The sequence below is a fragment of the Myiozetetes cayanensis genome, unplaced genomic scaffold (genome assembly GCF_022539395.1).
Source record: "Myiozetetes cayanensis isolate MyiCay16 unplaced genomic scaffold, myiCay2020 scf1, whole genome shotgun sequence".
Lineage (NCBI taxonomy): Eukaryota > Metazoa > Chordata > Aves > Passeriformes > Tyrannidae > Myiozetetes > Myiozetetes cayanensis.
The window spans coordinates 2,387,978-2,458,359 of NW_026086604.1; the positions used below are offsets into that span (position 1 = coordinate 2,387,978).

Sequence of the window (70,382 nt, forward strand, 5' to 3'; positions counted from 1 at the left end):
ACCACTAATGAGAGGTGTTAAATATATCCTTTACAGCTCCAGGAATGGGCAGCCTCCTCCCTGCATCCAGCCCAGCTGTTGGGAAATCATGGATATCTGCTCAGGGTCAATGGTTCACCGAGTCCAGGCCTGTGCTGCTGCCCCTGCTCCCCCTCAATGCCTCCCCTTTGCCTTCCTCATCTTTCTCCTTGTGATTGTCACGTCCTTGTTTTTTCTTCCTTCTCCTCTTCCTTCTTATCATCTTCACTTTTTTCTTCTTCTTAGAATCACAGAATCAAGGAGTGGTTTGGATTGGAAGGGACTTTAAAGACCATTCGGTTCCAAACCCTCCCTTGCCATGGGCAAGGACAACTTCCACTATTTCAGGTTGCTCCCAGCTTCATCCAACCTGGCTTTGAACACTCCCAGGGATGGGGCAGCCACAGCTTCTCTGGGCAACCTGTGCCAGGGCCTCCCCACCCTCACAGGGAAGAATTTCTTCATAATATCTACCCTCCTTCAGCTTAAGGCCATTTCCTCCTGTTCTGTCACTCTATGCCCTTGTCCAAAATTCCTCTCCAGCTCTCTTGGAACCCTTTTAGGCACTGGAAGGTGGTCTAAGGTCTTCCCTGAGCCTTCTATTCAAGTTGAACAACCCCAACTCTACCAGACTGTCTTCAGAGCAGAAAGGCTCCAGCCCCTCTTGGTGTCTTCCATTTCTCATTTCCTTTTCCTTTTATTTTCTTTTTCTCTTTCTTTCTCTTATTATTTTTCTTTTTTCTTTCTCTTCTTTTTCTTTATATTTTTCTTTCTTTTTCTTTTTTCCTTTTCTTTTTCTTTTTTCCCATTTATTTTTATTTTTTGTTTCTTTTTTTTATCTTTTTAAATTTTCTTTTCCTATTTCTTGTTTTTCTTTTCCTTTTTCTTCTTTTTCTTTTTTTTCTTCTTTTTACTTTTATCTTTTTTAATTTTCTTTTCCTTTTTCTTCTTTTTCTTTTCCTTTTTCTTCTTTTTCTTTTCATTTTTCTTCTTTTTCTTTTCCTTTTTCTTCTTTTTCTTTTCCTTTTTCTTCTTTCTTTTTTCTTTTTTCCATTTATTTTTATTTTTATTTTTTGTTTCTTTTTCTTTTTATCTCTTTTAATTTTCTTTTTCTTTTCCTTCTTTTTTTTCCTTTTTCTTCTTTCTTTTTTCTTTTTTCCATTTATTTTTATTTTTATTTTTTGTTTCTTTTTCTTTTTATCTCTTTTAATTTTCTTTTTCTTTTCCTTCTTTTTCTTTTTATATTTTTAATTTTCTTTTCCTTTTTCTTCTTTTTCTTTTCCTTTTTCTTCTTTTTCTTTTCCTTTTCCTTTTCTTCTTTCTTCTTTTCTTTATTTTCCTTTTCTTCTTTTCTCTTTCTCTTTTCTTTTCCTTTTCCTTCTTCTTTCTTTCCTTTTCCTTTTTCCTTCTTTTTCTTTTTATATTTTTAATTTTCTTTTCCTTTTTCTTCTTTTTCTTTTCCTTTTTCTTCTTTTTCTTTTCCTTTTTCTTCTTTTTCTTTTCCTTTTTCTTCTTTTTCGTTTCCTTTTCCTTTTTTCCCTCCCTCTCCCTGTCACCTCACTCCCCTCACTCCCATCCCTCCCCTCCTCTCTGGCCCCGCCCCCTCCCATCATGGCCCTGCCCCTTCCCAGCCCCGCCCCCTCCTCTCTCCGCTCCCCCTGTCCCCATTGGCTGAGCGGGGCGGCACGTGAGGGCGCGGGGGCGCGCGCGGGGCGGGGCCGGGGCGCAGGGGCGCTCGCGGGGCGGCGGTGGGAGCGGGAGCGGCCGCACGTGCGGGCGGGGGGCGAGCGGAGCCGTGCGGGGCCAGCGCAGCACAGCCCGGCGGAACCGAGCCCAGCACGGCACGGCACAGCACAGCACAGCACAACACGGCACAGCCGAGCCGGCGGGCAGGTCAGTGCGCCGCGCAGGAGGAGGCTGCGGTCGGGGCTGCGGGAGAAGGGGAGGCGGTGGCCGCACGTGGGTCCGCCCGCGCAACAATGCGGGCGGGCGGGAGGGGTCCGAGCGCTGCCGGCCGCGGGGCCACCGCGGCGGGGCTGGGCAGGCTGGGCGGCGATGGCCCCGGTGCAGCCATATCGTGGCTATGGCGGCGGGACAGCGGCGTGCGTGACCCCCATCCCCGCACCGTGACCCCCACCTTTCCTATTTCCCATCTGGTTTATCCCAAAATTAAAGGAGGGGACCTACAGCGCGGGGGGGAGGAGGGTCACGCACGCCGCTGCCCGCCCGGCATAGCCCCGAGGGGAGCCCCCGCGCGATGCCGCAGTCCCCCACCTCGTGGTACCACGCGGAGCATCCCACGGACCCCCATCCCGGTGCCGTGGGTGGGATGCGGCGCGGACACTGCGGGGGCTCCGCGGGGCCTCTCCTTCCCTCCCGGCGCCGGACGCAGCACTCGGTGTCACCAGGGGCCCCAGGGGGGAAGCGCCGTGCTCCATCCAGGCTGTCCGGACTCGCCGTCCCCATGGATATTTCCCACCTCTCCGCGTCAGACGGATGGGGCTGCGCTGGCTGCATCAGCTGCGGCAGGGACGGCCTCTCCCGGGGCATGTTCGGGACAGGCTTCCAAGGGAAGTGGTGGAATCACCATCCCTGGGAGTGTTCGGAAAGCGTGTGGATGTGGCACTTGGGGACATGGTTCAGTGGTGAACGTGGTGGTGCTGCTGCGCTGAGGGTTGGACTTGGTGATCTGGGAGGTCTTTTCCACCCTTAATGATTCAGTGATTCGATATTTGAGCATGTCTCGTTAGGCTGACAAGCCTTTCGCGGGTGGGGGCTTGGGAATGCCAGTAGTTCCCATTCCCAGAGCAGGCAGGTCACCTAGCAGGAGGACACCTCATGCCATGCCTTTCTCTGCCATAGGTAAGGTGCATTTTTGCATACAACTGGGATTACTAATCCAAACAATTAGCTGGAATCTGGCAAGTTTGCACCGCTGCCAATTTCCAGTTAATTCAGTTACAGCCTCATCTTTCTGTGGAAAGGAGCTGAAACATAAACGAGGCGATCTCGCATCTGGGGCTGCTGGGTTGGGTTTATGTGCATCCTTCTGGCTAAAGGAGGATCAGCAAGAAAACTGAGCCTTCATGAAGTCGTGTATTTATTCCACAGCAGTGGGAAAGAAGTAGTAGAGATAAATGGGGCTGGTGACTTGTTTGAATGTGAAATATCATGAATCTCCCTCCCCTGTTGTAAGCTGGGTTTAAATCCCACTGTTACAATGATCACTAATTTTTTTGTCATAGTGTATGTTAAAAATGTTGCAGGTGGCTTTAAAGCTTGGGGCTTTGTGGACCCACCAATATTCTACACCAATATTTATATACATCCAGGATGTATATACACTGTATTGTCACTAGGCTTCAGAGTTAACCTTCCAGGTGCTGGCTAGTAGGGGTACAGTCCCCCACAGCTGCTTTTTGGGGATGTGAAGTGCTAGTGGCAAAGACCAAATTTGACACTTGAGCAAAGGAAGGAAGAGACTTTAACCTTTGGTAAGTGCTGCAACCTGAAATTTGTTCCTTTGGGGAACATCAGCTTCCACGAGGCTGGAAATAGTTGTGTCACCAGCGTGCCACGAGCCGTCGCCCTGTTGGCTCTGGTTATGGAGAGGGCTGCTTGCAGAAGCAAAAAGCTTTTGTTACAGCTGTTTTATTTTTGTGTGTGCCTTGATAGCTCAAAAATCACTTGCCGCTTTCCAGTCAAGGCAATCCTGGATGAGAAGCATCCGCTGGGATCGGCCTGTTAAGTGCATTTCTTTGATTTGACAGCAGAAGTGCCCATGGAAACGTCAAAAACCCCGACGTTTAGGCATGTTTCCACCTTCATCCTTCCCTGCAAACCATGGAAATGAGTGGCTTGAAAGCCAACAGCACTTGATACTAAAATAGCAAACAGTAAACATGGGCTCCTATCAATAACTTTAATTATGGTTTGGGGTTTGTCTTAAATAGACGCACTTTGCCATAGGGAATCAAAGTTTAGCATCCAGACGTGCTTGATGGGGTGGTAGCGTCTTTGGACAGGGCGTAGCATACTTTTATAGCATAAATTAAAATAAAAAAGAGTTTTAGCAGCATAGCAGTGCTGTTGTGTAAGAAAATTGCCAGCTTTTGGGCTGAGACCGCGTGGTTTCTGGGCATCATGTGCCGCGGCGTGTTGGTGGATGGTGTTCCCGGGAGGCTTTGGACGGGGAGAGCGAGTTTTACCGCTCTGGGGCTGAACCCTGCTGGGGTTTTTCAACTCTAAAACGAAGTGCAGAGGAGGCTTTGTGTGTGCCACGGGTAGCCAAACCGAAAGCAAAAATAAACACCCGCGAAAACTGGTTGCGTTTTTTTTTTTTTTTGTCATTGACAGAAAAGGAAAGTGCCGGTGCAGGGGCGGGTGTGAAGTCCCGTGTTCATTACGCTCTGAATCTGGAAAATACAGATTGTGGCACATGGTAGTGGCGTGCATGGCTCATTTTTGCATCTTCTCTTTTTCCCCTCTGATTAAAACCAAAATCAAGGGAGGGAGGCAGCACCCATCGGCCTGTTGAATGTTCATTTTTGCCAAGTTACGCCACTTCATGAACACGAGACGCGGCCGGATTCCTGTGGCAAGGAGCCCTTAAAATTTCAACAGCTCTACCTATAAATACAGTCACCGTGAAAGTCAGTCCGGCTTTACAAGAAAAAAAAAAGCAACCACACACCTTTTTTTAGTCCCTCTGCCTGACTTGGTGCCATGCGATGCATCTCTGGCCAGGTGGTAAAGCCGAGGCAGCATGGAACATTCAGTCTCGTAATTCCTCTTGCTGATTTACATGAGGAATGGGTGCAGGCAGAGAAAAAAAAATCATTTTAGTTGTCATGGAGGCTTTTGGGGTTGGGATGGTGAGTTGGGTCTGTGCAGCCTCATGGCCTTTGCAGAGGGGACCTTTGGTGATTGCTTGGTTGCTGTGAGTCCCCAGGAGCTGCTGCGGGGCAGTGTAGGATGGAGTCTAAAGCATCCCTTTGGTGCAAAGCATGTCCCCGGTGAAAATTAAAGGGAAAAAAAAGAAAGAAAGAAGCTGGGTGCCACCTCGCCCCAGAGGTGTCTGGTCTCACCCACTGCTCTCTGATGCAACCACAACTGCCCAGGGAGCTCTGGGGCTGGTTTTGGACGTGCCCAGGGTTGCCCAGGGACAGGCTGGGTACAGCATGTTCTTGGCACTCCTCCACGCCAGTAGGACCCCTGCTCCAGCCCCAGATGATGCCATGGGGAGGTGGCCACTGTTGCACATCTTGGTGGAGAAGACAGCACTGCCTGCAGGGCTGGGATTTAGGTGGAGAAGCTACCGGGGAGGATGGTTGCGCAGCGATGCTTTCCAGCACGCCCTGCGCTCGCGTGTCCAGAATCCACCTTTGCAGCCGGAGCAGCTTCGGCGTGGAGCCCTGGGTCACCTTGCAGTGCCAAAACCTGCTGGGCACGGCTGTGATGGGGGCATGGGCTGGGTGGGAGGCGTGCGGGGGTGGGGTGGGAGAGCTCCCCGCGGGGAACTGCTGCGTGTGCAGTTGGGCGAAGTGCTGAGCCCGGGCTGTGCTGGGGCTGCAGACAGGCAATGCACGTGACCGTCTGAATTTCAGGGGATTGCTGGACCGCTCTGCCGACAGCCTCTCTCGCGGCTCATCGGCTGCGATATCGCTGCTTTTCCCACCACCACCACCACCTTCCCCTTATTTTTTTTTTTTTGTCTTTGTATTTCCTTTCCTCTTCCCCACCCTGCCTGATTTCCGAGCCGAAGCAGGAGGGATGAACGCGGAGGGTGGCTGCAGCTGCGCAGGGTTTGTATCCAAGTGGGTTCCTGGAAGGCAAGGTTTTTTTTGTTGTTGTTGTTGTTGTTTTTCAGTCTTAAAAATATTTTTACAGCAGGCGTCTCGCATCGGAGCTGTTTGGATGTCAGGTTTAGTTTCCCATGACATGGAGTGATTAGAGGAGGGAGGGGAAGGAGGGGCTGGATGCTGGTTTACATGCACATCTCTCTGCAGAGGTACCGTCGCCTACTGATGGTAAATGTGTTCCCTCTCATCTCTGCGATAGTTCTCGGAGATTTCCTCTTTTACGTCACTGCAGTTAATAAGATGTTTAACTTGGGAGCTGGGGGCGATGTGGCGTGCTATCGTGTTGCAAGGAACACTGGGGATGACGAGTTCCCGCACAGACTTGTGCTGGGGAAGATCATATCAGTGCTGGGGAGAACAGCTGGGTTTGGAATCAGACCACTGACTTTCACCCTTAGTGAACCTGACCTGGCTGCATCTCACTTTTTTTTATTATGACAATGATTATTATTTCCCTTCTAATACTGAGAGAGGCAACTTGGTCCTCTCTGCTGCACTGCTGAAGTCAAGGGTCCACCTTGATTTTATTGAGCAGATTGTGTCTGTCTGGCTGTGATTTGGGTCTTTTTTTTTCCCCCCTGTTTTGGGGACCCCTGAAACATTTCACGAGGGCACTTGATGGCTTTTTTGTGGTGGCCTTGAGGTGACGCCACAGGTGCAGTGGCTACAGAGCCAGATCCTCTCCAGGAAGGTCCTTGACTCTGCATTTTGAGTCCCGTTCAAGTCACTGGTTGATTTTAAGTTAAGAAAGCATTGCTGTTGTACACGCCTTGACCAGGAATAGCCTCCCTGCTGTCACAGTTTGCAAGGCCAGCTCATCGAGAGCGGGCGAGTTGGTCAATAAACGCTCCGAGCGGCACCCTTGGGAGTTGTAAACCAAAATGGGAACACTTGTGTCCTTCAGCCCTTCCTTCCTTGCCAAGCTGTTTTCTTCCCCCATCTCCTTCTCCAAACTGCCACTCAAACCCTTTCCTTTCTGCTGTGTTTTCCCACAAGTGTCTTTCGAGCATGACAGCAGGGAGAAGAAAGCCGGCGCAGGGCCACGGGTGCCACGCTGCAGGGGGCTGATGCCTATCAGCCCAACCCCTGCCTGTGGCTTTGGGGGCCCCTTCATTTTGGGTGACTTGGCAGCTGCAGGTGAGTTCGCATCTGGCAGCAGTTGGGCTTGGAACTGCCTCTGTCTGCCACTAGACTCATCCCACCCACCTGCATCTCTTCCAGGGCTGCCACCTCATCTCCAGGGCTTGAGTCAGGTAGCCTGGACAGGGTGAACAAGATGTCCCCATGGAGGTGTGGAAAGGAGAAGGGCTCCATAACCCTCTCAGGGCAATAGGGACATGGAGGGTTTGCAGGAAGATCAACCACAGCTCTGGTGGTGGCATTTTCCAGTCTTCCAGCAGGACCTGTGGCTCGCAGTCCTGCCAACACTTAAGTGCTGACTTGCTGTCAGTGATTTCGCTCAGTAACTCTTTTCTTTTTAAGACCAAAATGCTTCTTTAAAAACAATGTGCCACTGGCACGTTGGGATGTTGACTTGGTTTTTTGGAGGCTCGCAGCCTCTCAGCTCAGCTTTTGCTCCAGGAAAGAAGCAACATGGTTGGATGCAATTTTCATCCCTCATGGGAACAGGGTCTTAAAAAATAATCCTACCACATCCCAGCTCACGCCCTCACACTGCTGGATGTGGGAGTTAATTTTTCTTGCTCCTTCCATGCAGAACAGCCCCTCTCTGTGCTTTTGCTGCAACCTGGGACAAGGGAAATTTTGGGTGCAACTCCAGGCAGTGCTGGCTCGGCACATGTCCCCAAGCTGGGTGGCTGCCCAGGGCCCCCTTCATGTGAACGGGGTCAGCAGCTGGGAAATTGCAGAGCAAAGTGCCTCCCTGGTAATTCCCAGCTGCCGTTAAAGCGGCTTTAAAATAAATTCCCTCAAAGAGCAATTCCAAGTATTTGAGGGTTTGAACTTTTCCGGAGAAGGGTTTGGGAGCTGCCGGCTACCACGCTGCACCCTGGCATGCCAGGGAAAGGCGCCAGGGGAATTGCCCTGATTATCCCAACATCTAGAAAACACTTTTTTTAATGTCTATATGATGGTTGTTTATTAGCTGCGTGTGCAACACAGCGGTCAGAAGTGGGGCGCTGCTGGAAGCAAAGTTTGCTTTAAACTGGGAAGGTGGGTGGCTGAGCAGTGTCCTGGGCTGGAGGCAATACCCAGGGACCCTCACTGTGCCATGTGCCATCATACCTGGCCACCAGTGCTTACCCAGGGGTTCAGCCCAGCCGGGTGCCCCTCGCCGCACATTCCTCGTCCGGCTCTGCTTGGTAACGTGGGCACAACAGAAAACAAACTTTACAGCGAGCTTTGCTCTCCCAGAGCCCCCGAAGCTTGCTTAAAAAAAAAAAAAAAAAAAGCCAACAACCAACTTTGGAGCAATGTGGTCTTTTTTTTTTCTCATGCTCATGAAAATTCTCATACCCAACCAGTAACCTCCGCTGCCCCCAGTTCATTATATTTTAAGGTGGCGTTAGGGGGCATTTAAGGGAAGGCTTGTCCCAGCCTCTGTGTCCTCTCCTCTTCTACATCGTCCGTCATGGCAAATTACAGCTTCATCTGTGCTTGTGTGACAGGCACTAAAACGGGGAGGTTTGGTCAACAAACAGGAGAATTAGTCTCATCCTTGAAAGGCCCTGGATGTGCCTGTGCTGGTGCTCCCCAGGGTGCTGCATGTCTGGTGCAACTTGCTGGTCACAGGGATGTCCCCATGAGGCTGGGTACCCCAAGCTGGGGACAGCCAAGCTTTTCCCTGCAGGGACAGTGCTGGCCTCCTGCCCGAGTCCCCTCTCCAGGGCCCTGGCACCAGTGCAAGAGCAACCAGGCTGAAGACTGGTGATTAAACCCATGATCCAGGTCACTCCTACCCCTCTTAGTGCCCCAGACGATAGGGATGCTGATAGCAGGACTGCATCCAGGCACAGATATTGCACCTCTGTGAGCTCGTTCAAGGAGATTGGGAACGAACTGAGTAGGTTAGGGTAAAACCACCCTAGAAAACCCATTGCAGCAGGGTATTTGTCCCCTTCATTACCATGTCCAAGCTGCTCCCAGCTCAAACCGATTTTGTTTGTGGGCTGTTCTTTGCTCTGGCAGCTTCTTAATGAACTTTCTATTGTGTATATAATTTTAAGATATTTCTCTTTTCTGTTGTGGACATGACAGAGCTGTCTCCTGAGGTGGTAGAAAACACATCTTGCTTCTTAAGGTCGGGTTGGGAAACCTGCACATGGCACAAGGAGGTTTGCTGTGGATGGGACAACACCGGGTGCAGACCCAGCCCAAAGTCGCGTCCACTGGACCACACACTTAGCTCCTTTTTTTTTTTTCCCTTTCCTCCAAAACTAATCCCTCCAGCCCCTTAGGCTTTTTTTGTTGTTGTTGTTGTTGTTGCTCCTCTCTGAATTCCTTCTAATTTGCAGGCTCGCTGCCAGCATCCAACGCGCTATAAAAAGGGGACTTGTTCTTCAAGCTTCCCTCTGGTACACAGCGTTTGCACAAATAGCAACACGCTTGACAGCTAGGTCTGATTCCCCCTGCTATTACCCAAATGCTCGTAGGGTGCTCGGGGACTAGAGCCGCTGTCTTAAGACAAGCCAAGTTTAATTTTACACAGGGCCCCGAGCCCAATTCCCAGCCGGTGTTTAGGCTCCTGTCAGCTGGAAAAACGGTGCCTTTTTATTTTCCTCCCCGTGCAGCTTCCCTTCTCTGAGAGCAAGTGGGTGTGGTTTGCCCCCCTCTGTACCCCACCAGCACAGGTACAGCTGCCAGGTGGGATGGCTGTGGCAGAAGACACATGTCCTGCTGAATCCAGCCCCAAGGCCACCACCAATTTTTGGCTGGTCCCCCCCCGCCGTTACAAGCAACCTCGACACAAACCCCCTGCCAGTTTCCTTCTTAAAACTAATGAGCCGTTTGACCCTGGCAAGTCCTCCGGGAAAGCTGTTGCCAGAGCCTTGCTGCTCACACGGATACAAACTGCTCTCGTTTCCAGCTGAAATTTATTTGTGGATGACTCGTACCCATTTGGCCTTGTTCTTCTTGTACCCGCACTGGCTTTTAGCTCGGATGGCTCTTTTCCCTGCTCTGGTGTTTATCCTCTGGCAGGCTGTGCTGAGAGCCCTGGGTCTGCCAACCTAAATAACCCCAGAGCTCCTGGTTGAGGGTGGATGGAGGGTGTGTAAGGGCATCTAGGCTTCCTCACTCCTGCAGTGGAGACACAGCCCCAGCGACTCCATCTGCAGCCCACCCTCCCACTGACAGAGGAAAATCCACCGTGCTGCCTCTGGAGATCCTCACCAGGGACGGTCCCATCCTGCAGAAGGACCCTCAGATTTGAACCCATTATCTAATTTCAGTAGCACACTACTTTGCGGAGCAAAAGCCATCTTGGCAGAAGATCAGGGTTTTTTTTTTTCCAGTGCAGCCTTCAGTAACACCCTTCCCTCTTCTTTTGGGTAGCACTGGGGCTCACACTCCTGCCCGTGCTAATCTTCTGCTAATCTCAGCCCTGGTCTTGTGGAGCAGAGGTTTCCAGTGCGTGGGCATGCCAGGCACTTTAGTCAGAAGCTGAAGTGGATTTACAACATTAAAGTTCATCATTGCAAAATACAGACATGGCTCCTTACTACTGGTCCCCTTTTGGGGGCACTGGACCATCCAGGATGGTATGGGAAGAGCTGTGAGGTGTTTGCTCTCCCCCCAGGATGGTAATTTCCTACTTTGGGAACTCATTTTCCCCATACTTTTTGCAGTTACATCTTTGCTATTGGATTTCTTTGCATGTTGATGCCTTTTATGTGCTTTCTTTCGAAGCTCTATGCTTATTCCCAGTGATGCTGAGATGCTGGTTTATCCATCTTGATTTAGACCCCTTCCCTCTCTTTGGCAGGCAGAACTCAGCTGGTACCTTTGATGGAAGGAAAGATGCTCCAGGTGCCATCATTCACCAGCTCCTTATTTCCTTCAAGTTTTCCTCTAGTTAAGAGTCTATTTTTGTTTACTTTTTTTTTTCATCCAGCCTAATCTAAACTGCACCAGTGTGTGTCCATTTGAGGCAGGATTTTATATCCCCCTGCAGTGTCCTTCCATCATTCCGTGCCCTCATTAAACCACACATAAATTGGCATCATCTAGGAGGAGCCGGGCTCTGCAGTTATTAGCAGGATTGTTCTCATCTCTCCCGGTTTCCAGCAAAACTGCTGGGCTATTGTAACAGAATTCCCCCTAATGCTCATCTGGGCTTTGGGGGAGAGCGATGCTGATGCAGCACTGAGCATCAAGAGCAGATACAAGCAGGAAACCAGCAGACCCCATGGTATCTTTCCATGTTAAGTGATTTTTTTTGACCCCAAGCTCCTCTTCTCCAGGCCGTGGTTGTTTAGTACATCACGCTGGTCATTAACTTCCTATCCTGAATCTTTCCTGAGCAGCCCGTGGGCTCCTTCACAGCTGCAGCATCCCGCGCTCGCCGGTGGTATCGCCGCTGTTGCTTTTTGCATCGTGTTTTCTCACTGCCTAAATCATCATCCACAGCCTCCAGCATTTACAGTGGGTGCAGCTGGGCATTTTCTCCCTGCAGTCGATTTTCCTTGTTCCTCTCTCCCCGTTTATTTGGTTTCTTGCTGTATTTAAAGCCAGGAGAGTCCAGTGTGTGTCTTGCAACCTTCTGCTCCTGTTATTCATTTCTTAGAAACGAAGGGGAAGGAACCACAAACAGCAAAGAGCCTGAGGTTTGAGGACTGGCTGTTTTATTAGTCAAAACTAGAAATGCAGTGACTCAAGAGGGCAAGAGGAAATCCTCGGTGCAGAGGTACCTCATTTAAGTTTAGGCTTGTGTAGGTCAAATTTTGGGGGCTGTGGATTTCCTTCTGCTCCAGTTTTAGATGGAACTGTTATCACTGCCATTACTGCAAAAAGCATCTTAGTTTTTTGCCTTTTGCACCTCATTTTTGCACCCCCTAGGCTGGGTTTTCCTGCACCATGCCCGTCTAGCACTGGGGGAGCAGAGGTGCCTATTTTAGTGGCATCATGGCACCTCTTCCAGTGGGATTGCACGTGGCTGGTGGCGAGTGGGTGACCGTAAACCAGTCCCAAGGGTCCAAATTGTGGCAAGGAAGCTGAGTCTGGCCATCAGCTGCCAGGAAGAGGGAATGAGGAGCAGCAGGGTGGCTCAGATGCCAAAGCCAAATGACACTCTGAAGCCCAAAAAGGACAAAAATAGGCGACTGGGTCATTCAAGAGGGTTTGAGGACTGCTTAAGATCTTCTGCCTCGGAAGCAGCAATTACCAGATGAAAGGGAATGTCTTCAACCAGGCATTTTGGAGCATCTGGTTTGTATTTGGTGCTTGGGGAAGCAGGGAAGGCTGGAAGGCTGCTCACTGTGTTGGTGGCTGGGCAAGGCAGAGTGTCCTTCAGGGGATGCAGCTGGTGGCTTACGAAACACATTTGACACCAGGAGCAATTTCCACATCTCTTCTCCCTTTTGGACTGTGTTGTCAATAACTTTCCAAAGTGTTAACTCTGGGCATGAGCTGGATTTCTGCTTGTGGGAGAGTGAGGGGCCATCTCCACGTGAAGTGGCGAGTGGGGGGATGCCCACATGGTTTTCTTTTTAGGTTTTGCCCCTCCTCACTACAGAGGAGGCATTGGCATGTAATTACTGCCAGCTTTAATCCAGCCAGACCAACTGCCTTTCTGGCAAACACAAATACAATAGGAGCCAAAGGTTATTGCATGCCCTAAATAAAACCATTGCAGCCTTGGGGCCTCACCCAAGCCCAGACCGCGAAGCATCCAGGACCGGCTCCGTTCAGTTTTCCTGAGGCCGGAAGAGTTGGTTTGATGGCAGTGACCCATAAATTTACTTGTTTTTTCTTATTTGCCTCCTGCCACCTGCACGCTTGTGGCCACCGTGGCACCTGCCAGGAGCAGCACATCTGGCCAGTGTTAGCGAGCCCGCCACGGGTTGTGCTTGGTTCAGGGTTTCCTTGCTAAAATCATTAGTGGCTTTAATTGAAAGCAGAGGTGGGTGAAGGCACGTCCCACAGACGTGCACCACAGCGTGCACAGCTCAGCCCAGCACGTGGCTGTGACCAGGGGCCTCACAAACCACTGCCAGATGCAGCCCAATGTCCTTCCGTCCATGGGATGGATGGAGACATCAGGCACCACGCAAGGTCCCATGTGGCCTGGAGGAGCCACCCAGGAGCCAGTGCATCCCACCAGGCTTTTCTCGCAGCTACTGCTCCCTACTGGGGTTTGCACTGAAATCTGGAGGGTTTAACTTTCTATCCCTGAGCAAATACAGCCCAAAGTGATCCAAATGCGTGACCTCACCCAGATCTCAAGAAGAAGTAAATATTTCGTCACACTGAGCGTGCTGTATCCTTTGGCCCAGTCTGAGATGCTCTGCCCTGCTGCAGGGACAAGCCAGGCCAGGAAGGAGGTATGTGGTGGGAAAGGTTTTCTCCTCACCTCCCAGTTTAATTAACAGTGTCTTGTGTCTACAATGTGATGGACACTGATCCTGCCCCCATGCAAGGCTGCTCTGGCTTCTGGCATCCCCACAGAGCTGCCAGCAGGGAGGAATTGCGTTTCACAATTGCAGGCTCCCACAAGATCGTTGGAGGGAGAGGAATGTGCCGGAGAAAATATCCCAACTGCTGTTAAAAGCCACAGCTTTCCCTGCCCCTCTCTGGGTCAGCCATTCCTTCACCACACCAGACACCCTCCTCCAGCTGGCAGCACCCACTGGAGCCAGCACGGTGTCACCTCCCCGTATCACCCTGGGGTGCCTTTGCCCTGCTGGCCTCCCCTTCATGTGCAAATAATTGCAACTGTGATAAGCAGGCTCTTTTATGAAGAAACTCTTTGCTTTTCCCTGGAGCTGCTCCTGGGATAGAGCTCAGTCACTTTATATCTGGACAATAAATCTCCAGGCTCTCCAGGGCACACCCTCCACACAAGGCAGTAATGGGCCTGCCAGATGCTGTTCTGTCTGGGTGAAGAGCACGCCAGCCAGTTGCAGCATCTGTAAATCATTTGCCAGGAGAGCCCAGGCAGTGTAGGAGTCTCAAGCTGAATCCCTTTTTACCAATCCCTTCTAATCACAGTGAAGGTTTCTGTGCTACCCAGAGCAAAACATCTGTGGGCTGCAACAGCCCATGGTCCCAGGCTGAGAGATACATCCCACACGTCTCAGGAGGAAGGTGGAGAAATCTTTCTCCTTGGCTCTTCTGCTTCTGAAAGGCGTGAAATCCTCACCAGGCTGAGGTATTCCATTTCCCTGATCCTACTCTTTGCATCTGCTGTTTTTACAAAATGCTGTGAGCATCAGATGATGACATGTGGTCCTGAGCAGTGGAAAGTACTGGGGAAGCTGGAACTGGTTTAATATTGAGTCATCTCCTGGGTGATGGGACATGGAAAAGGCTGAAAGTGGGGATGGCTTTCTCCGATGTGCCTTCCCTGTTGAGTCTTCTTTGGGGCTCCACGGTCCCAGTCCATGTGTTTCGTCTCCAGCAGGTAGAACACCTACAAATTCTCTGCAGAAGATCTTGTTGCGTATGGGGATGATGGTCAGGCTGTTGCACTCATCTGGTTTCTCTCCCAGGCTGATTACAAGCCTCTTGGCCTCTCTCAGGTGGCTTTGGCAAGTCTCTGCCTCTCTGGCTCCAGTGCTGGGGAGCCCTGGCCACAACCATCAAGTCTTTCCCTGACTGTTAGAAAGCGGTTACGCTCCTTGTGTGTCTTTTCATTACCGGAAGCCGGTAAGTGGACGGATCCCACACAAATAAACTTCTCAAGGGCAGGGAGTCAAAATATCCCTGGGCTTGTTTGGTGGAAAAAGGTTAACCAGCGTGAAGTCTATGAATTCCCGCTGACCCGACTTTGTTGACAAAATACAGTGTTATTAATTGGAGTTGCAGGCAAACTGCCTGGGGATATTTAGAAGGAACTTTTCCATCATGAGGGCCAAGATCTCCCTGGGAGAAGATCTGGCTGGGCTCTTCGGAGATGCGCCTCGGGCTTGGCCATGGCTCTGGTCTGGGGTTTTGTTGTTGAGGGTAAGGTGTTTCAGTCTCCCACAGTGGCCATGGAACTGTAGGGATTCACTGGCAGCGGAGCTGCAGCAGAGAAGGAGAAGGCCAGCAGGTGACATCAGGTGACTCATTTAGAGCGAGCCTAAAAGGTCACTGTTGATCTAGTCTGACCTCCTTGCTCATTGCAGGGAGGTCAGACTAGATGACATTTAAAGGTCCTTTTCAACCCAAGCCATTCTGTGATTTTTATGACTTAACAAAAAAGTTCCTGGGTCCCTAAATTCAGACTTCTGCTCTGGAGCTGAATCCTACCCACAGCATCATTGCCCGGGCAGGAGCAACAGCTTCATGGTGAAGCTGAAGTTCAGGAGTGTGACCTGTGCTGCTCCCTGCATGATCCTAAACCCCAGCAGCTGTTCACTGCTGCGTTGACATCGATGACACCCCCTGTCATCCCGGTGGCTTATTTTAGACCGTGGCAGGACCGTGCTCTGTACATGTCCCTGGGTGCCATCGCAGCATTTCAAACCGGAGAAGAGCTGCAGCCGTGGCAGCTCCGGAGCCGGCTGCTCCTGTCACGTCTGGCGAGTTCCTTCGCAGCCTCTCACGGCAGTGCGTGACGAGCAGCTTGCTTCCCTCGGCCTGGGAGCGAGCGGAACGCCCGCGCTGGCGCGGGCCCAGCACAGAAGCTGTGGGAATCCTCCTCGACAGCGTGACAGCAAACGCTCCTCTCCGAGCAGGGCCGGAGCTGGGAGGCTCTCTCGGAGGTAAAGCCTGTACCGGTGCAGGAAGAGCTCGCCTTGGGCTGCCAGGTTTCCTGCACCTGTGTGGCTGAGTGTGCCAGAAAGCACCCTCGGTGCGTGCCGGCGTGGTGGAAATTCAGCTGTCAGCGCACAAAACGTGCCAGTGCGTGTCCTGGTGTGCTTTGAGGAGGGGGGGAGCACCTGGTGGAGGGGGGCAAAGGGGCTGTCTCCTCTCCTCAGTTTCCCTAAAAGCTGACAGTCACCTCAGCTGCATTTAGGTGGAGCCTCATATAGGTGAACTCTGCTCCTCAAGGGCTGCCGGGTGCCTGTAGCCCACAGGTGAAGCCTCCTCTCCTGGGATGCTCAGCCTTGCCTGTTTCGAGTTGGAAGAGCCAGTGGGAGTGAGATCCACGTGCCTGTTCCTGCTGGAGCAGCCTCTGGGCGTGGTCTTGCCCGGGGTGAAGTGGCTGCAGGGGTGGAGGGTCCATCCAGGCTGGAGTTCGGAGCGCCCTGACCGATCTCTGCAGAGCAGCCGTGGCAGGCAGCCCACGTTTCACAAGTGGGGTTTTCCCATCAGGCTCTCCAGCTGCTATAAATAACAGGAAACGTTTTGTCGTTTTCTGCTCCGGAGAAGGTCAGGGGCTGGATTCTGGTCTTTGGAGCTTTAATAAGGTTGGAGATTTATGCAGTGTACCCAGAAGTCCCCGGAGACAGCCTGCCTGAGGCTGTTTGGCTCCTTGGGTGGAGAAGTCCTCAATGCCAGCCTTTGACAAAGTTACCTTAGACACCCTTTGTGAGATGTCAGGTCCTGCTAAATCCTTAACTCTTCATCTGCGGATGTTAACTCTTGGATTGCTGCCACACCAGCTCACGAGAGGTTTGAACCATCCTCTTACCTGTGGTAGGAAAAGCTTTCACCGTGGATCCCAGGATGGATGGACACAGGGACACCAGCCACTGGTCTCTTGACCTTGCTGGGAGCTCATCTTCATAGAATCATAGAATCTGCCCTCATGAGAGCCCACCTGGAGTACTGTGTTTAGGTCTGGGGTCTTTACCCCAAGAAAGACGTGGACCTGCTGGAGCAGGCCCAGAGGAGGCCACAGAAATGATCCAGAGGGCTGGAGCACCTCTCCTTGCAGTTTACCTGGCCTGTGCTTGCAGCAGGGTGGAAACCCAACAAACTGAGTGGGAAGATCCATCCTCAGGAGTTTGCTCAGACATCTCCAGAGCTTTTCTGGGTCATGGAGAGCCACAAGCGCCGGGTCTGTGCCGCCTGTCGCCCCAGCAGCCGAGCTGGGAGGAGGCTCTGCTGCTGTCTGTTGCCTCTCCCATTTCCCCAGCAGATGCAGGAATGCTTTGATGTCCTCTTCCTAGCGCCTAGCCCCAGGATTAACCCACAGTCAGACCCCTCCACTGCCTCCAAATAAATCTCCTAAACTCAGACAAGCCCCTCTCAGAGGGGTCCCAGCATTCCCTCTTTCAGAATGAGGGTTAAAAATAGCTTTTCTCCTTGCACCTGCCACTCTAAAGCCAAGGCTGCGTTTTATTTTTAAAGCCTAGGTTTCCTGGTGGTTGGTTCCTCTCCTGGGGCAGAGAGGTTGGGGACAAATAGAAAAATTACCTGTCTCAGTGGTACAGAGAAGGTGGGCAGCATGGAACATGCCCACGTTAGAGTTTGGAAGAAACCCTTCCCACCCTAATCTCTTCCTAAAAGCTCATGCTTCAAAACCAAGGCAGAGATGCAGCTCCAAGGGTGATCCTTAAAAAAACATACTGAATTTTGCTCCTTTTACTGTGTTTATGAGAATGTCTCTAAGGGTCTTTTGGGTCTTTGAGGCCTGGCTCAGGAAGTCTGGCTCAGCCCTGCTTAAATGGTTTCAGTGAGGCTGAATTATTTTTTGTTAAAGTCCATGTGTTTACATTTCATAAGCCTATTTTAAAATGTGTATACAAGAGCAGGCTTATTTATAAGGCAGATTGGCCTGCTGTGTCCTTACCTGACTTAAGTGTCAAGGAAGCAGCTTGTTTTTTACTTTTTACAAGTACAGTTTAAAATAAAATGCTGGTTTGCTGTGTACCAGTGGATCTGCCCAAGAGGAGGTCAGGGCAAGGTCTTATTTTCCAACTGTAAAATGCTATTTTGCTTGTTTATGGAGCTTCCTCTCTCCAGCCATCATTTTGGGTTAATAAGTTAATGACAGCTATAGGTAAAAAAAAATCATTTGTATTCCCCGGAGTCCTGGCAAGCCTGCACTGCCAAAATCCCAAACTAGCCAGGCTCCCCAGTGAAACAGCTTTTGGGAACTTTCCATCAGTAAAGCAGGATTTGCTGGGTGACCCGCTCGGTCCAGGTTCTTGGCAAGGTTTCTGATTTCAAGTCCTCCAGGGAAATACTTGAGAAAGCCTTTGTGGGCGGATCTTGGCATTTTCTCCTTGCCCTGGAGGAAGGATTTTATTCTTGGTTTGAACCATGTGAACCAGTAACACATCAGTCCCACAGCAGCAGCAAGGTGAGGAGCACCTTTTGGTGGTGCACGTCGATGTTGGAGTATGATGAGATATGTATGGACCTTAACAGCAGGATGGGGAGGGTGAGGAGAGCCCCAAGGAACAACTAATTTACAAGAAAGCAAAGTGAAGCTTTGACTGTAGGACATGAACTTCATCTTTCCCAAGGGACGAGAAGCCTGTACGTGTTTTTATGCCTCTGTTGGGAGATCTTTTTCTGCCTCTCTCAAGCTTCCATGAAGCTCATGGGGCTGGGACATGAAGACCTAGGAGGTGGGGAGGTGAGCAGCTGCCATTACACCCAGGAGAGATCTGAAACAGGTGTGCTGTGAGGGGTGGTTTTCCATCCAGCAAAGCTGTAAACCAAAGCCCCGACCACTGGCTGTTATTTAAAGACTCCGGCAGCGCTTCCTGAGATGGGAAGGTGCTTGGCCCACGTTCAGGCTGGGTGACTGCTCTCTGCAAAGCCAAATAAACAGCAGCCACTTGAACTTTCCACCTTGTGGGCTCAGCTAGAGTCTTATCCCTGGGCCATGGCCAGGCACCAGGCCTCAGAGGGGCTTTGAGGATAAACCTCCTTGGAGGGTTCAGGGTGATGGCCAAATTTTGGTGCTCAGGGGTGCTTTTCCCATCTCTGAAGGACCCCAAGGGAAGAGTTTGGTGCTGCTTGGAGCTGGGAGAGGGCATCTGGGAAGGGAGATCTGTGTCTCAGGAATGGGTTAGGATGCTCTCCATGCAGGTCTGTGTCCTTCAGTGACCTTGGGCAGGGCAAAGGAGGAAATTATATCCCTTAACCCTAGGCGTGTACTTTACATGCTAAATATCTCAGAGGAGCACAATCCAAGAGGCCAGCACAAGGGATCTCATCCATCCATCAAGGCATAGTGGTGATGTGTGACTGCAGTGACCATCTTATCTGCAGGATGCCCATGAAAGCACTGATGGTTCATAGTGATGCTTTATCCATTAGGGAGGCTGAAAGGGGGTCCCTTCCAACCTCAGCTCTTCTGTGACAGTCGATGTGAGATGTCAGACACTTGCCTGTATTCACTTTGGTGCTTTTCTCGACTTGTAGTTAACATTGTGCACGTCCTTCCCCTCTTCTGACCCTCCCCTGGTGAGCTGAGATGTTTCAGCAACTCACACGATCCCTGCAGTGGAGGCTCCTTCCTCACATCCACCAGCAGCAGCCCCTCAGCCTGGGAACTTCTGCAAGACTTGGCAGCAGGACCATTGCAGGAGTATTTCACACAGGACCCAAAAATATTGCTGTGAGTGCAGCGTTGGTCGGCCTAAACGCAGGGTCAGGTCCCTCAGAAATCAGACTGTTGACGAACAAGCTTGAGTGTATTCAAATGTTTCGTCTGATTTTCTTGGACTGCAGAGTTTCTAAGGGAGCCAAAAAAACTGGCTGCTCCTCTTTGTTGACTTTGCAGGACCAGAAATACAGCTGGGTTCAGTGAAATAAGGAAGTTCCAATTCTTATGTTGGTGTAGAGGGAAAAAAGCTCAATTTGGAAAAGCTCAAATGTCTCTTTGGAGATAAAAATAAAAATCCAAGGTGATGCTCTCTGCCTGTGCTCAGCATTGGAGATGATCACTTGGGCAGCCCCAGGCACAAAATCCTTGCTTGACATCCCTCTGAAGTTCTAGCAGAGAAGCAAATCCAGGGGCATTTCACTTGATCAAGGTCAAAAAGTGGGTCCAGACAGGCTTTGGGGAGTGCAGATACGAGCTGTGCCGGCACTGAGCTGGGATGACAGCACAGGAGACATCAGGCAGCAGCAGAGAATCACTTAAACTGCAAGTGAACCCTGAAATGACAGCAAATTAGAAGCAAGCCCACATTGCAGTCCAGGCTGGCCGTGAATCAGCTCTGGAAAACGAAAGACAAAACTTTCTGACTTCAGTTCAAGTTATGAACTTATAAACTCCCAGTTATCTGGTTTCATGGACATGAGCCAGAGACAAACATTTTTTGAGGCGAATGGATAGGACAGATTCCTGAAAATGAACTCATTGAAAAAGGCGTGATTTGGAGAAAATGTTTGTCTCAAATTCTCGTATTTTACAAAGCTGGGTTAATGTGACATGAAGATATCTTCTGTGTATCTCAGAGCTGCTCTTGAGCATCCGCCATCCATTTACTGCTCTTTGCTGAAATGCAGGGACATGATAAATCCCTTCCAAAAGTGGAATTGAAAAAAATAATCAGATTTTAAGCCCATTTGAATGATTACAAATGTGCAGAAAGCTTTTGCACAGGACAGCCATGTAACCTTATTCCGTTCCCCCAAGATAACAAGCCCAGGCTGTCAGTGAACTATGGGCAAGCAGGGCAGACCATGGTCCAGCTTTGTGATTTCAGGGCACAGCCTTGGGGTGGGAGTTGGAATAGAGATGGCCCACATGTGGGTGCAGTTTTTGTCAGCAAATCTTACTACTGCAAGTTTTTTGCGGTTGCTGTTCCAGAGCAAGGCTTTTTTTTCTCCACTCTGTTTCCTTTTAAAATACTGATTTATTTTTGCTGTTGCTTTAAAAATGGCTGTATATTCCCCCAAAACTGTCTTCAGGCATTACAGAACCCAGAATATCTGCCTGAAGCGGGGGATAAAAACGCAGCAGAGGCGTCATGCAGGCAGCTGGGCAGCAGTTCCTCCCGCGAGGTGCTAAAATTGGCATCTGCTAAAGTTAGCTGGGATTTCATGGAGCTGTTGTTTGTTTTATCGAAGTGGACAGGTCAAGGACCAGGGTTTTATCAGCACCCAGGCATCAAAGGGGTGCAGCAGCAGTCCTGGATGCTGGGAATCATCCTCATCCTTGGTGCTGTGGCTGCAAGGTGGAAGGGTGGCTGGGATGTGCTCCTGGTGAGGAGCTGGTGATGCATCAGCAGCTTTGGAGGCAGTGACACTGCGATGATGGTCCTGCCCAGCCCCTCCCTGTGGTTGTACCAGTGAAGTGGGTGAGCTCAGAGTTGATCCTTAGTGTTTAAAAATCCATTCCTATACTGTGCCAGCATCCAGGGAGGCTGCAGGTCCAGCTTCATGGGAGAGGTCAGTTGGCATCTCCAGACCCTGCAGGCAAGCCCTGTGCTAAGGTCCCCAGAGACCTTCAGGTGCCACCATCCAGTAGAGCTTGAAGGAAGTCCTTCTATTGTGTTTCCAGTAAATACCAGCCCAGGACGTGCTAATGACAGCAGAGGATGTGCTCCATCTGTTTGATGGTCGACACTTACGGTAGATCTGGATGGGTGGGGATATTTTATCGACCAGCTGATAAAAGAGAATGCCAGGGAAATTCCCACATGGAACAGCAGAGTTTCACCCCGTGCCTCAGCATTGAATTACAGAGCTCATTTAGCAACCCTTGGCTGCCTGGCCCAGTGCTGCCCACAGTGCCGTGCCACCACTGCCTGTTTGCAGGGAGATGAGCTGGGAACGGATCAAGCTGAAAATAAACTTTTTTTAAATTTATTTTTTAATTCCCCCAAGGCAAGATTGACTCCGTGGTGCCACTGCCAAGATGGCCATTGATGTCATGATGGCCTCCTGCTGGCAGGGCTGAGCCAAACCGGGTACCTGCTGGCTTTTCACTGGAATACATGAGCCCCATGTCCCATGGCTGGAGGGGACATCTTGAGTATCCCTTGGGATGCCCCACTGTGGTCCAGCCCATCCATGGGCTGATTTTCCTGTTGGCTGTCATGTGTGATGCCAAATTTAAATTATTTGTGAAATAGCAAAATATCCTTTGTGCTGGCTGCTGGGAGTACTCTGGGCACATCTGTACCTATAGGGTTTTTCTGCCAAGATAGTTGCAATAGTACAGATTTCGGCAGGGAGCCAGGTACACGCTCTCATTTAGCTTCCTCTCTGTACCACAGGAACTTGTAATTGAGCTCTAAGTCAGCACTGGGTGTTCTGCAAGGCCTCCATAGGTGTTTCTTGGTGTTGCATTTTCTGCTGGCTGCATTCTGGCTCTTTAGGAAACTGCATAAGAAGGAGATTCCCGGGATGCACACATGACAGGCAGGATGGAGGATGGCTGTTTTCCTGCCCAGACTGAAACCCTCTTGTGTGCCCCCAGGAGCAGAGGGGCAGGGACCATTCTGGCCAGATCTCAAAGCCAGTATTTAAGCCAGATGGATGAGCAGCTTTATGCTTGTTACTGGCATTGCTTTTTCATTCACCTCCTTTGCCTTTTTTCCTGCGGAGAGGCAGATCGTGTGCGTGTGCATCTCCAAAAACACTTACTATCACCGGCTGGCTTCATCATAAATGATGAATTTGGCCTTGCAGCTTCATTTACCCAGGGAAGCTCTTTTACCTTCAGCTTGACTAGAGCCTTCTCCAGCACAGCAAGGGTATCTGGGAAATGCCACCCACGCCAGGGTGTCACAATGCCTCTGAAACCATCCGGGAGCCAGGGATCCAAGTGGAGCAGGAGCAGCTTGCGTGTCTCCAGGCCATTAAAGCTCATCCCTGGGGCTGGGGAGGATGTGCAGAGCACGGATGAAACACTGCATCCTGCCTGTCCCATCCCTGCTGGATCCGGCCGTAGGAGCCGAGGAAGTTTTCCTGCTTAGCAGGGTGGGGAGGCTTCACATCTCAGCCTTTATTTAATTTTCAGGTGATAAAAGCGTCGCTTTCCCTGCCCAGCGCTGTCTGAGCAGCCAGCACGTTCAAACGCTTCCCTTTCTGCAGGGAATTTGCATCTCCCTAAGGGCAGCAACCGGATTTATGCAAATATCCAGATGAAAGAGAGTCAGAGCCAAAGCTGCTCATGAGTAAGCGTTCCTGGGCACCTCTGGAGCAGTCAGACGCTCTCTTTCCAGCCTTTGGGCATTTTGGGGAGAAGCAGCGTGGCGATGCTGACTGCTCCTCCAGCCCCAAAATACTACTGTGTGATGATCACTTCACCTCCACACTGTCCCAAGAGTCTGGGAAGGTGTTTTGGGGTTGAAACATCCCTGTTGTTGGATTTGCTTTGCTTTCCATGGGATGCGACATCCCCACTCATTGTGGTGTTCAGGTGATGTTCCACAGTAGCACTGTGGACAGGATGGGTTTCCTCCTTGTGCTGCCATTCCCTTGAGAATGTGGTCCTTCTCCAAAATCACCCAGGCACAGTCCACTGCAGCCATCTGGGCTGAGCTGCACAACCTTGTCCTTGCTTTCCCTACCAGGATGGAAAGAGGAGAAAGGATCATCAACCCACGGCAGCTTTGACATGAGATTTTTGCTCATGCAAATCATTGCAATTTCCCTTCCTGAGAAGCCAGGGCGTTTGCTGGCTCTTACAAAACCGCTGCTGGAAATCCTTCCTGTGAATGACAGGAATAGGATTGGATGACTTTTCATCTTCTGTATTGAAAGACAGTTCATTTAAGTGCAAGAAGCGTCAGGATCTGTATAGTTTGCCATCCTTTTTTTAGCTGATTTCGCCTCAAACAGCGGCTGGGAGCAGCCTTGGCGTGCCAGAGCATCACTGCCTGACAAGTGAGGATGTGATTTAAAACATGATTGTCTGGAGCACCAGCAGCTGCTTTCTGCTTCTGGTGTTCAGACCAGAAAGGAACTGACTTGATAATAATTAGGGAGCCCATTTTGGCATTCTGAGACCATGTCCCAAACTACAGCATTGTAGGACTCTGGTCCTGAAGATTTTTCAGCCCTTTTTCCCAATTTGCAGAGAGTCCTGTTCCAGCGAGGTTTTTTAATACCTTGATTAAACTTGAGTCCAGTTTGGATTCCACTTGATGAAGAGGCAAGCTGGGAGCTGGGTGGAAGCTGATGTGGAGAACCCTGGGGAGAGGTCACTGGTGCCACCTGGCCACCCTGACTGTCAGTCATTCATAGAATCAGGGAGTGGTTTGGGATGGAGAGAACCTTTAAAGACGATCTCGTTCCAACCCCTCTGCCATGGGCAGGGACACCTTCCACTACCTCAGGTTACTTCCTCCAAGCCCCATCCAACCTGACATTGAACACTTTCAGGGATGCAGCATCCACAGTGTCTCTGGGCAACCTGTTCCAGTGTCTCACCACTCTCATAGCCAATTTCTGCTTATGTTCAGTATGAACCTGCCCTTTTTCAATTCAAAGCTGGAGGTTCTTGTACTGTGACAGGCCATAGTAAACAGTTCTTCTCCATCTTCCTTATAAGCTCTCTTTAATGTATTGAAAGGCCACAATAAGATCTCCCTGGCCACCAGTTCCTGAGATAGAGGAAGAACCACAGCTGCATCCTCAACTTTTTAAATCCTTGTGAACCCAACTGTAAGATGCATTTCCAGGGGCTTTGAGCTTCAGGAGCTCCATAGCTGGAAACTGGCCTCAAGTTGACCACAGGAAGTTCAGGTTGGATATTAGGAAAAAGTTCTTCACTGAAAGAATGGCTAAGAATTGGAACAGCACCATCTCAGGAAGTGTTCAAAAATCAAGCAGACATGTCACTCTGTGATATAGTTTGGTGGACATGGTGGTATTTGGTCAAAGGTTGGGTTTGATGATCTTGGAAGTCTTTTCCAGCCTGAGTGATTCTGCAGTTCTGTGATTCTAGTTTGCAGACTCTGAGCAATCTGAGCTCTGCATTGCCTTCAAAGCAATGCTTGATTCTCGCTTCTCCTCCTTCCAGTTTGGTGCCCCATCTGCCCTGTGGACAGGGTGTGAATTGGGCTCAGGATGTGGGGCAGTGCTTTACACACCAGGCAGGCTCTGCAGAGCAAGTGGAGACACTGATGTCCCACCAGCAAGAACAGCTGCAGCTTTCAGCATTTCATCCCCTTTGATCTTCTATTTGAAAGAAAAAACCACCTTTATTTGCTCTGCAAGCTCCCATGGGTGGGGGTCAGCTCTTGGCACGGCGTCCCTTGGCTCCGGGTTTTTGCGCAAGGGCGGCAGGTCCAAAGGATTTTGTCCCTGTTGCTGGGGGTGGCTGGGTGCAGGAGAGTGGGAGAGGGTGCAGGATCAGGCCATGCCACAGTCATGCATCCAAAACTAGCAGCTCAGAGGTACCCACCTTTGTCCCTAGGGCTTTGCTGGCGTGTGGCTTTTGCAGAGCAGTCACCCTGTGGAAGCTAGGGAGCTGTGCTGTGGCTTTTTTGCTGGAGCTAAGGAGTTTTCTGGAAGAAGGTTGCAGGGAAAATCATCTCTGCAGGACCTGGGCTCAGGGGAATGAGCCAGGAGGGCAGTGTGCTGGGGATCTGCAGCAAGGCAGGCCACTACCAGATCTTGCTGCATCCCCACCCAGACTGTTTTCCCATCTCCCTCTGCTTGCTCCATGGCTTTTAATTGTCCTGGCTGACACCCGTCATGTTTTCCCCCCAGACGGTGTCTCTCTATATTATTAGTAGCCCTGAGAGGACACTTCCATACAGCATCTCTGTCCCATTCTGCTGGAAAAGGGACATCCCTGAAAGGGCTGTTTCAAGTGATAGTTTCTTATGTTAAGGTCAGGGCTAGTGAGGATGAGGAGCCAACCCAGGGTTTTCCATGCAGGATGGTGTCTGCCTTCAGAAGTGCTTTGGTGTCCACCACAACGAGGGAGAGGGCCAGTGGCATTGCCACCCCACAGCAGCCTGTCCTGATATGTGTGACCCTGTCTCCATGGGGTGAAATGTGCAGACCAAATAGTGCAGAGGAAGAGTGAGATGGTCTGGGAGGACAACTCCTTAAGAGCACAGGGTCTGGATGGTGGAGGAAGCTCAGTGACTCACAAACTCCACCTAAAACCTGGTGGCACTGACCTGGAAGAGAGGCTTTTCTCCAGAGCACGACTTTTCCAGATAATGCTGGCTGTGGTTGGACACCACCAGAGACGATGCGTCCATGGGGTTTATCACGGGCAGAGCATGTTCTGTCCCACATTGCATCCCCAGCATGTCATGGAGCAATATTTCAACACTGTCTGCAGGTCAAAATCCACCTACTGGGTAGACTGAGTCCCCTGGAGCCACCTTTCTTCATCAGCAGATGTCCATCAAAGCCACCGCGGTCCATCAGCACTGGGGGGTTGTGCAAGGGACACCGATGACGCAGACAGGGCCACGGTGGCCTTTGGTCAGGGCTGCTGCTGACCTGAGGAGGAGGTAGGACCAGGTGGTGTGGGTACATCTTCCCATCAGAATGTCCCCACTGAGCGGGGACACGCCAGATAGCAAAGTTCAGGTCTGGTGGAACACAGAGAGTTTGAAGACCAGGAGCCAAAATACTGGTGTTGGGATAAACAGTGGAAAATGCTAAATGCAGGCTGCATTTCTCCCAAAAACAGCCACCCCAGCACAGGGTCAAGTTGTACTTCTGAGGGGAGGTCATGGCAGCCCCTCCGTGCCCTCCCCAGCAGGGTGCTGCTGCCTGTTGACCCTGAAAGAGGCATCGTTCTGCCCCCACCCCCAAATTTTGCCACTCAGACATGTGCCATGAGTACTAAATTAACTCAAAATGCTGTTGGAAACCACAAGAAAAGATGAGCAGGTGTTCAACCACACCAGATATTCGGGGGGGGAGAGACAAGGGGCAGTGACAGTTGTTGTGGGGGACAACTGGGGTCAGCTTGGCCCCCTGTGTGTGTTTTGGGACAAGGATGCTGCTTTGGGATTCTTTTCTTTCCAAGGATGCTCTTGGGCAAGGCAGGAATCCTGGAAATGCCCAGTCAGATGCAGAATTGGTTTTTTTTAATCCTTGATTCCTCTGGCCAGAAGAAATCTCTGAAGGATGGGGGGGAGCTGGCCCCAGTATTTGGGGTGCCTGACTTCCCTATGCATCAAGCGCCAGAGCATGGGGACTGTCTGTCCCCAAATGACTGAGCCTTTCACCCCCCCCACCAAAAAACCCTCCAGGGCACACCCTCTGCAGATTTGGGAAGCAGCCAGCCCCAAGCCTCTTATTACTTTTCCCTGTGGAGTTGGCCTCTCTTCCACCCCCTCTTTTATTTCTTTTTTTTCTTTTTTTTTTTCCTCTTTTTCCCTTCAAATCCAAGCCAGGAAAAGCCTCTGAGTTGGCACCGAGCTCCTCGTAGCTGCTGAGGAAGGTGATGGAGGGGATCTCCCGTATCAGAAAACCAAGATCTCACTGCAAGCAATACCACTGCCTGTTGCCCAGGAGTCATCTGCTACCAAGGACAGGGTGGGAGGGCTGTGTTCAGCTGGGGGCATTCCTTTCACCCCCCCCAGTGCTGAAGGTTTGGTGCCTTTCTGAGGTTTTTATGATCTTCTGGTGGCTGGATCTCTCCTGGTACAAGGAGTTAGGTTAAAAAAAGCCATGCATGGAGACTGCAAGTTGGAGGTGTATGGGGTCTGCATGTGAGGGGAAAAGCTGAAATTCCAGCTAAGGAGCTGTTGAAGGGATGCCTGGAGCACGTTATGTTTCCTCTGGGGCATTGCCTCACAAGCTCTGGACAGGAGATGCAACCCTGACACCAGTGGCATCACAGGAATCCTCCATGTCAGCACAGGGTCTGTGTCCCATCGGGGCTGTGTGCCGGCACCAAAGTGGGTGAGAGGCAAAAACAACTACCAAAGGACCTTTACAGGCACTTTCCACACTGTGCCTCAGCCTCAGGTGCAAATAAAAGATAAGAAAGGGTCGATCATGTTACCAGGGCCTCCGGTGCATTCCCAGCTTGCACAGTGCCGGGAAGACTGTGCTCTTCTTTTTATCAGTCTGGCTGGCTCGCTACCTCAGCTTCCCGGTTCCTCCCCCTTTCCTGGGCTCCAGAGTGCCTGCTGCTTGCAAATCTCCACACCAGCACCATGCTGGCACCTTTCCCTGCTGCCTGAATACTACCAAACTACTCAAATCCAACCGGAGCTATAAAGTCAGGAGCTGTACAGCTCTCTTCTGCAAAATCACGTGTCAGCCATCACTTACCACCAAAAAGGAGGAAGATGCATGAGCTGGTTTATCTTGCAGGTGTGTTTTTGGTGGGCTGCCTCTCCCTCTGCAGTTTTAACCCTCCTTGCTGCTTTGCTCAGAAAACATCACCTGCAGCAAAAGAAACAACAAAAAAACCAACAAGCCCTTGGAGAGAAAACCCCACGATGGTTCCCCAGGCAGATGGTGCCGGGCGCTGCTCCACTCCTGTGGAGCAGATGCCACACATCCACCACAGTACCCAGCACTGCTTTTCTGGGCCATCCCTCTGTGCTCTGTCCAGCTCTGCACCTGGAGCGGGACGTGCCGGTGGCCGCTGACGCCTCTGCCCCCAGATGCGGCTCCTGTGGGGGTTTTGTTTCCGTCACTCTCCTCCCGGACCTTTCCTGTTTCCTTCCGTGCAGATGCGACCAGAGGAAATCTCAGCGCCTTGGCTTTCCTCCGGCTGTGTCCCAGCTGCGGTCACAGGCTGGGAACAGCACTGTGGCTCTCTGCGTCCTGGGACCTGTCCTCCCTGGCAGTGATGGCAGTGGTGGCAGTGGTGATGCTGCTGGCAGTGGCAGCAGTGGTAGTGCTGGTGGCGGTGGTGACACTGGTGGGAGTTTGGTCGCAGTGGTAACAGTGGTGGTGCTGATCTCTTGGTGTGCAGCCAAGCCCCACAGACCTGGTGCTCATGGTCACACATACCAGTGGCAGCAGTCCTGTGCAGAACTGCTACGTGGTAATAACTGGGACTGCTCAGAAACTTGCATTCAGTTTTCAAGGGGCTGGAAGTGCTTGTTGCAGACATGGGATTGGGAGCAGGGAGAGCAGGACTTGATCAGCCTCAAGGGGAAAGGGCTGGTTGATGTCTTGCTACATGGGCTGGAACCAGGAGAGAGGTCAAGGAAATGCTGCACAGATGGGTGCTTTGTTGTATTTCTCTGAAGGTGAACTTTGAATGGGGGATGTGCTCACTCGGAGACAGCTATATTTACTTACGGGTGAGATACACATTGTTTGGGTGAGCAAAAGCCTTTGTTCCAAGTCCCACTGCTAAAGGCCACGTGGAGTGACAATTTGGCTCTGCAAAGCTTCCTTTTCCTTTGCTTGGGGAGTTGCTGTGTTTAGGAAAACCTGACTCCAGCAGCTGCATCCCACTACCCCGGGTACCAGCAGCACAGCCTTCAGGTCTGGCATCTGCTCACCGCTCCAGCCAAGCTCTTCCATTAACTGTGTGAAGAAGACCTGACCTTTATTTTACATCCAGTTGCCGTGAGGAAGAGCAGCCTCATCCCTGCTGTTGCAGGGTCTGTCCCTGGACAGCTGGGGCAAGGCCAAGACATGTGTGTAATGGAACTGCCACACTGCAAAGGAGTATTTCAGAGACCCCTGTGATCCCCTCTGATTTGGGGTGTGAGACAAGGAGGTGATGGCTCAGTGGTCCCCACCTCCAGAGCAGCATCCTTCCTTGCTCTCTTGTCACATCGAAGTGCATTCACTGGATCCTCACCGGGCTCTTGGCTACCCAGGTTCTTGTGGAAGAACCAGAAGCCTCCACAGTCCTGGTGAAAAAAGAATCATAGAATCACTAAGGCTGAAGAAGACCTGAGATCACTGAGGCCAACCACTAACCCAGCACTGCCAGGCCCACCACTAATTGCCACATCCATGTACCTTTTGATCATTCCGGGGATGGTGATTCCACCACTTCCCTGGGCAGCCAAATCAAGTGCATGACCAGCCTTTCATTGAAGAAATTTTTCCTAATATCCAATTTAAAGCTCCCCTGGCACAACTTGAGGCTGTTTCTTCTTGTCCTGTGACTTTGTTACTTGGGAGACTGACCCCCACCTGGCTACAGCCTCCTTTCCTCAGGCTTCCCACTGATGGGTGTGTGAGCCTGACAGGCCAGTGCTGCACTGCTGAGCGTCCTCATCCAGGGCTTGCTCACTGTGTCCTCACATGCTTCCTCTGGATCCCCCATAGCGCTCAAATCAGAAGGATTTATGTTCACTTGGCAGGATATTAATATTAGCTGAAATTCCCTTTTCCACATTGTTCTGCCATGGTTAATACAGAGATCAGGGCCTCAGCCTGTAGCGCCGGGGATGATTTGCGATTGAACATCCATTAGGGATTTATGGGCTTCGGGGCTGAATTGCTGGGACATGCGAGTGCCAAAATACTTGAAACGCTTCCACTGGAGAGAGGAGACCTTGTGGGAAAGGAGCACTGGCTGTTCCCGTACGCAGGCGGTTCCCACTGAGCCTCCGTTACTGGCAGCGAGCACACCCAAGCCAGCAAAATACTGTGTGGGATCCGGAGCGCCGATGGAGCATGAGCTGCGTGTTGGATGATGGCAGGGAGTGAGCCACTGCTCCTGGTGGACATTGGTGCTCACGGCGGGTCCCAGTCCCACGGGTTGGTCAGCGTGTGGGATCAATCCAGGACACTGTTAAACATGGGCACAGTTCATATTAATGTGTCTCTGCAGCCGGTTAAAACGAGGTATGAGGTTGTTTGGAGGGAGAACTTGCTGCTTCTGCGTGTGTACCTCTGGTGTAGTGTGTCAAATGTGAAGGGGCAGAAGGCAAGATATCATTAAACACAGTGGAAGCTGGAAGAGCCGAGAGCCAAGGGCTTTAAAAGGAAAAGCAAAAGATCCTCGAGTCCTTTGTTTCAGAGAAGCTGGGTTGTTTGCAAGGGGATGATCTGGGGCTATACCTGCTTTGCATCAGCTCTTCCCTTTGAGCAGGCACCTGTGGCTGCCCATCCCTCCTGCCTCCCATCCCTTTGAAGGGTTTTAACCTCTGTTTTCCCTTAAGTGAAAAAGATGAACCTTGCTGAGGGGTTTGCCAGCAGGTTTTCCTTGGGAATCATTCACTCACTGGGCGGCTGGTTCTTCTCATGGCTGTGCTGGCCCAGAGCTCAGCAGCTGGGCCTGTAGGAGCCACACAGCCAAAACCAGCCCAAAATCACCCTCCAGAAATACCATATGAAGTCTTATCCAGTCATGGTGAGATCATCTCAGGGGGAAGAAGATCCCACAAACAAAGTGATGGGTGGGATCATCACTGGAAAAGCATGTCGAGCACCAGGGGGAGAGCAGGTTTCCCAGCCCATCTTGCAGGATCATTTGCAAAGTTTGAGCAAAGATTCCAGCTGCTGTGGTCCAGCTGGGGAGGTGGGGAGGGTCAGCTACTTTGGGAGTTTTGGTATTGTCTGCACTGAATCACACCTAAAATGCTGCTGGGAGGCAGGTCCTGCCTTGCTCCCATCCCTCAGCCAAGCTTCCTGCCTCCATCAGCTGCTAAAATCTGATTTCCTCAGTGGGAACTGGAAATTTGCCCCCACCCCAGAATATCCCACTAATCCTGCTGCAGCCCAAGTATGTTTTGAACTTTGCAGGAATATCCCTGCAGGGCTCTGGAGTGGCATTACCCCATTTTTTATGGAGGAAAAAAAATTAGGAGTGATGGAACATGGTTGATGGGAAAAGTCCATGATTTTACCAGCCAGACTGGGCACATTCAGCAGAGCAGCCCTGCATCCTCTAAATCCTCACCTGGCTTTTTTTCCCCCTTTGCTGTTTGGCTTTTTCATTCCTGGGTGCCACTGGAGAAGCAGGAGCTGGCAAGCAGGTTGTAACTGCTGCTCAGGCATGGAGGAGCCCGTTGTCAGCACCCAGGTGCTGTGATGAGCTGGTCAGTGCTCAGCTCACCTCCCTGATCTCGCGTGTCTCATTACATCAGAGTGAAAAAAATCCGGAGGGGAAAGTTTCTGTCTGCTGGGGCATCATGAGAAGAGGTGAGGGGGTGCCTGCTGGCCTGGCTCGTGTTACTTATGTGCTTATGTTCTATTTTGAGGCTCTGGCCACGCGACTCTAAGCAGCCTCTGACTGGGGGAAGGACCAGCTTCAAAACAAGAGTCCGGTGGTTAACGACTGGGTTTCCCTCAGCTCTGAGTGGGGCTGGCAGAGCCCTCACCTGCACTCTAAACCCATCATCTCTTGGATTTTGGCATTTCCACAGTGGGAATTGATTTTTTTTTTTTTTTTTGATTCTTCCCATTGCCATCCTTGAAGGCAAAGATGCCACAGGTACAGAGCTGGGGTACTTTATAGGGAGCGATGTGCCGGCAGTATGGGGATGCGGATAAGCAAGCAGGGAGACACATCCACCACTAAAACCAGTGAAATCATACACATGTGACCCCCTCCTCTGCCCCCCCTCCCCAAGAAAGCTCATTTGCAGGCGGCTTAGTTCTCCTAAGAGCATTAGAGGTGCATTTGGTGGACATGAGCCGCCAGAGCAGCACCGGGAGCATGTGGCCGATTAGGGGCAGCAGCAGCTGGTTTCGGGCACAGCGTGCATTTGGGGTGGAAGTACTCACTGTGCTTTTCAGGGACACAAAGGTGAGATCTGGGGGGACAGGGTGGGTGTCAGGGGGTCGGCTTGCGTGGCTCGGGTGCTTCAGTCCTCCAGTGGGTGCAAATGTTGGGTGGCATAGGAGAGAGAACAAGCCCTTCCCTGCCATGTGCTTTTCCCTTCTGCCTAACTGGGAGTTACCCCCTCCAGCTTTCCAGTGCCATTTCAGCTTTTCAATGATATTTCAGTTTTATCTTTTAATACCACCTCGCTTTCTAATCTGTGATCTTCTGCAAAGATGAGGATGAACGAGGCTGGTGAAAGGACCGGAGCACAAGCCCTGTGAGGAGCGGCTGAGGGAGCTGGGGTTGTTTAGCCTGGAGAAGAGGAGGCTCAGGGGAGACCTTATTGCTTTCTCCAACTACCTGAAAGAAGGTTGTAGCATGGTGGGGGTCAGTCTCTTCTCCCAGGCAACCAGCAATAGGGCAGGAGGGCACAGTCTTAAGCTATGCCAGGGCAGGTTTGGGTTGGACGTTAGGAAGAAATTCTTTACAGGAAGAGCGATCAGACATTGGAATGGGCTGCCCAGGGAGGTGGTGGATTCACTGTCTATCCCTGGAGGTGTTTAAGAAGAGTCTGAATGTGGCACTTAGTGCCATGGTGTAGTTGAGAAGGTGGTGTTGGGTCAGAGGCTGGACTTGATGATTTCAGAGGTCTTTTCCAACCTAGCTGATTCTGTGATTCTGCGATCCAGGATGCTGGTACAGGTTGTGGCAGGTGATGGTGCCTTCAGAGGCACCCACACAGAGCAGGGGCTTCCTTGAGGAGCACACTCTCACTCTGGTGTTTCCCTTTCCCTACCCTGCAGCCTCGCTCCCTGCTGGGATTTATGGAGGTGCTGAGGAGCAGCTGTGATCCCCGGAGCCCCCGGCAGTGCTCCCCGTGAAGCAGCGCCCGGCCCGCCCTCACCTCGTCCCGCCCGGCATCCCGACCCTCCGACCCAACCATTCACGGCTCCCGTGCATGGATCGCCCCAGCGAGGCACCGCTGCCGGACGCCGCCGACGCCGCCCCGTAGGCTCCCGGCCCCCCGTGCCGCCCCCAAGTACTCCACATACCCCGATGGGGTAACGTGACGGGGGCCACCCTCCCGCCACCACCACCCCCCCATATGCAGAGGCCTTTCTAGAGCGCCCGGGAGCACGCGGCACTGGAGGCGGCGGCCGCTCGCCATTGCACACACACACGCTGAGGACACCGACACTACAGCAAAGGGATTTTTTTTTTTTTTTAATTATTATTATCATTAATATTATTTTTTTTTTCCTGCCTGGCTTTTTTGCCCTCCCCCTCCAGGGAGGGGGCTTGCGGTGTGTCAGGAAGCCGGCGCGCTCCCAGGAGCTGGGATTATTTGCACAACGTCTGTATATTGAGTTCTCGATCCTGTTTTATTTTTATTTTTGAAGCGCTGAAGGGTTGCAGGGGAGGGGGGGGATTGTTTTTTTTTTTTTGCCCCTCCACGCCACACTTTTCTTGGGCTTGTCCCCCGCCGCTGTCAGCAGCACCTCACCCTCCCCTTGTCCCACCATGGCCCGGATGAACCGCCCTGCACCGGTGGAGGTCTGCTACAAAAACATGAGGTTCCTCATCACCCACAACCCCACCAATGCCACACTCAACACCTTCTTGGAGGTAAGGAGGGGAGGCTGGAACAGGGGACTGGGGTCCAGCTGCACCTTTTGGGGCTAAAAGCTGATGCTGAGATGCAACCAGGATCAATCCTGTGTAGATGAGGCAGCAGTAAATCCCCTTTGGTACCACGGCCTCTGGTGGCATCCTGAGGCAGTGGGTATAATCCCTGCCAGCTCTTTGAGGTGGGATGTTTTGGAGGACGCCAGGTGTAATCTTTGGGCACTGTAGAGATAGAGAAGAGTTTCCCCATTCCTGTTGCGTCCCCTGCCAAGTCCACCAGGACATCATGTCACGGGGCTTTGCAGTGATGCACGTAGATAGATGCACACACACAATCCCCAGCATCTCCCAGCACCTCAATAATGAATTTTCATCCCAAATATCCCAGTGCATTTCCGGTGCCCAGAGTGTGTTGGGTGGTGCTGGAGGGTTTGGTGTTGCATGAGCCAGCAATGGTGCCCTGCCTGGAAGTGCAGCATCTATGTGAGTGCCACCACCTCAGAGAGCCACAGGAAGGTGGTTGTGGTTTGGGGACAGCCACACCATACCCTGCACACTGCAGGGACCACACCAGTGGGAAGGGAGAAAAATTCCCCTTTCCTCCAGCCTCTCAGATTTTTGGCTGAGCTGCCGAGCGCGCGGGGGGTTCAGCACGGTCTGGTGAGCTCAGACGGGGAACAAAGCGGGTGGATCACCGACGGGGATGATCTCATGGTGCAAGGTCGGTACACCGGCACGTAATCCGGGGGCAATCCTTGTGCCGGGCAAAAAGCCATGCTGGAAACAGCCCAAATCCCACGCCTGAGCCTGCAGCGTGTTGGAGTGATGATGGGATACGGCAGCGAGGCTGGGAAGGAGGCCCTGAGCCATCTGGGAGATGCTGAGCACGGTCTGTGGGGTGTCCTACAACCCCCCCACCCACCTCCCACCTGCATTTCTGCCATTTCTGCAGCAGGAGTATGACCTCACCGGGCACAAATAATTCCTCCTTCAGGGAACTTGCACCCATGTTGGGGATGTTTCTTTGCCTGGGGTGTGAAGTCTCTGCTGGTGTGGCTGTCAGGGCTTAAAAATAAATTGCCCCATTGGCACTCGTGACTCCAGGGAGTCACGAAGGTGCTGGTTGAAAATCCTACTGTGGCCACGTGAGTTTGCTGCCCTGGGATTTCATGTTTCCTTGTGCCTCCCAGGCTGGATGAACCACAGGGGGTTTACTCCAGGGTCCAGAGATGGGGCATGGTACTTTAAGGTCCGTAGTTGTCTGCGTGGTCATAGCAGGGCTGGGATATATTGGGGTTAACTGGGGTGCAGCTGGCAGGGTTTATTCAGACCTCTCCTTCTCCCTCCCTCCCCAGGACCTGAAGAAATACGGTGCCACCACGGTTGTGCGAGTGTGTGAAGTGACCTATGACAAGACCCCCCTGGAGAAGGACGGCATCACCGTCATGGTAGGTGGGCAGCAGGATGGTGCTTAAACATCTCATCCCTCGAGGCTGCCGAACACCCTGAGAGACCAAAGCAGCATCACGCTCGCCCAGGAGCAGAGTTTGAAGCCCAGCTGAGCCGAGATGAGGCTGGTGCTTTAAAAAAAGAAGCACTGCCCACGCACCCGAAACTGTGACTCATCCGGCTGAGTCGGCAGCTGCCTTCCCTGCCTGTTGCTCGGGCTCCAAAGCATCCAGGGATGGGAGCGCCTGATCCCACGTGGAAGATGCGCGTGGTTCCCATTACCCCCGGCGTTATCTTATCCTGGGGGGTGGTGTGAGGGCTCTCTGCTCTCCCAGCAGCCGGCTGGTGCAGCTGGGGGGATGAAAGGGAGCAGGCAGCAAGCTGGGAAAAGGCAGAGCAGGCAGCTGCCTGGGCTGCATCTTGGCTGATAAGTAATTGGAGATGATGTCAGGCATGATTGCCCTGCCAGGGAGTTCAGCTCCAGCTGGAAAGTGAGGCTCTGCTCATTATTTAGGGAAGGGTTTGGAAGTGCCTCATGTCTCCTGGGGTGGTCCACTCTGTTTAGGTCCTCTTTATATAGCTCTCTCTGCATAATCTATATGCTAGAGAGAGTAAGCTATATCCTAGACTCTCAGGGATATATATCTCAGGTGGATTATCCTACATCTCTCTAGATACAAATCCTGCAGATACAGATGCCTCTAGACATAGATGCAGTATCTCTATAGAAGATCCCTTAAAAAGATAGCTGTATCTTACTTACAGAATTCATATGTTGGAGATCATATCTGCTCACTTACACACCAAATTCTGCCTTTTACCCCATTTCTAACTGGAGTCCTCCAGTCTGAGTTTCTATATCTAGGATATATGTACCTCTCCACATCTCTTACACAGAGATATATCTGTATCTAGGATATGTTTTATACAGGGAGTTAGAGAAACTTTATAAGACACTGTATAGAAACTATATATATATTATATATCAAAGTTTCTATAACCATATAGAAACCGTATAAGGCATATCATATAGAGAGATATCTATATCCTAGCTATTTATAGCTAGATGTATCTATGTAGCTACAGATATATCTTTATATTTAACTATATCACATATATCTATATATATATATTTGAGATATGTTTATCTTGGTATATACATTTTTGGTGTATCTATATATAATTTTTTTATATATGTATCTCAGTATATATATTTGACATATATATATCTATATATATTGGAAGACAAGAATTATGAGGACAGTTGAGGGAGCAGAGGGTGTTTAGCCTGAAGAAAAGGAGGCTCAGGAGAGACCATCTCACTCTCTATAATACCCTGAAAGGATGTTTCTGCTGGCTGGGGGCCTGTCTCTTCTCCTCGGCAACAAGCAATAGGAGAAGAGGAAATGGCCTGCAGTTGCACCAGGGGAGGTTTTAAATTGGATTTTAGGAAAAATTTATTCACTGAAAGGCTTGTCAACCATTGGAAGAAGCTGCCCAGGGAAGTGGTGGAGTCACCATCCCTGGAGGGATTTAAGAGATGTAGATGTGGCACTTAGGGACATGGTTTAGGGGTGGACTTGGCAGTGCTGGATTAATGGTTGGAACTGATGATCTCAGAGGGCTTTTCCAACCTTAATGATTCTATGATTCTGTATTTAGACTATGCCTGTATATCTCATCCCTTTCTTCTGGTAGAGCACAAGCCAGCTGAGGCCTGACTGCTGTAGTGTGCCTGGGTGCCAGCACCCACAGCCACAGTGACCCCACATGTACAGGGGTCCTGTCCCAGACACACTCCCTGGGTGTTTTGGATGCTTCCTGTGCTTTTAGCTCCTCCATGTGCCACAGGGAATCCTGGGCAGCTTCCAAAACTGGTGGCAGTCACCAAGTTGTGCCCGAAATGATGGAGCAGGTCAAGAGCAGGCCACAAAAATGACCAGAGGGCAGGAGCACCTCTGCTATGGAGACAGGGTGAGAGAGCTGGGAGTGTTCAGCCTGGAGATGAGAAGGCTCCAGGGAGACCTTAGAGCACCTTCCACTGCCTAAAGGGGCTGCACGAGAGCTGGAGAGGGACTTCTGACAAGGATGTTGAGTGACAGGACAAGAGAGAACAGCTTTAAACTGACAGAGGGCAGGTTTAGATTAGACACAAGGAAAGAACTTTTTATCATGGGGGTGATGAGGCACTGGCACAGGTTGCCCAGAGAAGTGATGGGTGCTCCATTCCTGGAAGCGTTCAAGACCAAGTTGGATGGAACTTCGAACAACCTGGTCTAAGTGGAAGGTGTCCCTGCCCATGGCAGGAGGTTGGATGAGGTGATGTTTGAAGGTCCCTTCCAACCCAAGCCGTTCCATCACACAGTGATTTTGTGGTGTGTTGTGTCCTCCCCAGTGCAAGCCTGGTGTCCTGCTCTCATGGCTGAAGTGGTGCTTTCCTGGCACTGTGGGGAGGAGGTGGCCTTACAGGACAGGCACAGGCTGTGCAGGGTGGGCTGGCTCAGGCATTACAATACCCTGAAGCCCAGCATGTTCCTGTCCTAGCAAATCCCAGCAAGAAATCACATTATCTGTTCAAACAATTAAATGAAGCAGCTTATTTTGCCATCTCACACCAAGGATGACTTCAGCACAGCAACTGACTCACTCCTGAAAAACTAGGATTAGGGCTCCAGGCCTCCCACCTTTCAGGGCTCACCAAGTCCTTCAGGAGATGCTACCTTGCCTGTCCCTCTCCCAGTGCTGCATAGCTAGTGGCCATGCTCCTTCCGCCAGATCTTATTTTGGGGAGAGAAATCCCCATTTTGGGACACTTGGTTCTATCTACTTCCTCATCAAGCTCCAGTTTTGAGCCCCTGCAGGTTAAGGATGAAGCTCGGAAGAAGATGGGCTTTTTTTTTTTTTTTGGCCCTTAAAAGCCTTTCCTGGCGTTTTTTTCCCGAAGGATGATGTTTAAATGGACTTGTATGGCCTCAGACCCTGAGCTAATAATGCAGCCAGGGAGTTCCTATGCCTGGATGGTGCCACAGAGCCCCGCAGAGCTGTGCTGTGAGCCCGGTTCCTGACGCACTCATCCAAGGGCCCAAACACCATCACCCTGAGTAAAAACAACCCCTGAAAGTCTTAACAGTGTTTCTCTCTTCACCTGACCTTGCAGGATTGGCCCTTTGATGATGGAGCACCTCCTCCCAGTAAGATAGTGGAAGACTGGCTCAACTTGCTGAAGACCAAGTTCTGCGAGGACCCCGGGTGCTGCGTGGCCGTGCACTGTGTGGCCGGGCTGGGGCGGTGAGTCTGAGCCCAGCACCCCTCCTGCCACCCCACCCGTGCAGAGAGGAGAGGGAAAAACCATGCCTGCCCTCCTCCTTCCCTTCCCCAGTCCCCTTTGAGCAGAGTTTTGTGAAACCTTAATGGGAATAGGTGTTGGAATACAGGGCGGGATCTGCTGCCTGAGCTTCTCCTTGGGCTTTAAATGATGGGATGTCAACGTGGCTGAGGAGTGACCACCACTGCCTTTGCCTTTCAGTGCTCCTGTCCTTGTTGCACTGGCCTTGATCGAGAGCGGGATGAAGTATGAGGATGCCATCCAGTTCATCCGACAGTAAGTCATGTGGTGTTCCAGTGCTGGGGGAGGAAACAGCCCCTCTCTGAGAGAACAGAGAGATCTGATGTGTCCCAGGGGTTTTTTGGGTTTTTTGTTTTTCTCTTCTTTCGGGGGAAGAAAAAGGAGGTGTTTGCTTTGAGCACTCTGTGCCTTTGGATCAGGGCTGCAGGAGGCTGGGGCAGCAGCTGGGAGCATCCCCGGGGGGCTTTTGGCAGTCACCCCACCTCTGCCCCACGTGTTTCCTCCCCAGCTCTCCATAGGAGTCTCTCCATTGTCCTGAGACTTCCAGGGCGGATGAAGAGAGAAAAGCTGCTGGGGGCAGTGCCTGTTCTCCATCCTTGAAGGATGCACGTGCGCTCAGCCTCCAAAATCCCTTCCTGCTCCGGGCAGGGGGAGTTCAGCACCCTGACAGGGGTGGTTTGGGACCAGGAGGTCTCCTGCCACCCCGCTGACCTTGCTGGCCCTTCTCTGTCCCCGCAGGAAGCGCAGAGGAGCCATCAACAGCAAGCAGCTGACGTACTTGGAAAAATACCGACCAAAGCAGAGACTCCGATTTAAGGACCCTCACAACCACAAGAACAAATGCTGCATCATGTAACCTCAATGACCTCTTGCCAAAACCCGTGCACACAGACACCCCGGGCACTCGCACACACCCCACCCCGTCACCCCCTCGCCCAGCCCTGCGCTCCCACCGCCACTGCCAGGGCTGCAGTGGGGGGACATGGAGCATCACCAGTGTGTTCCAGCACCCACAGCACAGCCCCAGGAAAGGCTGTTCTCTCCAGCTGCAGCCCCGAGGAAGGAAGGCAGCGCTGCCCATTGACTCTTGGCGTTAGCAGGCAATGAGCTGGTGCGACGGTTCTTCATCACCTTCCTCCTCCTCCCTCTCCCCTCCCCGTTGCACTGAGAGGGGCAGGACGAAGGGTGCTTGGTTTGGGGTGATGCAGGCAGGGCTGTGACAGCTTAGAAGGGGTGGGAGGGGGCAGGAGGGCCAGAACACCCCTGGAAAATCTCTTTCCCACCTCCTTCCTATAAATAAGGGCTGCAGCAGCGAGGATGGAGTTGGGGATGGCGTGGTGGCCTCGGGGGAAGGTGGTGATGGCAGGGAGAGGTGACAGGTTCTTAGCTCAGTGATCCCCTTGTTTTCACGGGAAGGGCTGAGCTAAGACCCCCAGCACCGTTCCCCTTCTCCTGGCTCCTCTGCCACTTCACCATCCCCCTGTTGCCTCAGTGGCAGCTGGGATGATGCAGATGCGGCTCGCTGGGAGTTTGCTGCAGCGAGGGCAGAGCCACTGGGGACCTCGGGGACCGTGTCAGGGCTTTGAAGCACCAGCTTTGCCAGGATCAATGCAGGATCAGCACTGAATCCACCAAAGTGTTGGATGCACTTACAGCTTCCAAATTCAGTGCACAGGGCAATGGGTTCTCTGCTGTCGTGTCCCCATCCCTGAGTCGTGGTGCAAACCCCAGTGCTGGGAGCGATGCCGTGGGGACACAATGTGCAGCTCAGGGCACATCCATGTCCTCCACCACTGGCCAAGGGGCTGGGCTGCGTCCTTCCTAGGGGATTTGGGGTGTTCCTGGCAAGAGCACATCACCAAATTTTGCACCTGCCTTTTCCATATCTGTAACGAGGCGCCTGACACCCCGAATTCCCCCAGCATGTGCCCTGGTGGGGTGGACTCAGAGCTACCCCTTAGCTGGGACATTCAACATCTCTCAACTTTCTGCCTTTGAACGCTTGCAGCAGCTGGAGCAGTGGGCACACAGGGGGTGTGGGGTTTTTTTTTCCTTTTAACAAGGATAAAAAGAAATTTGCTAATTAAAGGAAAAAAAAAAACTTTAAAAAATACCCTGTTTGTCTTCCGCACGTCCTCTGGCCTTTCTTTCTCCCATCGCTGCCCAGTGGAGCCCAGGAGGTGACCCATGGTCCCCCAGACTGATCTCCAGCACCAGGTCCTAGCTGGCTGCCACCCACTGTCACCAGGGCACATATGGGGCCAAGTGGAAGCTCCAGGTATCCCTTGGACTTGGTGCTGCTCACCCTCAGCTGCAGAGGAGCCCAGTTGCTGGGCAAGGAGGGCTGATCATCCACCTTGTGTGGTTTTAGGCTGCCCAGCTTGTGATGCCTTCAGTGCCCTGTGTTGGGTATCTCCAAAGGTTTGTGTGCCTTCCGAAATGTAGATATCCAGAGATGTTTGCTTCAGAGGGTTCATCCCTTGGGAAAGGTGGTGAGGAAGGCTGGTGAGACACCTGCAGTACCTGCAGAAGGGTAGGGAATGGCTTTGTACCATGATGTGGGTGGGCAGAGGTGTTTGTAGCAGTTTCCAGCACCGCTTCTCCTGTCCTGATGGGAGCCAGCCCCGCTGCACTTCAGGGATGGCCATCCCATGGGATAGGCTGTGGTGCCAAGTGAGGTGGGGACCCTCCACACGTGGTTCTGGAGTTGTCATGTCACACACCTTAGGCCTGTCCAAGCCTCCACATTGTGGGACAGCCCTTAGTCCCTTGAGTTTTCACCTGCCTTGTTCCAGGCTATTGGTTCCCCTGACTTGTGGAGAGGGCAGCAATGGCTGAAGGGTGTGTGTTTGTTGGGAAAAGTGAGAAACTGAGCTGATGAGAAGGCCTGACTCTGTATTAGAGCACTCTGTTGGACAGGTCACCATTCCCTTCCTGCCCAAGTCTGTCCTGCTGCTAAAATAGGTGCTGCTTCATCCCCAGGGACATGTAGGAGGTAGCTTGGCATTACAACAGGGATAGCCCCTATCCCTCCTAGCCAGGAAGCCTCTCAATCCCATGTCCTTCCTTGTGGGAACCATTGCTTTCTAGGCTTGGAGATGCAGTTTTCTTCACCCATGCCTGTGGGAGCATCACATGGAACGTTGCCCAGGGCAAGTGGTCCAGGGATTCGTCCACAATGCCTATGAGTGGAGTCAGGCCGGGGATGGAAGGGCTTGAATTCAGCCTCCTTTGGCCACTCCTGAGCAAGAGTTCACTCAGACCTCATCTTGGTGGGCTGTTCTGGGGGAAACACGAGGAGGACAGGCTTTGCTTTATGTAGCATCAAACCAATCACCTTAAAAATTGGGAGCTTCAAGCAGTCCTTGACCTGGTACAATCCATGTGGCCAAACCCTGAGCGCCTCTGGCTGGCAGAGTGGCACCTTGATGCTTCTCAGTCTATGAATCATGGCAAAAAAAAACCAAAATCATGCTGCTTTAATTGTCCTCATTTTTTTCTTTTTTTTCTTTTTTTTTTTATGGGTATCTTCCCCCTCCCATCCTGCAATGTGCTGTCACCTCCCTGTGTGCTGCTCCATGAACAGAACACCTTGGCAGCCCAGGAGCTCCTGTCCTTGCCTGGAGGGCTGAATCCAAGGTTTCTCTGGGTTGGACTGCAAAATATTGGGGATTTTTTTTTGTTATTGACGTGGGCTCCTTCCTCTGAGAAACTTCCAGCTCCTCAATGTTTCAGCCTAGGGTGCTTTAGAAAAGGGGAAATTAGGTGATCTTCCAAGGGGGATTTGGGTTAGAAATCTCAAAGAAGAACCCAAGACAAAAGTCTTGAGACAGTTGGGCAAGAGGGAAGGTTGAAGCTCAGTAGACACAGCAGCAGAGTGAGGCTAAGCAACCAAGGGCTCATGGCTTGGTCGTGGGGTCTCTCCTTGTATGTTAATCCTTGTTTCACCTTAGATGCCAAGATGTTGAAAGGAGAACCTTAAAAATCTGATGTGCTTGCCAACTCTGTTATTGCTGCTTGTTTCCATTGTGTCCTGGCAGATGTCACAGGGAACAGACACCCCACGGCTTTGGCTACAAACCAGCCACCTCATCCTGCCCTTCTCTGAAGAAACAAAGGCTCAAATTGGGTTTTATACCTCCTCACACCTATCCACCCTCTCACCCCCTCCATGTAAAGCCACTGTCCTTCCTTAATTTACAGGGACAGGGCTCCAGACCCAAGAGATGGCAAAGCCGAGATGCCCCAAGCATCGAAAGAAGAGATTTTGCGCTTTACCCAGCAATCTAGTCGTGGCTGAACCTTGTGTGTGGGGATAAATCTGAGCAGGAATTCCTGGTTGTGTCCTCTCACACGTGTGCTCTTCCATGTCCCTTCTGTTCTTCATTTTCCGGTAGCATGGAGCACGTGGAGGAGGTGGTGGTGGGAAGACAGGCAATGTGGCCATCATAGATGTCCAGCTCTTTATTAAGAGAGTTCTGTTGACACATATTTGAAGACTTTGCATTTGTAAATTCATGGTATGAGTCTTGCAATCAGGCTGACACTGTGGTGCTTGGGCTGGGAGCTTTGGATGAGGAGGTTTATGAGGAACAGATTTCCTGAGAAAGCAGAGAGTCTTCTTGCTCTATCCACAATAGAACGAGTCCTTTTTTTTTTTTTCATTGGATTTGTTTGGTTTTTATTAGTCCCAGTGGGAAAGCACACAGGGAGATTCGTGACTTCCATGCAGTTTCCAAGGTCTTACATCTTCATTGCTTCCAGCACGCTAGGTAGGTGCAGTTTGGCGGGTGGGTTTGGATGGGATACTGTCTGGTGGGAGAAAGATGTGGCTGGTTTCTTAGCAGTGGGGGGATCCTGGGCCAGCTGTGGTCCTGCTCACAGGCTCTAGCAGACATTCCCGGGAAGGGGGGCATTCCACCGAGCTCGGCTTCCCTTCAGAGGATGATCTCCCAATGAATTCTCCCCTTCCCTGCTGTTCCTTTTTGTTCAACAAAGAGCTGCATATTTTCCTTTTTAACCCCCTGGGCAATCATAGTAGTATGTAGATCAAGCCCAGATGACTTTTTTTTTTGTTGTTGGTTTTGTTGGTTTTTTTTTTTGGTCTGAGCCATAGCTAAATTATTATACCCAACGCTTTTTGTATCAGATGGCATCACTTTGAATATGCAGATGAGGTATAGCATCTTGACACTTTATAACCTTTTTAAAAAGAAACTTGTCTGTTTACTTAACGTCTTGTGTAAAAAGGAAAAAAAAAAGAAAACAATGTATGCCTTCAGTAATCACTTTTTTGTTGTTGTTTTTTGAGTTTTATGAAATTACGGTGGTTACACTCCAGCAGCGAAATAAAAAAGCGTTCACTGTTTTGTACATCCCTGTGTGCCTGGTGCTGCTGACGGGAGTTATCAGGATGTGGGAGGCAAAGGCAGAGCCAGACTGTGGATAAAGGTGGAAGTGCATGGGGGGGTTGTTCAGGCTGGAGAAGAGAAGGTTCCAGGAAGACCTTGGAGCACCTTCCAGTAACTAAAGGGAATACAAGAGAGCTGGAGAAAGACTTTTGCAAGGGCCTGGAGTGACAGGATAAGGGAGAGTGCCTTCAAACTGTCAGAGGGTAGGTTTAAATTAGATAATAGGAAGAAATTCTTCCCTGGGAGGGTGGTGAGGCCCTGGCACAGGTTGCCCAGAGAAGCTGTGGATGGCCCATCCCTGGAAGTGTCCAAGGCCAGGTTGGACAGGACTTGGAGCAACCTGGGCTAGTGGAAGGTGTCCCTGCCCATGGCAGGAGGGTTGGAATGAGATGATCTTGAAGGTCGCTTCCAACCCAAACCATTCTGTGATTCTGTATCCAGTAGAGCATGGCCCAGCCTTGGCTGGACACCCGGGAGTACACCCAGAGGAGACATTCCTCACACTCTACCTGATTTGGTCAGTGCTTCACCACTGGCACAGACCACCCATCAGACACGAAATCAGGCTTTGCTCATAAAATCAAATGGGTTTTTAACTCTGCCCCCCATGACTAAGGAAGGCAAAGACCAGTCCTCATGGCGGCTGAGAAGACGGATCTTATGTGAACAGGCTGGTAAGCAAGGAAAGCTGACACAAATTGTATGATTTCCCAAGTCATTACACACAGCTGGATGGGAGAAGGGGGAGGAAACTCTCCTTGTGCTGCTGTAGGCTCAGGAAGGCTTTTAAGCCAGATGCCAGCTTGGAAGAGGGTAGAATTGAAGCGGGGTGGCAGGGTGGGGTGGCCCGAGCTGTCCTTGGATTCCCCCAGCAATTCCCAAGTGCTCGGTGAGGCAGATCTTTATCTCCTCTCAAGCTTTGAACCACACAGCTGCAAGGGGCACTGCCTCTGCCGTTGTGCAAGAAGCAACTGGGCCTTCAATCAGCCTAATTGCTGCCTCACCTCTCCGCCAGGAGGGCCAGGGGGGACTGCTGAACACGGCGTGTGCGCTGGAGAAACACCCACCCGCGCTCCTGCCTGTACACGCTGTCTCCTACCTCCTGCATTCCTCCTCGCTCTCCGTCACCGAACAACGTGCACCCCTTTGCAGGCCACATCCCAGCTCTCCACGTTAGGCTGCTGCCACTCCATGCACAGATTCCTGCCCTGCCTAAGTCCATAAAGTTGGGGGTTTATGGAAAGGTCTAAGTTGGCCACTCATGGGTGCTGGGACCTGCCCAGAGAAGCTGTGGGTGCCCCATCCCTGGAAGTGTTCAAGGCCAGGTTGGATGGGGTTTTGAGCAACCTGGTCTGGTGGGAGGAGTCCCTGCCCATGGCAGGGGGTTGGAACAAGATGATCTTTAAGGTCCCTTCCATCCCAAACCATTCTATGATTCTATTCTACAATTCTATGATCTCTTCCCAACTGGTGCCATGGCCCACAGTGCCTTAACCCATTCTCAGCAGAAGATGTTGGTACTTGCAAGCCCCATCACAGCCCCCTATTGCAATGCTTTCAATCCTTCCAACACCAATATCAGTGAGATCCCCCCAGCTCTAGGTGGGTGTCTCCACTGTGGTCTCATCCTGACTCCATCACCAGTCATCAGAGATCAAGAGACAACACTCCTGAGTTGATTCAGGAGGGACTGATCTCATCCAGGCATGGACACTTCTTCCAGAGCTCCACCACCACAGAGGGACCCCAGACTTCTCAGCTCACACAGAGACATCTAAAGCCTTGAGACATGACCCGTGGCTCACAGCCCACTCTGCCATTTTACTAACCCACCTGAGCAATCCAGCTCTCCACAGAGCTGTGGAAGCAGAGGTTGCAGGGTCTCAGTAAAGTCTGGACAAGCCACAGTCCGGGGTCATGAGACTGGATAAAAAATTGCTTTCTGTGGGCCACCTTGCTCCTTGTTCACTGTGCTGAGCCATGGTGAAACATTTTCCTGCTTGTTTTGGACTGCTACTGGCTGTCATAGCCAACTCTGGTTCTCCTTGAGCACAGCGTGGCTCTCATCGCTGCTCCCATCAACCTGCTTGGGATCAGCCCTTTGCCAACACCTCCACCTGAGGACATCCTGCTGCCTGAAGGGTCTTCCAGCATCCCTCTGTGCCCAGGGAGTCTTGCACCATCACCTGTGCAGGGGTGAAGGTCTCACCCCTCCCCAGGACCTGGGGATTCCGTGGATCTGGGCACGAGGCACAGGGAGGTGGGAGGTTCTGCCCTGCTTCGTGCTGAGGTATCTGGAAACTCCCATGCTCGTAGGGATGAAAATGTAGGGCGCCACTTGGGCTGGGAAGAAAATTAAAATGTTTGCAACAAATACAGCTGAAAAGTCAAGTGGGGCATTAGGCACTGCCTGGCAAAGGCACGGGAACGCCGATCGCCGGGGGTGGGTTTTGCCCTGGGAGCTTTCCCTGGGAACAGAACAAGGAGGGGAAGGAGAAACTCAGTCCTGATTCACGGGACCATCTCCACTGCTCAGAAAGGGCGTCCTGCAGATTCCCTGCTCCGCACCATGGCCACAGCAAGGAGCAGTGCTGCCCTGTCTGAGCTGCCGGCCTTGCAGGACCTCCGGGCAGAATCTGTTCTGGCCGGGAGAGAGCAAACATTCGAGTGGCAGGAGGGGAAGAGGCTTGCAGGGAGCCTGGAAAGGGCTGAGTCACTCGCTGTCGGCGTCAGCAACCGAGGATAAAGCGTGACTGCCAAACAGCCACCTGGAGCTTCGTCAGCTCATCCTTAAAAAAAGAAAAAAAAAAAAAAAAAAAGAAGGACTCGAATGCCAGCTTCTCCCGCATCCCACTGGAGAGCTGAATGTGCCGCACGCAGCCGGGGAGCTCCCCGCACAGGGGAAAAAGCAGTGGCTGGCTGTGGAAAATGCCCTTCCCTGGCTGCAGGTGCCGGTTTGTGTTGCAACATCTGCCTTGGGGCTCGCAGAGCAGAGGAGGCTGCGCCGCTCCCCCCACAGCAGCCGGGCAGCCTCCAGGGACGAGTCACGGCCAAGCCGGGGCTCGGTCCAAGGACCGGGGGCGGGAGATGATTAGAGACCTGACGGCTCGGCGCTGGGAGAAGCGCGATGCAAGAGCTGCCCCCGCCTCGCAGAGATAACTGCGGCTGACTTCAGCCAGGCACTGACTCACCTAAGCCGGGGCATCTCGTCTGGATATCAGGTGGAGGCAGGGAGAAGCGATGCATTTAAATGAGCTTTGATCTTTAAAGCAAACAACGCCGGCTTGTTTTGCAGCGCTCAGGCAGCCGTGGGTGACAGGGAAGGACGGCCAGGCTGGTTTTGGGGGGCCCCGTTCAAGGCTCAAGTTTTTAGTGGATGGATGCTCAGCGCTCAGATTAAGGGCTGTGATAAAGGGCTGTCGTGAAAACTCACCTGGTGCTGCCAAATCCCAGGGCTGAACATCCTGGGGCTCTGTCTGGGCTGCAAATCTGCCAGGCTGAGGGAGACAGCACAGCTGGGTAATGCAGAGAGACACATGTCTGTAACTACCCCAGCTGTAGCCAAGTGACACATCTGGGAAGCAAAGTCTAATCCTTCTGGTTGCAGCTCCCCAGTTTGTTCTGTCTCCATCCTGGGAATATTTCAGGATAAAGCTGTAAGCAACTGGGCTTACCCCCATAGCTGCCCTGCTTTGAGCAGGAGAACTCCTGAGGTCCCTTCCAGACTGAATTATCCCATAGTCCTGTGATGATCCCAGAGAAGAAAGAGGGCACCTTATAGCTCATAGGGTGCAAAACTGGGTCACTGAAAGAGAATCCAGAGAGATACTTCCCTCGGGGCATGTACCTTCTCCCGACACTGCACCTGTCTCCTCCAGCTCCTTCTGTCACAGTTATGGTGTCCATAGCTGCCAAGAGGGAATTTTGTCCAGACTGCCTGCTCCCCACACACAGGACTCACCATCCTCTCTCTGAGGTGTGGGCACCAGAGCTGCATATTGTACCCAGTTTCAGAGAATCATGGGAAAGAGTAGTCAAGTCAAGCACTGGAACAGGCAGCCCAGGAAAATGCTGGAATCACCATTAGTGGAGGTATTTAAAAGATGGGTAGATGTGGTATTTGGGGACACGGTTTAGTGGTGAATATGCTGATACTGGGTTAGTGGTTGGACTCGATGATCTTAGAGACCTTTTCCAACCTTCATGATTCTCTGATTCTCTGATTTTATTTAATGTCTTCATACTAAGAGGGACTGACTGGTCCTTGTGGGTGTCTGTCTTTTCCCACATCATTTTTCTCCCCTCCCAGCTTCCTTAGGAGCAATTCCACCTTTATTTCCAGCTCACTAGTGGAGAAGGCTGCACGGCTTTGGGCCAAGGATTTTCCACTGTAGAAACAGATCCAGGCCCCAGCGATTCCCCACTGATCACCACTCTCTGCGATCTGTCAGACAGCCAACTCTTAGCTCATTTAACACATGCTCTACTGATGTGTGGTGCTTTTTTTCCCCCACTGGAATGCCACGCTGTACAAATCTAATATTTACAAGGATGTTGCATATGCAGTTATGTTTATGGACCAACCTTGGGGTCTAAAGGAATGAAGTCAAGTTGGTACAACAAGATCCTTTCCAGAAAACCACATGGACTGGCATTTTTTTACATTTCTGTTCTTTATGCTTTCTGTTCTTATGCTTATGATCCTGATTCAGATTTTAGATCAGACTGTTTTTGTTAACAATCAGCCTGTTATTATTAGCCTGACATCACTCCTAGACATGTCTGGCCCACAAAGGCAGCAGAGCTGCTCAGCAGGCTCCTGAGGCTTAGCACCACGTTTGCAGGGGTACCAGAGACCAGGAGATGTTGGGCCCATGCATCAGGGCCTTTGCACCTCCCTCCCAGGGAATTGAGCTCTAGGCTTGCTTGGGTTGAGCCTGAAGCAGCCGCTCTACATCCAAGAACCAGTTTCCTTATTTTGTTTTTAGGAAACTCAAGTAGAAGACAGATATAATGGTGGCATCTAAACTCAGGGAGTGCTCACTGCGTCTCCATGCACGGTGGCCAAGCAGAGGAGATGGTTATGTGGAGTCTGGCAGGATGCACCAAGTGAGACCTTAACTCACCTCTCTGAGCTGTTGGAGAGGCACAGCCACAGTGACCCTGAAAAACCCTTCCTGTGGGACAGCAGTGTGCTGTGGTCCTTGACCCTCAGGCTGTGGGACAGCAGGGATCAGGCAGGGTGTGATTATAGAATCACAGAATCATAAAGGTTGGAAAAGACCTCCAAGATCAGCGAGTCCAACCATTAACCCAACACCACAGTGTCCACCACTAAACCATGTCTCCAGGTACCACATTTACATGGCTTTTGAACACTTCCAGGGATGGTGATTCCACCACTTCCCTGGGCAGTTTATTCCAGTGTCTGATCACCCTTTCTCTGAAGGGTGCACAGCTATAGGGTGCACAACTTTAGGAGGCTGTCCCTGCCCTGAAAAGATTAGGAAGTAACAGCACTATTTCTAAAACATCAAACCTACCCAAAATCAAGGGTGAAACAGCTGATCTGTTGAGACCACTGAATCACACCATCAAACCCCTTGTGCCCATTTCCATGGGGACCCTCCTGTTGACTCATCCCAAGGCTCTGCCTGGGGCTGTTTGTTCTCATTTAATTCCAAGAGTGCAGCTTCCTCCATAACGTGTGCTTCAATTCCTGATCTGCCGGGTCCCCTGAAAACCCCTGAAACTTCAGAGTGAAAAAGAAGTTGCCTCGGGGAAGATGATTTGGATTTCAGACCATCCAGATCCTGGTGCCCAGTTCCACCTCTCCCTCTCCCTGAACTCATACCCACCTCAGCCTCTCCTCTCGCAGCCTGTGCTCGAGAAAAATCATTTCCACACTAAAAAACCCCGCCAGGCAAAGAATCAGCCGCCCACCCGTGCTCTCAGCCTGCCACCGGCGTAGAGAATCCCCGTCCTTAAGGACACAGCCTTGAACAAAAGCCAGGGAAGTAAAAAAAAACAAAACAAGCTCCTCTGCAGCCTGACCTTTTATTGTCTGTGCGGGGCTGCCAAACCAAACGGCGCTGCGGGTCCTTCCCGCTCCCTGTATCCCGTCTGAGGTTCCTCCCCTCCCTCTGCTCCTGCAGTCCCAGCCCTGAGTGTGTCATCGGTGCTTCCCAGGAGTGAGGAAGACAATGGGGGGATCCTCGGGGTGGTGTGGGCGGCTTCCTCTGCCTCCATCAAAGGAGGTCCTGGGGATTGGCTCAGCGCAGGGTGGGATCCGCAGTTCCTGGCAGATGGAGCAGGGAGCGAAGGTGGAAAAGCATCTGCAGCCTTGTGGGCTTGGCAGCGTTAGAGGGACCGGAGGGGACACATCAGGTTCAAATAATTTTCTCCCCTTCGGGGCCCACACAAGACACTTCAGGAGAAAAAAAAAATATATTAAAAAGAAAATATAATCTCCCTGTGAGTGCCTGGTGCCGGCTGCCAGAAGGAACGCTCGGCTCAGGGCTGTGCTTGCCCCAGCAGAGCCTGCCTGGCTTTTGCTGCCCCTCACATTTCCCCTGCAGCCCCCGGCTCAGCTCGAACTCCTGAGGACACGAGCGGAGCTGGAGCATCCGAGGGCCCTTTGCTGGTCCGTGGGGAGCTGTGCCCTCCCTGCCTGCGAGCCACACAGCCAGGGCTTGTCCACATCACACGGAGCCGGCTGCCTCTCATTAGCAGTGGGTGATAAATCCAGGGGGGAGATGACAACCCAGCAGGATGGATTCAAGAGTCCTTCCCTTTCAGTTCTCTTCCTCCCATCACACACAGACAGGCTTGCCTGGTCCCATCATCTGCTGTGGCAAGAAGCCATTCCCCCTGGGTGGGGAATGAACCCTAACAAATGGAGCATCTGCTCTGTGCTTTTTGCTTCTGTTGGAAAGCAGAGGTTGTCCTGGCCTCCCTGTCCTGCTGGAGGTGGAAAGAGATGCCATGAGGTCTCTGCTGTTAGACCATGGAGGGCTTCAGCCACATTTTCCAGCATGGACTCGCAGTGACAACTGGACTGGGACTCTGCATCAAACACCACTGTGGTTTGGTAGACAGGATGGGAGAGAAACCACCTGGTATCATGGTTTGCTGCAGTGTCAGTGTCCCCTCCTGCAAACAGGGCTGTTGCAGAGGCGATTTACAGAAAGGAGTGTTTTGCTATGGAAAGCCAGGAGTGGGGGTGCCCAACCATCCACCCCTCCACAAGCCTGGATACATCACAGGAATCTGGGAGATGCTTTAAAAGCCAATGTACCATGAGTGAGACTGCATGGAGACCCCAGCTCAGAGGGCTGGGGGGATCTCTGTGTAAGCCCTGGCACTACTGTGACATCCAGGAGCCTGGAAAGAGCATGAGTGTGTTGAGGCAGGGGGTGAGGCCAAGCAGGTTGTGAGCAGGATAATGGTAAATAAAGAGTTTTATGGGGTTTCTGCCAACCCTCTCCTCCATGGCATGAGGGGATAGTCCATGCCTGCAGAATGATGCATTGACAAGGTGGTACCTCAAGTCCAAAAGCTGCTGTCCCACCTTACCACCCCTCCCTGCTCCCAGTCCCACCCCAAAGTTTCCTCCTGTACATCCATGCCCTTGCCACTGACCCCCACTTTCCCCAGCCAGGGCAGGGCTTGGCTGACCACATCTGCACATTTCCATCTGGGAGAGCTGGTGATCTGGGGCAGGCTGCAGGCAATGCCTTTGATGTCTGGGGCTGCTGGGGTGGCTGAGCAGAGGCAGGAGCAGGTTACAGGAGCTCCCATGGATCATAGACTCATAGAACAGTTTGGGTTGGAAGGGACCTTTAAAGGTCACCTAGTACAAACCCCCTGCAATGAGCAGGGACATCTTCAACTACATCACATTGCTCAGAGCCCCATCCAACCTGGCCTTGAACGTTTCCAGGGATGGGGCATCCACCACCTCTCTGGGCAATTCTTTACCACCCTCATCGTAAAAACTTCTTTCTTATATTGAATCTAGATTGCCTCTTTTTTAGATTAAAACCATTCCCCCTTATCCCATCACTACAGGTCCTACTAAAAAGTTTGTCTCCACCTTTCTGATCAGCCCCATTTGGGTACTGGAAGGTGCTGTAAAAGGGCCCCCTTTTCGAGCTTGTCCAGGTCCCTCTGGATGGCACCACCTCCCTCAGGCACATCCCTCAGGATGGAGAGGCACAGCTCAGCCCCTTTTTTCACCAGTGAGGCTCTGCCCTCCATCCTGCCAAGCACAGGGAGGGCCCCCTCAGTGTCACAGTCAGTCCCAAGGGCAGGGGTTGCTTTTCCCCAGCAAATCTGGAGGGAACAAGACCTCCTTGAGGGCTCTTCTCCTTGGCATCGTTTGGATTGAAGCTGCCCGGATCACTCATATAAATCTTGCTTCTTTAGGAAAACAAGGGAAAAAAGCTGGGGTGTGGTGTCAAAGCAGCTTGCTGTGCCAAGAGCACCCCTGCTGGGTTTTCAAAGCCTTCCCTGGCGTCTTGCAGCCCTTCTCTGTCATTGGCACTTGGGGGAGATCATAAACCACCACTGGACTGGCACATTTTTGGGGACCACCAGCCCTGGAGGTGATAGAGAACAATGTCTTCTCTGCAGACCTACACAAACTGCTCTGAGCCCAGCTCTGCTGCTGTCCAGGGTGGACAAGCTGTGGATTCATCCCATTCTGAGGAAAAAAAGGGCTCATGACTGTTTCTCAGCTCTGGCCCCTAAAAGGAAAGTGTGGACCTCACTGAGGGGATTTCTGCACAGCCTGGTACAGTTGTGCTCTGGTTTATGGCACATTTTCCATCACACCAGACTTCCTCCATAATAAAAAGTGAGAGAGGATGCAGGAAGATACAAGCCTCAGGTTTGGGCTTAGGCCAGGGCTGGAGGCATGCTGGACTGGGGAAGGAAGGAGGAGCTGCGGGATGTGGCTTTGTACTGATGCTCAGATACATTTGGGAACACCTCGTTCAGAGCTGGACTCATGGAGGCATCTCAGAACCTGCCAGCAGCCTTGGGAGGCAAACACCACTGTGAGCTGGAGGAGGAGGCAGCAGGGGATCTTTCAGAGCAGCCTGGATCCTTTCTGGGGGCACAGTTTTCACTTGATTGTTGTGAACAGTGGCTGGTACAATGGGAATGGTTGGGACACATGGCTGGGATGGGAGAACTGCAGGTCCAGCTGTCCTTAGCCCAGCCAAGCGCTGGCCCAGCTGCACATGGAGCATCAATGACCTCTTCAGGAACCCAGCAGCACCATCACACCCTGAGCTTCCCCACGTGAGACAGGGCACGGTCCTAAGGCAAAACTCTCTGGACTGAGCCAAGAGAGGGAGGCAGAAGGGATGCAATTCATGACAGGGCAAACTGACTGCTTCTTTTCCCCCCCACTACACCTCCCTGCAGAAAACACTGGGGAAAAATAAAAGGTTAAAGAGAATAAAAGAGGCTAAATAGAATAAAAGAGAGCACCTGGGAGGTGCTCATCCCATGCTGTCAGGGCTCTGAAGCTCCAGCTGGAGTGGACTGTCCCTGGGCCAACACTGCAACACTTGTGCAAGGCCAACCTGATCATCCCCCAGGCAGGCCTCGTGCATGGCAAGTACCTAAGCCGTGTTGGCAGTTCTCTTTCATTAGTTTCTTTTAGAAAGAAAATTATGTAATTAACTGCAGGCCAATTAAACACGTCAGAGTCGTTGCTGATAACCTCCATCGCCCTGTGCTGCCAGGAAATGTGAGAGTGGCAAAACAGGTCTGTCCCTCAGAGTGGGAGTAACAACAAAGTGAGATTTGCCCTGATCCAGCACCACAGCCCCAGCCCAGACCTTCTGCAAGAGCAAAACACACGCTGCAGAAGTTTATTCTGTTGGTATGAGAGGGACCAGGGGGTGCAACAAGAACTTCTGCAGCCCACACCGGTGCAGGTGTGCCTCCAGCAGTCAGTCTGCTGTCCTCTGGGATCACTGCTGTTGGATGTGCTCCCCTTGCCACAGCCCACTGACAGAAACAAGCCTGTGGTGGTTTGGGCAGGAGAAGAGCTGGCTGGAGGACTCATGTGGAGCATCTTTCTTTGGCCAGATGCTGGAATGTCACCTCCTGGGAGTAGGCAAGAGGTGTTTGCTCTGGCATGTGGTTGGGGCTTCAGGCTGGGGCAGTTTGGGGATGCCTGTGAGTGTAGGGCAGCTCATCATAGGTCTACTGCTCCCCAGGCTCTGGCCTGCAGAAGGGGTCTCTTGTAGCCTGGAAGAGAATAGATTCACCAGGGACGGTGGATGGACCCTGTGCATAGCCAGGGATATGCTGTCTCAATAGTTATGGGAGATTGTTCTTGAAATAACTTCTCTTCTGCTGCCTTTGGAGAAACTGGACCCAACCCTTCTTGAATGAGGTCTTCCAGGACCACCCCAAGCATTTACTCCTGCACTCTGGCTTTTAAGAAGTCCAGCAGTCTCCAGAGCAGTGGTTCTAGGAGGGTGCAGCAGAGAGGTGTGAGGGAAAACCTCTCTCAGAGATTTTCCAAGAGGAGCCCCACATCACCCTGTACTGAAGCCACCTCACCCTGGACCTTCAGTGTGCCTCAGTTAAAGATTCCTTGGGGGGTGCAAAGGCTGGGGAGTTAGGAGCTGTCTCCTGATGGACATTTATTAGTAGCAGTGTACAGAAGGTGTCTTCCCCAGCCTGGGATCAGACACAGCACAAGCTGGGTGCACCCCAGACTGAGCAAAATGTCTAAATGTCCTTTCAGCTGGCTGATGGGGCTGGATGTTCATGGGTGCCTACATCAAACCGGGTAATGGGAACTGAAACCCACAAGATACTTTGTAAATGCTGACTCAGATCTTCTCCTCCAAGTCATTGGTATTCATTACTTACTGTGCCATCATCTGGGGAGCTGGCATTGAAAAAATGGTCCCACCATGTGGTGAGGTGGATAGATATGAGTAAAGGCCTTGGATTTTTTTTGGCCTTTATCTTAATTGCACGATTTGAATGCTCTTGGGGGGTGTCTCTGCTTTTTTTCCATTGCAAATGGAAAAGGGAATGATGCCTTGTGATTATACGTGGCCATATGAAGTGCTTGCTTATTGGGCTAATAATTACTGGGGAAAGGTTAATGAAGGGCAGATATTTGAATAGTTAAATCCTTTTTTTTTTTATTTTCTGAGTTAGACAAGAAAAAGGGTTGAGAGCCTTGACTGGTGGATCCGTAAGAATTGCGTTCCCTGTGTTCCTGGACTAAGTTAACAAATATTTACAGGCTGGGGCTCTGTGATTTAAGCACTCAGCTGTGTGCTTAAATCTCCTTGGCCTCAGTGGCGCTTAAAGGCAACCTTGTGCAGCGTGCTAGCTGTGAGGACCTTGGATTTTTTGGATAACAAAGACAACATTTGTCATTGCCAAGCTAAGGGTCACCAAGTCACGTTGCTGGCTAGCACAAAGCCCTTCATCCCTTTTGTCCTCTCTGAAATGGTGAAATAGTAGCTGACTAGGTGATTTTAACTCCTGGTTTTACTCTCCTTTTTCTTTTTTTTTTTTCTTTTTTTGTGGTATTGCTATTGGTTTCTAAATTGCTCGTATGAAGATCTTTTAACCTGTGTTCTAAGTTGATGCTTTTTAGCTTTGCTTTTTTACGGTGTTAGTGCTGCTGTAATACAACCAGGAGATTTTTCTCGTATCCACCAGGAGAGGAAAGTTTCCTGAGAACGTCTGATGTCCCTTTTGTGCGTGAAAATGCAGAAGGACTTGCTCAGCAGGAGGTCAGAATGGTTGCCTCTCGTTCGTCTCTAAGCGAGGCTCATGGAGTACCTCAGGAGATCAAACCCCCGTGTATTCAGCGTATGCATTTCTCTTTTCCTTGCTCTTGGACTCCCTCTGCTGATCCCAGCGATCTGTCAGAAGAGAAATGCTGGTGCCAGAGCTGAGCAAAGTGCAGGGAGAAAACAGCTATACAGCAAAAAAACCCGAACCAATTCATCCCAGATGGAGGTGACCTGAAATTCAGAGGGCTGAAGGGGAAAAAACCACAGTGACAAATGTAGATGTGGCAAATACAGTCCCTGATTTCTTCTGTCTGGTGAGCAGTGATAGGACCTGAGGGAATGGCCTGAAGTTGTGTCAGGAGAGGTTTAGGTTGGGTATTAGGAAAGGTTCTTCCCCTAGAGGGTGGTTGGGCACTGAACAGGCTCCCCAGGGCAGTGGGCACAGCACCAAGGCTGACAGAGCTCAAGGAGTGTTTGGACAACTCTCACAGGCACATGGTGGGATTCTTGGACTGCCCTGTGCAGGGCCAAGAGTTAGACTTGATGATCCTTGTGCGCCTCTTCCAACTCAGGATATTCTGTGATTCTGTGACCCTTTTTTTGCATCGTGCCCCAGTGTGAGATGAGGTGACCAAGTTTGTGAGGGCAGGGCAGGAGGCAGCTTTCCACTCCTCCATCTCTCTCTTCACAGAACAAAGCTGTCCACTGCTCCCTTCTCCTCCCCTAGCCTTGCAGTGACAGGGGAGGTGGCTCTATGTAACCCAAAATACCCGGGAGGAGGTAACAAGGGGACAGATGGAACTTCCCTTCCTTCACCCTCTCCAAACCATGGCCAAGGACACCTGCCTGCCTCTCACCCGCCCTCCTCTGTGGATGCCTCTTGGTCCTTTAGGGTGAATTTTGGCTCTACTGGCGTGCTGGGTGCCTACCCTTCAAAAAAAACTAAACTCAAAATTAGAAGACTGGTTGCCCAGAGAAGCTGTGGAAGCCCCAACCCTGACAGTGTTCAAAGCCAGCTTGGATACAGCCTTGAGCAACCTGATCTAGTAGAATGGGTCCTTGCCCATGGCAGGGCAGTTGGACTAGATGGTCTTTAAGGTCCCTTCCCACCCAAACCATTCTGTGATTCTATGATTTTTAAGATTCAGCTTTGGAGGCCTGAAGAAACACAACCCACAGGGGCTCAGTTAACCTTTCCCTGGACAGTCCTGCCTTTCCTAAGCCAAAAAGATAAGAACTAAGAGGGCTGCTGGGAAGCAGGGGAGAAGCACAGAGTTGCTCCACGCGTCCTTTTGAAAGTCCCAAAAGGAAAAGGTCCCTGACAAGGAGTTTATTTTCATTAAAAATGACAGGCCCAGCTCAACCAGTCAAATAAACAAAGCAAGTCTGTAGAACAGCAAGTGCAAAAGGTCCTGGGTTATTTATAAAGGGCTTTTAAGTATATTAGGCCTAACACCAAGATAAATCAACCCTGCTAGGATTCCAGAGGCATATCACATGTGGCTCTAGCTGTTGTCAGCTTTCTCCTGGAATATATTTAGTGACCTGTTATCCTCTGAAGCCTCCTGGCTTTTTCCCTAGTGACTCCCCCATGAAAATTAATACACTGGGACCAGATATAAGGTTCTGCCTTCAGTCACATATTGACCAGCTCAGTGGAATCACAGAGTATTTTGGGTTGGAAAAGGTTTTAAAGATCATCTTGTTCCAACACCCCTTGCCATGGGCAGGGACACCTTTCACTAGTCCAGGTTACTCCGAGCCCTGTCCAACCTGGCCTTGGACACTTCCAGGGATGAGGCATACACAGTTTCCCTGAGCAACCTGTGCCAGGGTCTCACCACCCTCCCTGTAAAGAATTTCTGCCTAATACCTGATCTAAACCTACTTTATTTCAGTTTGAAGTAATTCATTCCCCCTTGTTCTGGCACAAGTCCAGACCAAGTCCAGTACAACATGACATGTCCAAGACTGCAAAACAGAAGAGGATTTTGGTCTGGGAATCATGGTGTGATTGTTGAGGTTGTCCTGTGCAGGGTCAGGAGTTGGACTTGATCCTTGTGGGTCCCTTCCCACTCAGGATATTGGCTGTGGAACTGTCTACATGTCCTTTACTTTATTCTAAGGGCTGCAATCTATTGTCCTAAAACAGCTGTCAGATGGGGTGTTCCCACTGATCTCCTAATGCAGGATATGGTTGTCCTAAGGGTCTGTGTGGCCTTCCATATGAATCTCTTGGGTATCCTGAGGTACCTTGAAGAGAAGCTGTTTAGGCAACTTCACCATTCCCTGTAGGTTCCCCGAAACTTGAAAAAAAATTGTCCCATTTAGTGCCTTGCACAGCAAAGCTGGGGAGAGTCCCATTTCCAAGTCTCATTCTTAGCTTTTATTGCTCCAGCTCCTGTTTGGAAAGGATGTCACATCAGGGGAGGGAACTTCAGAGAGAAAATGTTCTTAGAGCAGTGTTCAGATGGGTGCCCAACATTTGGATCCCAGCTCACTCGCCAAAAAATTTGTCTGTTTTTGCATTTCTGCTGGAGCAATCTGGACAACTGAATTCACTCTTCCAGAGAGGATTTGAGACAGGCTTTTGTCCTCATTTTGTGATGAGGTCAGGTGCCCCTGTGTGCCACTGCCTAGGAGGGTGATGGTGTTCTTCCATTACCTCAAGGCCAAGGCCAACATCGTAGGTAAGTTTTTGAGAGGGAATGCAGAGAGGAAGTACCTGGTTTAGAAAATCCTTTAGATTTGGGTTTCGGTACCAAATGCCTCAACTGTTTCCAATTTATTGAAATTAACTCCAGTTTAGTAACACCCAATAATTGCCTAATTGGTTTTAATGAATTGACTACATGCAGCCCAGAAGATGCCAGCTGGGCAGATCCCCTGCCTTTCTGAAAAGGCTGCAGGAATTGTCTGCTGGAACAATTGCTCAGCTGGAAAGGCAAGTTTTGCAAAATCAAGCTTCGCTGGGAGAAAAAGCTGTGGTTTTGCTCAAGCAATTATATTTTTTTGTTTGTTTTTCTTCCCGGAAAACTCAAGTCAAATGTCATCATTTGAATAAGGTTGGTGCCAGACGTTTGCTTTTAACTTTGTGCCATGACACACACAGAACCCCAGAAAACTCCTTCTTTCAGGTGACACCTGTGAGCAGTTTCCCTTTGTCCTTACCCAAACAAGAAGGACTGAGGAAAATAAAAAATTGTCTATTGAGTCTTACATAGGAACTTCTATAGTTGTTTTACCCCCTGAATAGGAAACAAACCTTTTTTTTTCAGGGTGGCACTCAGCTCTCCATCTTAAGAAATTGAAATGTCATTTGTCTTAAAAATAGAAGTTAGCCAAATTTTAGCAACTCCATAGACTCAGATGTGAAGAACAGGAGTCCAGCCTCCACTGCCCAGTGCTTTCCTTGCTTTCCTCTATTCCTGCACTCATCAGCTTTCTCTTTGATGCCCCAAATATTTCTGAGGGGAGAATCAGGCTGAAAATGCTGAGAATGAGGGCCATCTCTCCTTGAGCCGGGCAGGGACCAACAGCACCAGGATTGTTCCGACCAGCTCTAGGATGCCAGGCAAGCATTTCCACACCAGAGCTGCTCACAGCCAGTTAATTCTGGAAACTTGCACCAGATGGCGTTACCAGCCCATCTCCAGCTTCATCTCTTGAATAGAAAAGGTAAATTCTGAGGCATCTCTGAATTGTTTGGATTTAGGGGTATTTTGTGTGCTAAGGGCCGATACCTGCAGGAGTCCCACTGCAATGGTCCATGCCAAGGTGTGCCACCTCCTGCCAATATCCTGTGAGGAACAGAGAGACAGGAGAGCAAACAGCCAGCGCTGTGTTCAGTTAACATTTGCAGAGGTGAAAGAATGACTGGATAAAAGGGCTCAGAGCAGAGTGGGGATGGAAGGTGCCAAGAGCAAGATCAGGGCTGAGCAGCAAGAGCCATGAAGAAACAGTCCTGCCCTTTGGCCCAATAGAATCACAGAACATCCTGAGCTGGAAGGGACCCACAAGGATCACTGAGTCCAGCTCTTGCTCAGGACACCCCAAGAATTCCACCAGGTGCCTGAGAGCATTGTCAAAACACTCCTTGAGCTCTGGCAGGCTTTGGGCCATGACCACCCTCACCCCATATAGATACACAGATATTCCCACCTCACTGGGTTAAAAGCAGCTTGCACAGAGGCCTGATAAATGCAGGTGTCTCTGCTCACTGATCTCAGCCCCCACATGCTGTGACACCAATTTCACAGTGATGTTAAACAGGTTTTGTTGTCTCTGAGTGTTCTGGGGCTCCCCTCCACCAGTTCCCCAGAGTGGGGCCCCGCTCAGGGAGACAAGCTGCAGCCACCTCAGTCTGCTTGGCCATAGGCATTTCCATCACCCTGATGTATGTTCCCAGTGCTCCCAGAACCTGTCAGGGAGCTGCTCAGTAAAGATGAATTGGATTTGTAAAGCTCATTCCTGGAGAGGAAGTGCTGGCAGGGGGACAGGACAGGCCCTGCACATCGCAGCTTTACCTCTGGCCAGGTGGGATCACAGCTCTGCAACCCAAAGGGCTTGTCCTGCTGCGGTGGGTGGGAGGTAGAACTCATGTCATGAGCTTTATAGCTCACCTCCTGCCCATACGTTGGGATGCAGCAGGGGCAGGGCTGTGGGCTGTGTGTGGAAACACTTCCTGCGTGGACACAGGCAGTGTGAGGAGCAGAGCAGAACACAAAACAGGCCTGTCAAGACATCAGGCGAGAAAACTCATCTGTGTCTGCATGAACCTCTGACATGCTGGTCTGAAAAGCAGCAGCCAGTGAGCTGGGCTGGCCACATTATCTGTGCAGTCAGATGCACAGACTGAAAGTGCTGGTTAAAAAATGCGACTTCCCAGCCTCGTCCCTCTCTGCCCAGCATTTTTGGTTTACTATTTCCACTGAACAAGACTGTGAATGTGATTTAGCAGTTCAGAGAGAAGCCTGGCCTCCCTCCTATGCAGGGAGGAGGCAGGGAGAAGGTGGCTGGGTTGAGGAAACCAGTGGCTGGGTTGAGGAAACCAGTCTGGCCTCACTGGAACCTGGTATTGGCCATTGCCTGCTGCAGTAATAACCACCTTCTCTATGGAGTGGTGGTTTGAAAGTCCTGGTCACAGCCAGTTAAAATTTCCATCCCCAATTTTCCCCTGCAAGCACAGCCTGATCCCAGGGGAATTCTGCATCAGAATGAAAATATGTCCTAACATTAACATGTGCAAAGGTTTAGACCAGGCTGTCAAACAAACCCTGATCACTCATTGTTTAGCAGTTATGGGTCCAAGCTACATAAATCAGTTACAGAGTACACTGGGAATTCATTCACCTTTCTCTTCTGGAAGTCCTCAAGGAATTTAGCCATGACATGCCTAATGACCAGGCTGATCACTCCAGCCAGTCAGGCAGATGTGTTTGCAGGTGGTGTCGACCCCCTGTATGACAGAATGAACAGGGTGAGCACCATCTGACCACGGGAAGAACTTAGGGAAGGCACGGAGGGCAGGATGCAGCAGCTTGGATTTGGGTACCTGCCCAGAATTGTCTCTCCCCCTCCATTCAGTGGGGTGGGTAATACAATGATTTCCTTATTCTCAGAATGTCTTAGGAAAAAAAAAAAATTAAATTATCAATTTTTTCCCCAGAAAATCAGATAGAATGGGACAGATGCAGTTCCTTTATCTTGGACTGTCCACAGACAGGGCACTTGCCATAGTTCACATCTCCGTTCCATCCTCATCCAACTCAACTACCCATCTTCCAACCACTGCCACAAGTGAACACATATTTACCCCTTTTACTCCAGAATCCTGCAGGCTGGAAGGCTACCAGCCCTTCCCAAAGCTGGGCTCAGAGCCTTCACAGTCAAAGTAATAGAGCCCAGTACATGGTTGGTCTTCATCACCACAAAACCATGCTGCTGCCACATCTCCATTGCTCTGCTTTTTAAGAGCTGGTATTCACAGGAGCAGGGATTTGAACCACTGTGATCCCTGTGCTGTGGGATTTTCACATCCTCCAGGCTCAGATAAAACAGCACACAGGCTTCCTTCCTCTCTGGTTTTGACCCCAAATTCAGTCCGGGACCTGAGAAACTTTCCTCAACTGAGGTTTCATTGAAATGGGTCTGTTCCCATGGAAAACTTTCAGTTTCAACTAAATCAGCATTTTTAATGGAATGAAAAAAATCATCAGAAAGCATTCCAGTCAGTTTTATATAAATTTGCTAATACCTACCCCCTAAAAGAGACCCTCATGTCAGATTTTTTTTTGCTATCTGGATGTTTGGGAAAGACTCTGGGCTTTCAGGTTAGACCCAGCAATCTCCTTTCTGATGTAGAAACAAGGCATGGAAGGTTTTGGATCAATTACTTTAATATGTCTTTACTTGATTAGGAGTGTTAGTGTTGTCCCATCTTAGTTTTGCTGAAAAAAACCTTTTCTGGATTCAAAGGCATAATTATTGCAATCTCTAAATTCTTTAACTGAACAGGGAAAGGAGGCTGAATCCTTAATAAAGACTTCCTTCCTCCCAGTGTTATTTATTTGTTGGATAAAGATAGGCTAAAATAAACAGAAATTACTGGTAAAGACTTAAAAACTTCAGTGATTAAAACATCATTTCTCCTGTGAACGCTCCACATAAATTCCTTGATTCTTAGGACACTGTTTCTCAGTTTCTCCAGTTCAGACTAAATGAACTCAGACTGTAGACAAAGCCAGTCTTTATCACTATTAAAGGTTGCAGATTTTTTGGAAGTAAAGCACTTTTTGTGCTTTCTGAGCTGGAGCTCCTTAAATCAGGGAGCAGTGAGGACAAATCATGGAAAAAAGAAATGTTTTCTGGCTGCTGATCCTGCTAGAACCCAACCAGCATCCAAAGAGGCACTCAGGCAAAGGATTTGATACCAAGAGAAGGATCTGGTATCAAATCCTGTAAAAGGACTTTCCTTCTACACAGTGCATGTAATTAATTTGTGTGACTCATGGCTGCAGGATGTCGTGGAGGCCAACGATATGCATGAGATCACAAAAGATTTATTCAAAACTGTGGAGGATTTCACTGGGACAACTTAGCACAGTGATCTGGGGGCAACTTCTGCATCAGGAAATCCCTAAAATACTGACAAACAAAGGCAGAGTCTGCCAAGTGTCTTGCTCTGGGCATCAGTATTTCTTTCTTTAAATCCACAGTAGGGGCAGCAGACTGAGATGCACTGACAGAGTTTAGCAGTTACTTATTGACCAGGGTGGCAAGGAAATATTGGGGATTAAGAACATAACTGTGTAGTTAAAAGGATGTGGAGAATAGATTTTCAATTGCTGTAAATCAGTTTGTGTTCCCAATTTTCCAGGAGACTCTGGAGATTTTCTCCTCCCAAGATCTGACTCTCCTTGTCTTTTCCAGACTGCCAGGACATCAATTTCCAGCATGCCCTCAGGAGCTCCCCTTGGATTGCAAAGGGTCTTAGCAAAGCTCCTGAGACTTGCTGGAGGTTTCCATACATCCCTTCACTCTCTGGACCTTCCTGAGACCCTGACTGGAGCTCTGTGCCCACACAGGCCATGCAGCTTTCATGAGGGAGATGTTCACACTCTCCACTATCCAGATGCAGGGTCAACAAAGGTCCAAAAGGAACAAAGCTGTGCTTTTTCCTCCCTTCTCCCCTGATCTTTAGTCTTTTTCTCTCCTTTCAGAACTGTGTTCAGCAGGGAGGTGGGAATTTCTTAGGAAAAGTGCCCCAAGAACAGCAACACACACCTCTTGGGCTCCACCAGCCCCTTGGACTTTGGGTGGCTGAAGAAGGTATAAATCAAGCCTGCTAAACTAACCATGATAAGCCAATCCTCAGAAATAAAGGCAGAAACCCTCTCTTGCCAGCAGAAAGATACTGTGCCTACTAAGTGCAGAGTGGGCAGCTGCTTGGCAGCCCCCACCCATTCCCACTGGACAACTTCATCTGTTCCTGCAGGATTTGCCACCGTCTCATAACATTGTACGGTTTCTTTCCCTGCAATTCCCTAAATAAACTTTTATAATATCCGTAATGTGAACTGATCCCAGCTGCTCCACAGGCAGATGGATCACAAATCAGTATCAGATACAGACACAACACTCCAGAGCTTTGCCTTCCCCTCTTCCATCCCTTATGATACCCTGTTTCACTGGAGCAATTCCCAGACAGCAGCTCAGCAGCTGGAAACATGTGGAGAGGAGATCTGCTCCTGCTCTGAAGGATTTATGCCAGCTGACTGTAGGCAACTAGGGAGAAATGCTGTCTCCAAATGAGAATAATTTGGCTGGCAGGTTTTGGGGTTCCTGCTGGTTGTCACAGACTCAGCCTGGGATGGTGGCAGCCCCTGGAAAACAGGTGATTTCAGACCTTTCCCTGATGGTTTGATTAGCAGAGATCCCCTTGGCTGAGATCATCTGCCAAGCTGTTTGGGATAAGAGGCTTGGGATTTATTGTCCTCTGAGACTGAAATATGGTATTTCTGCTAAAGGCTGAGAGAACATTAAGAGACCTGTGATGAGCAGCTCACTGGAAGATGGTAAACAGAGAATTAAAACATGACATTGCCACTTACTTATTTGATTGAATAAATGTGGGTCCTAAAATGGCAACATCCACCTCTGAGCCAGTGGCTCTCCTGGTGTGGGGTTCAGTGGGGTGAGAACATGGGCATGGACACCTCATCCTAAAGCAGATCCAGGTGGCAGAGCTGTGTCTCTGCTGCACAGGGGTGACCAGGCTCAGATAGAGACCACACCCAGCATTCATCACACTCACTTTTGTCAGTGGTCTGACATTTAGGGAGGTTTTCTGTGTGTCTTGTCCCCCTGGAGATGAAGCTGTGCATCCCTCTGGGTGCATGGGAGGGGTAATTCAGAGAAGGTCCATGCACACCACAGGAAGAGGCCCTAAATCACCTCAGCTACAGGAGGCAAAAGCGGCAAACACCAACCTCAGAGGCATGATCCATGCTGTGCTGCATTTCAGCTTTCCTTCTGCCTCCAGACCAGGGAGATCCACCTGGCCACTTGCACCAAATACAGACAGCAGTGCCTCAGACTACTCCTGCCCCCAATATGCTCCCATCACCCAGCAGCCAGACAAGGCTGTTCCATGAAATCGAGTGCAACAGAGACGTGTTTCAGAGTTAAACATCCTGCAGTTCAGAAGGGGCTGCCAAAGGGGGGAAAAAAAAATTAAAAAAATTAGTTTCCTTCCTTGCTTTACATTTTTCCAGCATTTTACAGCTGGATACACCTTGGGGTCTTGCTGGTGTTCATCAGTCTTCTCTCCCCACTGGATGGATGCGTCTCTGATTTAGCACAGGCCACAGACAGAAGTTTTTGGAACCCTGAAAACGTAATGCCTGATACCAGGAATCACTGTCCTTTTTCCCCAGTGCCAGTTCTGATGTCCAGTGCTGTGTGATTATGGATCTCAATGACAACATCACTATGCCCTCTGAGAGCACCTCCTTTCCTAGGCATGCTTTGGAGCCCTCACCCATCTCTAAAATAGAAGAGGGCACTGGGTCAAGACTAGAGAGAGATCTCAGGTGCCCTGACACTCAGTTTTCTTTTCAGCATCACTCTCCTTCCTTGCACCGAAAGAAATCTCACCAGGAGGTTGTTCTCTAATGCCATACAGTTTGTTCTTTGATGTATATATAAAAGCACTTCACCTCCCTTCAGGGTGGTGCCTCCTCTGTCTCCTGCTCCCAGCTCTTGATCCCTTCCTAGTCCCCAGACAGAACCAGAGGAAAAAGGAGTTTCTTCTGAACCTTGCACACAGCAAAGGGCTCAGAGTAACCCCAAAAAGCTGGAGCAGTTTAATTATATGCTGTTTTATCCATTTAACTGACTCAGCTTTTTCTTTCTGACCTCCTTTTGCTGGCCCTGGGATGCAGTTTGCTGCCCTGCCCTTGCAGCCCAAACCATCTTCCCAAACCCAAATCCCTGCAGCAACCCTGTCCTTCATCCAAGAGGATGTAGCAGATGTACAGCAGCAGGGAGGTTTTTGGCTCTGCCCATGATCCTGGGAGGCTCCAAGTCCATCCTTTCATCCTATGGTACCTTATCCTTCCTCTGGGTCCAACCACTGTCCCATATTAGACACTGGTGTGGGTGTGAGCTCCCTCAAGGAAAAGGAGACCAAGGTGCCAGTGGATATTACAGCACTGACAGCTGGATTTACACTTTGTTCCTCTAGTCCAGACATCACTTTTCACAGCTCATTGCTCTGCTTTCTGTCCAGCCCTGTTTCTAAATCCCCCTCCCTCCCCCCCCTTTACATATAGATATTTTATTGCAAACACTCTGGTTTTTATGACCGGATTTTTCACTCTCTGGACCACTTCCCCCATCAATTCTTTTGTCATTTTTACTGTCAGCTGCTCCTGGATAAAAATAACAAGAAGAGCCAGGTTTCTTGAGCTGGTCTCTGCTCCAGGGGAAACCTGCAGAGAACAATGGGAAAATTACACTGAATATCTTGTCAAGAGAAGCAGTTTCTAACAGTAATATGCTGAGTGAAGAGCATGGTGCATTATAACTCACTATTTAATTGAAATGCTGACCTTCTTTGAGGTCTTCTTCTTCTGGCCAAAGAGTGACCAGGTGTTCATTAGACAGCCTCTCTCAGTCCACCCCAGCCTGAGCTGGAAGCACACAGATGCTGCTGTAATTCCCCACAGAAGACCCTGTTCCCATCAGAGCTGTGCTCTGTCCTGCTCCCACCCAACCGTGGGACCCACCAGCCCCTCTCCCAGGCAATCCATACTGACTAAATGCAAAAGGCATCATGCCATGAAGTTAATTCCAGAGGAATTAACACCAGCAGTGTTTCATTAGGAATGGGAAAACCTCCAGGGCCAGGAAAGCCAGCTGGTTCTCCTTGTCTCAGACAGTCCTTGCTGCACCCTGTCAGCTTTGCAGCTAAGAAATCAGAATAATCCCTAATTACACACTTGGAGCAGCTACTGCTGGTTTTCTGCCACCTCAGAGTAACTAGAAAGGGACTCTGTTAGAGAGGGATCTTCATAAAACCCACAAGAGTTCAGCTGAGTAGAGCTGATCCTGTTTCTGCTCTTATCCCAAGCCCAACAATCATTATTTCTATGTCAGCAACTGTAGTTGTGCAGAGAAACCCTCCTGGGATCATGCTGGAATGTCATTTTCTATACTGGTAAACCACAGGCACAGTTATCACTGTCCTAAATGATTCCCCAACACAAAAATCAGGAGTTAGTGTCAGGCTTTCCCACCAGGTAACTTGCACACAGTCACCTCTCTTTGGATGTGAAGAATGTTCAGCAGTGCAGATGTGCCCAGGTCATTCCCACTGAGCTCAGGGTAGCAGAAAATTCCCTGACACTGGCAAATTTACTGTTGCAGACATCAGCAGCCCGTGAAGATGAGCTGGCATCACATCTGCTGCCCTTCTGGCCTGAGCATCACTGAAGCTGTAGAGCTTTGTAGGATTATTCCTTGTGGGACGAGGAGTCAGTGTGACAGCCAGGGATTTTGCTTGTGGTCATGTTTGCTTACAAAAACAGCCACTGTAACTCATCCTTCACAGCAGTTCCCAGCTGCTGTGACCAGCAGACCTGCTCTCTGCTGGCCTGCTCTCTGTCTCCAGGAAAGCTCCATCTCCCTGTTTGTCCTCCTCCAAAACTGTCCTCTTGGCTTCCCACCCACCAACACCCAGCCCTGGTATTAGGAACTCCAAAACACCTCCCAGCCTGAGCTTTTCTGTACCTCCATTTCTGTTCCTCTTGTTCTTTTTCTTCTCCACAGCAGAAACCTGTGGGCTGCAGTTTCAGCTTTTCCTCTTTCCCTTTCCTTTCCAGGGCAGGGGTGACTGTGTTTCACATAACCCCCACAAGGGTTAGTGGGGATTCACTTGAGCAGTGCTTCCCAAAGTTTCATAGAATCCTAGGATGGTTTGGGTTGGAAATCCTTAAAGATCATCTTGTTCCAACCCCCTCCTATTGGCAGGGACACATTCCTCTATCCCAGGTTGCTCCAAGCCCCATCCAACCTGGCCTTGGACACTTCCAGGGATGGGGCAGCCACAGCTCCTATGAGTAACCTGTGTCAGGGCATCACCAACTTCACAGTAAAGACTTTATTGCTAATATCTTATCTAAACCTGCCCTCCTTCAGATTACCCCTTGTCCTGTCACTACATGACCTTCTCTTCCAGTAGATTGCCATTTTCTGGTAGAATGAAAGCCAGCTCTGAAAAACAAGCAGGTACTGCTGCTTTAATGAGAGAGAAAGCAAAATTCATTTCACTTTACTGCAGGTGTCCAACAGTCAGACATTAAATATGAGCCCATCATTTAAATTTTTTGTCTTATTAGTATCTGAAAAGACCATCCCATGTGTATTGTAGCTGAGTGTTTTCAGATGTTAATTATTTCTGATAAAAATACCTTCCTTTAAAGATGGAATATTCTCCTTTAAGTGTTTGCATATCTACCATATAACAAGGGTTACAGTAAATGAGAGCTGGATTTGGCATAGAATTCAGCTCCTCACAGGGAAAGAAAAACTTGATTTAGAGTCTAATAATTTTCTTTTGAAAACGATGCTGAAAAAATAATTTCTTGAGGTTTCTTCACAAGCATGGAAGGCAACGTGGTACAGCAGCTCATAAACACCTGGATAATGTAGCAGCCTGTCTCCAGGGATAAGAATTTCATTTATATTGCAAACTAAATAAAGATACTAAAGTTGCACAGGTTTTTCATTTGCATTAATGAGACTGAGAGTTTCACAGACAAAATGACACAGTTGTGACTACAATTGGCAGGAGAGCACAGTTCCCAAGCTGACAGGAAAAAAAAATTTCCTGTCCAAATTGGATTCAAATCAGTAGATGCCTCATTTTTAGTTTCCTAGAAACTGGAAGCTTTCCAAGCATAGTGCACACCCACCAGAATTGGCATTTTAGCAGTTCCACAGCCAGCAAAGCAGAGACTGATACCCACGTTCCTCTGCTCCCGGGGTTCACCGCTCTGTGGACTCACCCAGGGCTCCCAAACTGGCAAGTTCAAGAGTTCCTGGACTGTAATCCTGGGCAGGTCCCACTGAAGCCTAACCTTGGACTCAGTAAAATCACTTTAAACCCAGGGTTTTTTTTCAAATGAAGAGTTTTGTGTTTGCTGAATTGGTATTTTTCCCATGACCCTTTAGTAACAAAAAAATCAAATCAATAATTCCAGTTGCTACAGCAGGTCTTTTATGTGCCTGTCCTTGATTATACACGGACATCTGTGCAACCTCTCCTGCCCAAGGAAGGGCCAAGAATACATAATATAACCTCATAGCTAATAAAAGTGGTTATTTCAGACAGCCTGGAAACAGGAGATAAAACCACAAATTAAAAATAACTTAAACCCAGATGAAGTCAAGGTTGAAATCCCGTCAGCAATTTTCAGGTAAGCAAGTTACAGGATGCAGGTGCCAAAACAAAGCATTACAAATGCAAGGAAACCATTTCAAATTTAAAGAAACTCAACTAGTTTAATGTAAAGAAATGCAAAATTAAGATGGCCAAAAATACTAAGTCTAACTGCAGCAAGCTCATGCAAAACCCCACTTCACTATGATATGTGTGCTCTAATTCTATCTTTAAGTCATCATATAGATCGAGATGCCCAAGGTCACATTTGATACTCTCATTTTTCTCCTTTGTGATGCAATTCAGACAAAATTAACACACGGACGTCAAGAGCTTTAAAAAAAGCAGTTTTACAGAAGTCCATGCAGACAGTGGAATTTTCTTGCAATAACAGTCCTCTTGCTGGAGTTGTTTAAATCTGGATGAGGCGCTTGAGAACGAAGCAAAGAGACAATCCCGTCCTGCTCCTGCCGGGGCATGTGGACAGGATGACCTAACAAGTCTTTCCCATCTGCCATCCCTGTGGTTCTCTGAGAAATTAAATCCCAGGAGACCCAGGGCCTGATCCTGAGAGGTGAACCCAGCGGACCAGACTTCACCCTACTTAGGCTTTACTATTAATAAGTTTGTGTCGGGGCCAATTACTGGCATTTGCCTCTTTCTCAATCCTTTCTGTCAGAACCTCTTGGCATTTAACGATGTGACTTCTCCAGCAAATCGCCTTCACTTCTATGTTTTTCCCAGCTGTCTGACTCAGAAATGGGGGCTGTCTTGGTTAAATCGAGGGTGCCAGTGCTACAGAGATG

At 50.5% G+C, this 70,382-nt stretch overlaps 1 protein-coding gene across 6 annotated transcripts; it reads left to right on the forward strand.

Moving 5' to 3' along the window:
- Positions 1–1,779: 1,779 nt before the first annotated feature.
- On the forward strand, positions 1,780–44,310 carry PTP4A3 (protein tyrosine phosphatase 4A3). Of its 6 annotated transcripts, none has more exons than XM_050310867.1 (6): positions 1,780–1,911; positions 33,318–34,140; positions 35,496–35,588; positions 38,747–38,877; positions 39,116–39,190; positions 39,674–44,310. In XM_050310867.1, exons 2-6 carry the CDS (start codon positions 34,036–34,038, stop codon positions 39,789–39,791), a joined length of 522 nt encoding a protein of 173 aa, XP_050166824.1. In that variant the 5' UTR covers positions 1,780–1,911; positions 33,318–34,035; the 3' UTR covers positions 39,792–44,310. The 6 variants fall into 6 exon arrangements, 5 of the variants coding, with proteins under 5 accessions (XP_050166824.1, XP_050166845.1, XP_050166838.1 ...); XM_050310888.1 differs by lacking the exon at positions 1,780–1,911 and adding an exon at positions 2,744–2,880; XM_050310881.1 differs by lacking the exon at positions 1,780–1,911 and adding an exon at positions 5,596–5,822.
- Positions 44,311–70,382: the final 26,072 nt, after the last annotated feature.

Excerpts from the sequence above, each read along its gene's own strand:
- PTP4A3 (XM_050310867.1), top strand. The coding sequence starts at position 34,036 with ATGGCCCGGATGAACCGCCCTGCACCGGTGGAGGTCTGCTACAAAAAC. Across the intron at positions 34,141-35,495 it reads CACTCAACACCTTCTTGGAG|GACCTGAAGAAATACGGTGC; the intron begins GTAAGGAGGGGA and ends CTCCCTCCCCAG. Across the intron at positions 35,589-38,746 it reads AGGACGGCATCACCGTCATG|GATTGGCCCTTTGATGATGG; the intron begins GTAGGTGGGCAG and ends CTGACCTTGCAG.